Raw genomic sequence first — 61,016 nt, 5'->3', positions numbered from 1 at the left:
GGCTCCTGGCACAGATCCGGAGCAGTCGTCATCGGAGTCAATTCAGGACTCCAGCTCCAAACTTCGGAGTTTCCTAAATTCTGGGGGCTTGTCTCCCTGTACCCCACCCTGACTAATTTCCCTCGGTCGCTGGCGCTGGCCCGTCCCTTAGGTCGCTCAGGCCGCCACACTCCGCGATTTTCTTTTTCTCTCGCTGCCTCTTTCAGCCTCAGTTTCCCTAGGGGGCGGGAGGGAACGATATTTGGGGGCTCTCCTCCCTTTCTCTCCGAGCGGCGGAAGGGGAGTCGCGGGAAGGAGGTCCGGCCGGCTTTGGGCTCCAGCCAGGGGTCCGCGGAGACTGGTCTCCGAAGGCCTTAGACGCGGGGCATGTCGCGAGCTGCCGGCCTCAGCCGCGCCACCAGCACCCGGAGCGCCGTGCAGGCGCCCGGAGCTCTCCGCCCCGGACTCAATGCTCCCGCGCTCCCCCTAGCGGCCGCCGCGCCACCTCGCCCACTTCCCAGGCTCGTCAGCGGCGCAGCTCACGTGACCGCGCTCCTGTAGAGGGAAAACGAGGTGGCCGTTCAAGGGGATCTTGAGTGGGCCCCAGCAATTTGGTTAGCTTTCTCCCTCCACCCGCTTCCGCCGGCCGGGCCCCTCCCGCCCCGCTCTTCGGGCCTCCCAACCCGGCCCCGGCCCTCCCCACCGCCTCCACTGCGCCTGGCCCTCCCCGTCCGCCTTCCCTTCTCCCCCACCCCCGGGCTCCAGCAAGAGGGGCCGGCGGGGCAGGCTGACCAAGCATACCGCGGCTCCCGCTGCGGAGCGCTGCGCCCCGGCCCGCGCCGCCGCCCACGTCCGGACCCATCGGGGGCTCCGCTGGCGGATATGCGGTAGTAGCCGGGGCAGGTGGGCAGCCGCCAGGCTGAGGTGGCGCCCAAGACACGGCTGAGCTCGCCCAGGGTTTGCAGCAGTAGCCGGAGGAAGCCGCCGCCGCCGGCCCGTCCCCTGCCAGCACCAGCGCCCCGGCCGGCCGGGGGCGGGGGCAGCCACCTAGCACGGACCACCGCGGCCGGGAGGGCCGTCAATAAAGTGGTGTATGATGACCACGAGAGCGAGGAGGAGGAGGAAGAGGTGGAGGGCGGCCATGCCGAGGAGACTCAGGAGTCTGAGGACAACTAGGAGGATGAGATGGAGGAGGACGACGATGACTCCGATTATCCGGAGGAGCTGGAAGATGACGACGAGGACGCCAGTTACTCCACGGAAAGCAGCTTCAGCAGCAGTCCAGGTACCCACCCAGCGCAGTTGCTGCAGACTCATTCCCCTCCACCTCTGCCCTCCCGCCTTGCTCACTTATGTGCTGTGCATCCCGCTCCGATCTCCCGCCAACCCCGCCGACCCCTAAACAGAGGGGAAATGGGAGGGCACATCAAGTGGCAAAAAACTAGATTTATAAGAGGAAGGAAGCGCATTGTTCAAAATGGAGATTGCATTGTTGCAGTTTGCAGGCCGCACTCGCTTGCTCCCCGTCCCCCCAACCCCCTTTTTTTCTCCTCAAAATTTGTGCCAGTGCCCTGTCTCCACCGGGCAGGATTGAAACTTTGGCAAACACATATCCATTGCATTCATTTTTCTCGCTTGTTTTGTGGTTTTCTGGAATGAAAGAAGCCTCTTGTTTTGCAAACCTCTTTGCATTTCTAATATGTTTCCTTTCAGATTTTTATTATATATCTGTTCCTTAAAAGGTAATTAAGGATTTGGACAGATTGTGGCACACAAACACACAGAAAAACATGCCTGTGTTCGCACTCCTAGCTGTGGTTTTTAAATTGTGTTAAGGAAACGGATCATTTGGGTTAGTAGGAGAAGCTTACCTGGTCCTGTGTGTTTGTTTTTATTCTTCGAGTGCTGACGGGCCTGTGCAACAGTTGCTGGTAAATGGCTGATTAAAAAGCAAAGCAGAAGGCCAAACAAGATCCAGCCAAATTTGGTAATTCATCCGATTCAAAATTGTTTTGGTTATTTCTAGTTTTTGGCAGCTATGAATAAAGCTGCCCCAAACATTTCCATAATGTTTTTTGTATGAACACAATACTTGTTTCTCTTGAGTAAATACCTAGGAGTATGATTTCAGGGTTGTATGTTTATAAGAAACTGCCAAAACTGCTTTCCAAAGTAGCTGTACCATTTTGCATTCTTACTTGCAAATGTATGAAGAATTCTGGTTGCCCTGTATCCTCCCTAGCACTTGATATTGTCAGTTTTTGTTGTTGTTCTTTTTTAGCCACCTTAATAAGTATACGGTGGTAGCACCTTGTGGTTTTAATTTGCTTGTCCCTAATGACTAATGGTTCTGAGCCTCTTTTTTGTGCATCTTTTTATTTGCCATCTGTATATCATTGTTTATGGAAAAATACTAAAATCTTTTTTTTTTTTTTTTTTTTTTTGAGATAGAGTCTTGCTCTGTTGCCCAGGCTGGAGAGCAGTGGCACAGTCAGCACTCACTGCAGCCTCCACCTTCTGGGCTCAAGCCATCCTGCCACCTCTCAGTCTCCCAAGTAGCTGGGATTGCAAGTGGCAACCACCATACCTGGCTAGTTTTTTGTTTGTTTGTTTGTTTGTTTTAAATAGAGATGGGGTTTTGATATGTTGCCCAGACTGATTTCGAATCCTGGGCTCAGCATCTGCCTGCCTCGGCCTCCAAAGTGCTGAGGTTACAGGCATGAGCCGCCATGCCTGGCCAGATACCAAAATCTTTATTTAAGATGTTTAATTGGATTGCTTTCTTTATTGTTATTCTTCTTTTATTTTTTTAAGACAGAGTCTTGCTCTTTCACCCCACGCTGGAGTGCAGTGACCTGATCTTGGCTCACGCAGCTGTCATTCCCCTCGACCCTGGCTCAGGGTGATCCTCCCACCTCAGCCTCCCAAGTAGTTGGGACCACACGTGCATGCCACCATGTGTGGCTAAGTTTGTATTTTTAATAGAGATGGGGTTTTGCTATGTGCCCAGGCTGGTCTTGAACTCCCGAGCTCAAGCAATCTGCCTGCCTTGGCCTCCCAAAGTGCTGGGATTACAGGCATGAGCCACCATGCCTGGCCAATTTCTTATTATTTGGGTAGTAAGTGTTCTTTATATATTTTGGATATAAGTGCTATGTTAGGCTGTGTGATGTTCATGTATTTTCTCCCCATCTGTGCTTGTGTTTCATTGTCTTAGCAGTGTCTTTTTCCCAGAGCATAAGTTTTAAATTTTGATGAAGTCTGATTTACCACATTTTTTCTTTTACAGATTTGGTGTTCATCTAACAACTCTGCCTAACCCAGACCTTGCCAGACTTTTTCTGTAAAAGGTCAGATAGTAAATATTCAGCCTTGCTGTCCCTGTTGCAGCTCTGCCGTTGTAGCAATGAAAGCAGTCATAGACAATATGTAAGTGATGAGAATAGCTGTTCCGATAAAACTTATGAACACTGCAGTTTCAATTTCACATAATTTACAAATTATCAATTATATTGTTATTCTTTTGATTATTACAAAAACGGGTAGTGGATTGGCCATGGTTTGCTGATTCCTGGCCTGACCAACCCAAGTTCACAAAGATTTTCCTCTCTGATTTTGTTGTGCTCATTATTGTTCCACACCTTCTTTTTTCACTGTTTCCTTAAGGTGGAGTGTACATATTTATAAGGGTACATGTAATATTTTGGTAGATTCATACAATGTGTAATGATCAAATCAGGTTAATTATGCTATCCATCATCTCAGATGTTTATCCTTTGTATTGGGAAGATAACAAATGTTCTAGCTATTTTAATATATACACTAAGTTATTGTTGACTCTAGTCACCCTACTGTGCAAACAAAAACTAAAACTTATTCCTTCTATCTGACTGAGTTTTTATACCCGTGAATCAACTTGTCTTCATCCCTACCTGCTTCCCAGCCCCCAGTAACCATCATTCTACTGCCTATCTCCATGAAATCAACTTCTTAATCTCTCACATATGAATGAGAATATGCGATACTTGTCTTTCTGTCCTTGGCCTATTTCACTTAACATAATGTCCTGCAGTTCTATCCATGTTGCTGCAAACAGGTTTTATTTTCCAAACCTCTAGCTTTATAGATGAAAGATTTCACTTTTTTTTTTTTTTTTTTTTTTTGAGACGGAGTCTTGCTCTGTCACCTAGGCTGGAGTACAGTGGCACAATCTCGGCTCACTGCAATGTCCGCCTCCCGGGTTCAAGCGATTCTCCTGCCTCAGCCTCTCAAGTAGCTGGGACTACAGGCACCCGCCACCATGCCCGGCTAATTTTTGTATTTGTAGTAGAGACGGGGTTTCACTATGTTAGCCAATCAGTTCTCGAACCCCTGACCTCGTGATCCGCCCGCCTCAGCCTCCCAAAGTGCTGGGATTACAGGTGTGAGCCACCATGCCCGGCCCGGATTTCACTTTTTTAATGGCTGAATAATATCCTATTGTGCATATATACCTCATTTTCTTTGATTTTTCTTTCTTTCTTTTCAAATAGAGATGAGGTCTCACTATATTGCCCAGGCTTGTCTTGAACTTTTGGGCTCAAGCAGTCCTCCTGCCTTGGCCTCCCAAAGTGCTGAGATTCTAGGCTAAACCATTGTGCTCCTTTATGCATTTTTTTTTTTTTTTAAGACAGAATCTTGCTCTGTTCCCAGGCTGGAGTGCAGTGGCACGATCTTGGCTCACTGTAGCCTCCACCTCCCGGGTTGAAATGATTCTCGTGCCTCAGCCTCCCAAGTAGCTGGGATTACAAGCTACCACCACCATGCCCAGCTAATTTGGATTTTTAGTAGAGATGAGGTTTTATCATGTTGGCCAGGCTGGTCTCAAACTCCTGACCTCAGTTGATTCTCCTGCCTCAGCCTCCCAAAGTGCTGGGATTACAGGCATGAGCCACCACGCCCAGCCCCTTTGTGCACTTTTAAAAACATATCTTAGAATTTGTGATATATATTTTATTTTCATTTTCATTTGGTTCACAATATAGTAAAATTTCTTTTATGACTTACTCTTTGACCCATGATTTGTTTTAAAACATTAATTTTCAAACATTTAGGGATTTCCCAGATATCTTTGTTGTTGGTTTCTAATTTAATTCCATTATGGTTAGAGAACATACTTGGTGTGATGAATTAAAAAAAAAATTTAGAGGTTTGTATATGGCCTGAAACATTGTTTGTTTAGGTGAATGTTCAGTTTGTAATAGGAAAGATGTTCTGCTGCCGTCAGGTAAAGTGTTTCATAAATAATAATTAGGTCAAGTTGGTTGATCATGTTAAGTCTTCTCTATTCCTTGCTGATTTCCTGTCTGCTTGTTCTAGTGATTACTGAGAAAGGAGTGTTGAAGTCTACAACGATTGTTATGGGTTTGTTTGTTTCTCCTTGAAATTCTGTCTGTTTATGCGTCCTGTATTTTGAGGCCCTGTTATTAGATGCAGAAACATTTACAGTTTTGTCCTCTTGATGATTATTTGACCCCTTTATCATTCTGAAATAACCTTTATTTCTGTTAATAATCATTATACTAAAAACCATTATTTGGCCAGGCATGGTGGTGGCTCATGCCTGTAATCCCAGCACTTTGGGAGGCCAAGGCAGGTGGATCACCTGAGGTCAGGAGTTTGAGACCAGACCGGCCAACATGGCAAAACCCTGTCTCTACTAAAAATAGAAAACAGCCTGGCATGGTGTCACATGTCTGTAGTGCCAGCTACTCAGAAGGTTGAGGCAAGAGAATCATGGAATCCAGGAGGTGGATACTGCAGTGAGCTGAGATCACACCACTGCACCCCAGCCTAGGAAGCAGAGCAAGACTCCATCTCTAAATAAATAAATAAATACATACATGCATACATACATACATACAGGCCGGGTACGATGCCTCATGCCTGTAATCCCAGCACTTTGGGAGGCCGAGGCGGGTGAATCATCTGAGGTCAGGAGTTCGAGACCAACCTGGCTAAGATGGTGAAACCCTGTCCCTACTAAAATACAAAAATTAGCCAAGCACGGTGGCAGGCACCTGTAATCCCAACTACTTGGGAGGCGAGGCAGGAGAACTGCTTGAAGCCGGAAGGCAGAGGTTGTAGTGAGCCGAGATCGTGCCACTGCACTCTAGCCTGGGTAGCAGGGCAAGACCACGTCTCGAAAATAGACAGACAAAACCATTATTTAGTACTAATATAAAGTTAGTGTTTTACATTAGTAATATTATACTGTTTTTGACTAGTGTTAGAATGACATATCTTTCTCTACCCTTTTGCTTTTAATCTATATATCATGATATTCATTTACTTGTCAATTTGTAAAAATAGAGATGGGGTTTTGCCATGTTGCCCAGGCTGGTCTTGAATTCCTGGGCTCAAGCCACCTGCCCACCTCAGCCTCCCAAAATGCTGGGATTATAGGCGTAAGCCACCATACCTGGCCACATCATTATATTTTCAAATGGTTTCTTGTTTTTTTATTTTTCTTTTAAATGTAATCTGACAGCGTCTTTTAATTAATGTGTTTTGGACCATTTACATTTAATATGATTGATAATGACTGGATTTAGGTTTCCTATTTTATTATTTGCTTTCTGATTATCTCTTTTTGGGGGGGTTTCTTCTGTTTCTTTTTTCTGCCTACTTTTGGAGTAACTGAATATTTTTTAGTGTTAGTTTTATTAAATGGCTTTTGGTCATATCTGTGCTATGTTTTTGCTGTAGGAATTACAAAATATATACCTAACCTACCTACTTAGATTTAGCATTTTACCTCTAAATGAAACGTGAAAGTATTGCAACCATATAAGTTTCTTTATTCTAGTCCCCTTCCCTTATAATTGTATATATGTGTCTGTGTGTGTATGTGTGTATATATCTATATATACTTTAAATGTATGTAGATATATAAGTATGTATCTATACTTTCAGTGTATATCTACATGCATACATTGTATATGTATGTAGACATATATCTACATACATTGAAAGATATATATCTACATACATATACAAGGCATGTATGATACCTTTGGCCGCTACATCCTTCTTAAATTTCCTGTTGCCACTCATGACCCAATTTCCTTGACCAGTTATTCCTCCTTCAAACATCCCTCTTACATGTGATAGTCCTCAGCATTTAGTTTCCTCAACTTTCCCCTAATTATCAGTTTACTCAATTACCACCAAAATATCAATGACTTCTAGATCCATTTTCCTACCTAGACCTCTCTTCTAAACTCCAGTTATGTATTTCCAACCGCCTATGTTGTCCATGATAAACTCCACATTGGAGGAAATAAAAAGAAAGGAGTTATAAAAGTTTAGGTTCAAAGCAAAATTTAAAAACTCATAAATGAGACAAAGATTTAGTGATGATAAAGGCTATGGTCCACAATGAAGATATAAAAGTAATGAACCTTTCTATAAAACATGTATGTGATAGAGCCGGTCCCCAACTTTAAGCCTTTCAGTGATTCAAGTAACTGCAGAACATCTTTAAAGCAGTGAGAGAAATGTCAATCCAGAATTCTATATCCAGCAAAAATACCCTTCAACAATTAAGGCAAAAAGAAAAAAAAGACATTTCAGATGAAGAAAATCTATGAGAATGTGTTGTCAGAAGTTCTGCTATAAAATAAATGTATAAGAAGGTCTCTAGGCCAAAGGAAAATTATACCACTGGTAATACTAGAACTTCAGAGATAAAGAAAGAGCAGCAGAAATGGTATCTGGGAAAATTTTAAAACACAAATGATTGTTTCTCCTCTTAAGCTCTTTAAAATATGTATAGTAGTTGAAAGCAAAAGTTAAAACACTGGTGAGACTTCCAATGTATGTAAATATATATAGAGAGATAGATAGATACATATATCTATATACATGTAGAGGTAATAGTGGTAGATATTTTATGGGGCTGATCTGAGGATAAAATAAGATAATGCACTTTAAAGTGCTCAGCACAATGTCTGGCAAATGGCACTCTATAGGCCAGGCATGGTGGCTCACACCTGTAATCCCAGCACTTTGGGTGGCCTAGGCGGGTGGATCACTTGAGGTCAGGAATTTGAGACCAGCCTGGCCAACATGGTGAGACCCCATCTCTACTAAAAATATAAAAATTAGCCAGGTGTGGTGGTGGGCTCCTGTAATCCCAGCTACTTGGGTGTGAGGCGGATGAGTGGCTTGAACCTAGGAGATGGAGGTTGCAGTGAGCCAAGATTGCACTACTGCACTCCAGCCTGGGCGACAGAGCGAGACTCTGTCTCAAAAAAATAAAGCACCTATGAAAGCTAGCTGGTGATTTTTGTATTATTACCGACACAGAAGATAGGGATTGGGGGCAAATGGAGTGTACTCAAAGAGCACAGCCTTGTTCAGTAATAACGTGAATACCAGATTGGGACACTATTCCATATGAAAAGGTGAATCCTTGTAACATTTGACAAGTAAGTTTCATAATTTTTAAAAGATTTCAATGCATCACAGATTATTTCTTCTTGATATGCCATTCATGGTTTATAGATGTGTAATAGCAGATTAAATAATTAGATTTTATTAGTTCTGGAATATTAACCTCTGCTGGAAATGAACTTCCCCCTTCCCTATACCAATACTGAGTGAGGCCTCTTTTCTCACATACCAATTAGAAATAAAGGGACAATGTTACAGTTTTTCCTTCTAGAAACACACATTATATAGAGAGTTGTCTTTTGAAGTCTAGAAGTCTGAAAACACTAATTTTTTTTTTAGAATTAATACAATAAATGTAGGGGTCAACTCTGAAAAATCTACAGTGGTTTCTGGGATTTAATCTTGGCATGACTTTACCCCTGCATCTCTGCCCTCGGCAGGTACTTTTGTTTATGGGTGTCATTGGTTGAACAAATAATTGTTTTAGTTGCTACAATAACTAAAACATGATCTGTGCTCTAAAGGACTCAACAAATGAGCCAGGGGAGCATGAGTAATTGCCTGTAATATAATTGTGCTCACGCTGTCATGGAGGACGGTACAAAGTGTCAGAAGCACAGCGCCAGGAGGCACAGCAAAGGGTAGTAGAGGTGACATTTGAGCCTGGCCTTGAAAACCGTCTAGGATTTCTCAGAATTTCAGCAAAGTAAGGTAATTTCTGTCTAAAATATATAGGCAAACTTTTTATTAAAAATATGAGAAATTAATTAAATAACAGATTATGACCACAATGCAGATTTAAAACCCCAGGCATGATGAGTGCCATTGACCAGTTCATCCAAACAGTTCAGAGAAGAGAACATCCATGTAGATCCTTCTTGTATTACAGAATACAAAGGAGCAGAAAATTTTGCCTCAGTAACTGCCAGGTCATTCTAATTAAAGTACCTATACATTGTAATATAATTCCTCCATTAAGGTAATAACCGATCAGGTGGTCCAGAGTCTGTGTCATTCAGTCAAGAAATTCACTCCCTTAACCTAGACTGTGCTGGAAATTCATTGACAAATTTTGGTCTTTGGTTCACTGTTTTTCTTCAGAATTCATGCAGACCACTTGACTTCCTTAGCATTTTCTTTTGTAGGCGTATATTAATGTCTGTGGTTAAGCTTCGGCTTCCATTTGCACCAATCCTGTTGTAATCATGCCTCCTGAGGCATCTTTTTGCTTCCCTTGCATGAGTTTCCAAAATCCTACTTTCTACTCGGTAAGGGGAGTACCCATTTTCTTTAAAGCAGTGGTTTTCAAACTTGCCTGCACATCAGAATTATTTGGGGAGAAGGATAAAAATACAGATCACTGAGCTTCACCTGGGATTCTGTAAATTTGGGTTGCATTTGAGATAACTTTTAACAATTTGCCAGATGATTTTTGCTGCACCTCCACTTCAGTTTTAGGAAGCACTGTTTCAAGGCAGCTTTTCAAACTTTAATGACCATAGAAATCACCTGAAGATTGTGAGAAACTGCAGATCCTAATTTAGTAGGCCTGGGTTTAGGCCTGAGATTCTGAATTTCTCTCAAGTGTGATAATATCAATCCCTTGTTGAGTAGCAAGGTTGTTCTTTGTTTTTTTCTTTTTTTTTCCAGGATCTTCATGACATTCAATGAGTAGCAAAGTTTGAAGATAACTTCTGGAATTTCATCTAATGTGTACTCATCTTAGGGGAAATAACCTATCAGGTTATAGGGAGGGAGGACCTTTAATAACCAAGCTAAATGTGTGGGTTGTTTACCTCTCCCTATTATGCAAAGGTATCCCTTGCACACACTGAAAACTTCTTAGACCAAAAGCATTATAGCTCTAGTTTGCCTTGAAGGAAGTAGTATTGTCTATAGAGTATGTGAGCCATTTTCTGCCATATAAAATGTTCAAATGTTCTCTCTCTCTGAAGCTTTGTTCATTGTATCTGGTGGAATTTTGGTTCTCAGGGAGTAGACACCTAGCCATGCTTCTAATGTGAAGTGTCTACTAGCCCAGTGGTCTCTATTTTGGATTTGAACTTACTTCGACCCCCTACCTGGTGTCTTACCATTTAATCATATTGTGATGCAACATTTTTGTGTCCACATTTTTTATTTCTTATCTTATTATTCCTTAGTTCCTATCTGTAAGATCATAAAGTCCTTTGAACCAAACACAGTTGGTATTTCATACATACGTTAAAAACTGAGCTGTGAGACTGGACATGGTGACTCATGCCTGAAATCTCAGCACTTTGGGAGGCCAAGACAGAAGGATCACTTCAAGCTAGGAGTTCGAGACCAGCCTGGGCAACAAAGGAGGACCATGTCTCTAAAAAAGAGAATTAGCCAGGCACAGGGGAGTAGTCCCTGCTACTCTGGAGGCTGAGGCAGGAAGATCACTTGAGCCCAGGAATTCCAGGCTGGAGTGAACTATGATAGTGCCACTGCACTCCAGCCTGGGTGACAGAGTGAGACCCAGTCTCAAAAAAAAAAAAAAAAAAAAAATCGAAGCGTATGATGAGGAAACTTCCAGGAAAATGCTCTTATTTTCTGCTTTTAGAAACCAAAAGAATGTCTCATTGTGGGGTGCTACCATATATTCAGGAAGTTTTAGAATGAAAAAGATTCTGAATTGTTACTTGCTAATTTTATTTCAGAAAGTGGTAAAATAGCTGTGGAGTACAGACCCAGTGAAGAGATTGTAGGTGTCAGATGGGAAGAACTACACAGTTTAATTCAAGTATGTGGAGATAAAAACTCAAAGGTAACAGGGCCGGGCACAGTGGCTCACACCTGTAATGCCAGTGCTTTGGGAGGCCAAGGCGGGTGGATCATCTAAGGTTGGGAGTTCAAGACCAGCCTGACCAACATGGGGAAACGGTGGCGCATGCATCCCAGCTACTCTGGAGGCTGAGGCAGGAGAATCGCTTGAACCAAGGAGGTGGAGGTTGTGGTGAGCCAAGATCATGCCATTGCACTCCAGCCTGGGAAACAAGAGCGAAACTCCATCTCAAAAAACAAACAAAAAAAAACTCAAGGGTCGGATAACATAGCCAGTGTAACCATAATTCAAAAGAAGCAGCAGAATTTGGAGGATAATTTGTTTCATTCTCAGGAAAATGTGAAACTCTGAAACTGCTTTTTGAGTGCAGGGTATTTCTGGGGCTTTTCCCAAAGTCTTGACCCTTGGCTCTGACCCCTTATTTGAAGTTTGGAGAGCAGAACTGAGGACTGTATTACTACAGTTGTGGACACAGGAGAGGGGTTAGTCTTCCCCGGCCCCAGGAGTAAGGGATGCTGGGCTGCTTGAACACAGGCCTTTTTAGAACTCCCTTCAAACAGGATACCAGAGAAGTGGGGAGAATGTAACTGACCTTAAGACTGATTGTGCTATGGCTTTCAAAAACTATAATGCCTTTCAAATATGGCTTATTGCTTGGATCTCATTGTCTCCCATATACCTTGGGTGGACTATTTTGCTGATGATCTTTCTGTCAATCATTTACAATCTGTGCTGCAAAATGAGGTTTCGGTCAACAATAGACCACATATATGATGGTGGTTCCATAAGAGTATAAAGGAGCTATCCCTGTACAGGCATACCATTTTTATCTTTTTGTTGTTGTTGTTGTTCTTATGGAGTCTCACTCTGTTGCCCAGGCTGGAGTGCGATGGCACGATCTCAGCTCACTGCAACCTCTACCTCCTGGGTTCAAGTGATTCTCCTACCTCAGCCTCCTGAGTAGCTGGGATTATAGGCATGCACCACCATACTCAGCTAATTTTTGTATTTTTAGTAGAGACTGTTTTTCGCTATGTTGGCCAGGCTGGTCTCGACCTCCTGACCTCAGGTGATCCACCCACCTCTGCATCTCAAAGTGCTGGGATTACAGGTGTGAGCCGCTGTGCCTGGGCCCCATTTTTATCTTTTATACAGTATTTTAACTGTACCTTTTCCATGTTTACATACACAAATACCTGCCATTGTGTTACAGTTGCCTTTAATATTCAGTACAGTAACATACAGTACAGGTTTGTAGCCTAGGAGTCCTAGGCCATGCCGTATAGCCTAGGTGTGCTGTAGGGTACAGCACCTAGGTTTGTGTAAGTATACACTATGATGTTAGCACAATGATGAAATCACCTGATACATTTCTCAAGCTCCTTACATGGCAAGCAACGCATGACTGCATATGAAATCTCTTAAATAGGGATTAAATTTCTAAATCTCAAAACAGTCATTATTTACTATTTATGGATTTTTTTTTTAAAAAGGAGCAAAAAAGGCCGGTCGCGGTGGCTCATGCCTGTAATCCCAGCACTTTGGGAGGCCGAGGCGGGCGGATCACGAGGTCAGGAGATCGAGACCATCCTGGCTAACACGGTGAAACCCCGTCTCTACTAAAAATACAAAAAATTAGCCGGGCAAGGTGGCGGGCGCCTGTAGTCCCAGCTACGTGGGAGGCTGAGGCAGGAGAATGGCGTGATCCCCGGGCGGCAGAGCCTGCAGTGAGCCAAGATCGCACCACTGCACTCCAGCCTGGGTGAAAGAGCAAGACTCCTTCTCAAAAAAAAAAAAAGTTTCATTTCAGTGGAAACTTAATTTGGGGTTAGACTGTTTTATTTAACTTTTACCCCAAAGTTGCAAAGTGTTTTGAAGTTTTTCCCTGTAAAATAATTATTTTAATTCAATTTAAATAAAACCCACCAAGGAAACTTCCAGCTTTAAGAAGTCTAGCTTTCTGTGAAATGTGAGAGGAAGTTAGCACTGATTTCAGAAATCTGATTATAACAATAGATCCATCCCTAAATGAGGCGAATCTTGGAATCCCTTCAATTTTATTTTATTTTTTTGAGACGGAGTTTCTCTCTTGTTGCCCAGGCTGGAGTGCATTGTTGCGATCTCGGCTCACTGCAGCCTTTGCCTCCCAGGTTCAAGCAATTCTCCTGCTTGAGCCTCCCGTGTAGCTGGGATTACAGGCATGCACCACCACGCCCAGCTAATTTTGTATTTTTAGTAGAGACGGAGTTTCAGCGTGTTGATCAGGCTGGTCTGGAACTTCTGACCTCAGTGATCTGCCCACCTCGGCCTCCCAGAGTTCTGGGATTATGGATGTGAGCCACTGTGCACGGCCCCCTTCAATTTTAATACCATCACTATGCACCCTATGCCTGTGCTAGGCACTGGAATAAGATGAAGCACCTTCTTGGAGTTTACATGCTGATAATTGTGCCAGACAGTAATAAAATAGGTAAGAATGGCTGTGGGGGAAGTCAGCTGGGTTCTAGTTATAGTCGCATTTCAGGAAGTTATTTAACATGCTGACTTTAACAACCTAAGCCTCTTCTCCATGTGTGCACACAGGGTAGATCTCTGAAGGGTGGCGCTGTAACTTCTAGGGTAATGGCTGTGTTGAGTTAAGGCAGGATGACAGTTCAGCCTCCTCCCAGCCTAGTGCAAAGGGCTCTTCACTCAGATTAAAACCTCTCCCAGACTGAATCGCCCACCCCCAACTCCCCTCCTACAGAAAATTTGAAGTCCTTGCTTATTCCCTGGTAGCCCCTACCTAATAGGGTGGTGAATTAATTATCAAACATGCAACAGTTTAGCGAAAATGGCAACATTTTGGAATAAATGACTGTAACGTGCGTCCTGCCTGCCACCCTAACTGGTGCCCATTTTGAAGGTCAGTTTCTCTCCCTGGAAGGAAGAGTATTCTTGGATTTCGCCTTGGAGGAGGAAGAATTCAGGCTGCCAGAAGTGAACTAGCACTTCTTTTTTTTTTTTTCTTGAGATGGAATCTCGCTCTGTTGCCCAGGCTGGAGTGCAGTGTCGCCATCTCTGCTCACTGCAAGCTCCACCTCCCGGGTTCACGCCATTCTCCTGCCTCAGCCTCTCTTGAGTAGCTGGGACTACAGGCGCCCGCCACCACGCCCGGCTAATTTTTTGTATTTTTAGTAGAGATGAGGTTTCACCGTGGTCTCGATCTCCTGACCTCGTGATCCGCCCACCTCGGCCTTCCAAAGTGCTGGGATTACAAGCATGAGCCACTGCACCCGGCCTGTGAACTAGCACTTCTGAAGATCCCAAGGCGAGGTCTCGTGACTTCCTTGGGAAGCTCTGCCGCGCCCCCACCCGACCCCACCCCACCCCACCACACCACAGCAGGCCACTGGAGTCCTGGGACCAACCCGGCCTGTGGCCCAAATCCTTCCTCACTAAGGGGAGGGGAGGGGTGTTCCGCCGGGCATGGTGGGAAGGGGTGCTTGGGTGGGATTGTGACATGAGTGCCCTGGTAACATGGAGCAGATCTGGACCCGAGCCTAATAAAGGTGACATAACTAAAGGTGTCATAAAGACAGGGCGGGGCGCACGCTCATAAAGGGCATGAGCATCTCCCGGCTGCCAGAATGGCTCCCGTTGAGTGTGCAGCACCAGCGTGTGTCATGTCTTGGCTGCGTTTCTGGGGCCCATGGCCCCTCCTTACGTGGCAACTATTGTATTTCCTAGTTAAGGAGGCTCAGCCTCTGGTGCGGGTCAACGACCCGCTCCAGCTGACCTCTAACCCCATGGGGCCACCTGAGCCCTGGTCTTCCCGCTCCTCCCATCTCCCGTGGGAATCTCCCCATGCACCTGCTCCCCTAGCAGCCCCGGGGGACTTTGAATACCTGGGGCCCTCTGCTTCTTTGCAGATGTCATCCCTGCCCCAGGAATCGACTGAAAATTTGGCTCCATTCCTGGACACCGATTCAGCTGGAGAGCTGCCCCTGGGACCAGAGCAGTTCTCGGCTGCCCAGCAGGATTTATATGACAAGCTGACTCCGCAAGAAAGGCTCCCAGAGATGGTTCCACTGCTGGATGGGGATCAGAACCAGACCCTAGTTCAGCTTCCTCGCCTCAAAAATAAGCTTCAAACTGCAGATCTAGATCGGGCTGCAGGTCATCAGGCAGATGATATACTTGTTCCACTAGAGAGTAAGGTTTCAAAACCAACCAAATTTGTGGTTTCGCCCAAGAACCTGAAGAAACATCTAGCTGAGCGTTGGAGCCTTGCTGAGATTACTGGGATTCCACACCAATTATCCAAACCTCAGCGTCAGAAACAGACTTTTCAGGATGAATATTCCAGTATGGACACACTGTATCCTGGCAGCCTGCCTCCAGAACTCCGGGTGAACGCAGATGAGCCTCCAGGGCCACCTGAGCAAGTTGGACTTTCTCAGTTCCATCGAGAGCCCGAAACTCAAAATCCAGAGACCCTGGAAGACATCCAGTCCTCTTCACTCCAGGAAGAAGCCCCAGCACAGCTTCCACAGCTCCCTCAGGAGGTAGAACCTTCAACCCAGCAGGAGTCCCCAGCTCTGCCTCCAGAGTCCTCTATGGAGAGTCTAGCTCAAACTCCACTGAATCATGAAGTGACAGTTCAACCTCCAGGTGAGGATCAAGCTCATTATAACTTGCCCAACATTACCATTAAACCTGCAGATGTGGAGGTTACCATGACATCAGAGCCCAAAATGAGGCAGAATCTTCCCAAGCCCAGAAGGAGGCCCCAAATCAGCCTCCAGAGGAGGTGGAACCTTCTGCAACCCAACAGGAGGCCCCAACTGAGCCGCCAGGTCCTCCCATGGAGCCTGAACTTTCCCCCAGTGAGCAGGAGCAGCCAGCTCAGCCTTCTGAGTCTTCTGGGGAGGTTGAATCTTCTCCAGCCCAGCAGGAGGCCCCAGCTCAGCCCTTAATGTCCCCTGAGCAGTTTCAACGTTTGAAAGACCAGCAAGACATAATTCAGCAGCTAAGTAGACCTGAAAATTATGAACAACTTCCAGTCCATAAAGAGACCACAACTCAACCTCCAACTCAGCTCTCCTCAGACTTTGGAAGTTCACTGAATGATGAAGCAATAGGTTCACCTCTAGATGTGTCATATCTAGATCTAGATAGGGAGCTTACCAAACCTACAGCAGTCACTATGGGGGTAGAACCTTCTCCAGTCCAGCAGGACAACCCTCCTATTCCCATTGAACAGGCTGACTTTTCTCCAGCCCAGCCTGATCTCCTTCCCCGCCTCTGCATTCTCCTGAAAAGATTGAATCTCCAGTCCACCAAGAGGCCACAGCTCAGACTCTAGATCCCCCTAAGGAGGCAGAACCTTCTCCAGTCCAGCAAGGGTTCCCAGCTGAGCCACCAGAGCCCCCTAAGGAAGTTGAACCATCTGCAACCCAGCAGGAAGCCTCGGGTCATCATTGGAAGTCCACTGAAGAGGTCAGTCCTCCACCACAGTGGGAGATACCAGCTCAGCCATCAGAGCCACCTGAGAAGGTCAAACCATCTCCAGTCCTACAGCAGGCCCCAACTCGGCTTTTAAAGCCACCTAAAGAGGTAGAGTCCTCTCCAGTCCAGCAGGCGGTCCCTGCTCAGCCTTCAGACCCTGCTATGGTGATAGAACCCTCTCTGACCCAGCAGATGGCCCCACCTTTGCCTCCAGAGTTCCCTCAGGAGATAGAACCATCTGTAACTCAGCAGGAGGTTCCAGCTGAGATTCCAGAGCTCTCTATGGAGGCAGAACCTTCTCTGACCCAGCAGGAGGCCACAGTTCAGGCTCCAGAGTCCCCTAAGGAGGTAGAACATTCAAGGCAGCAAATGGTCCCAGTTCAGCTTCCAGAGCCACCTAAGGAGTTTGCTGCTCAACCTCCAGCTCATTATGAGGTGACAGTCCCAACACCAGGCCAGGATCCAGCTCAGCATTCAACATTGCCCAGTGTCACTGTTCAACCTTTGGACCTGGGACTTACCATCATTCTAGAATCCACGACAGAGGTTGAACTTTCTCCAACCATGCAGGAGACCCCAACTCAGCCTCCTAAGAAAGTTGTACCCCAACTTGAAATATATCAAGAGGTAACAATTCCAACACCAGGTCAGGATCGAGCTCAGCATCCAATGTCACCCGTTCAACCTTTGGACCTGGGACTTACCGTCACTGCAGAACCCACTATGGATGTTGAACATTCTACACCCCTGAAGAGGACTATAGTTCCTCCAAAGCACCTTAAGGTGACAATTCCACATCCAGATCAGATTCAGACTCAGCATTCACACCTGACTGAAGCCACAGTTCAACCTCTGGACCTGGAGCTTAGCATAACTACAGAGCCTACTACAGAGGTTAAACCATCTCCAACCACGCAGGAAACCTCAGCTCAGCCTCCAGACCCGGGACTTGCCATAACTCCAGAACCCACTACAGAGATTGGACATTCCACAGTCCTGGAGAAGACTACAGCTCCTCATCCAGACCAGGTTCAGACTCTGCATCGAAGCCTGACTGAGGTCACAGGTCCACCTACAAAGTTAGAATCTTCGCAGGATTCATTGGTGCAGTCTGAAACTGCACCAGAGGAGCAGAAGGCCTCCACAAGCACCAACATATGTGAGCTCTGTACCTGCGGAGATGAGACTCTGTCATGTGTTGATCTCAGCCCAAAGCAGAGGCTCCACCAAGTGCCTGTGCCAGAGCCCAACTCCTACAATGGCATCTTCACCACCTTGTAAGAATCACCTTTCCTCAATCGTCCTCTGTGTCTTGCCTGACATGGCAGCCTTTTCCTGTAGGCCTTCCTGGGCCTTCTTTATCTCCCCAAGCCGTACTGACAACTGACTTTCTGCTTTCACCTTTGCTTGTCAACTCTCCCTTCTCCTCATTCTCCTTTAATGTTAGACCCATTCTCCAGTCTTTTACTTTTACCCCAGTCTTTTACTCTTACTCATTTTCTTATCCATTCTTATTTAGCGCCATCACATCATTGCTTACCTGCTGCTCTGCTCCTATTTTCGCTTCACCCTCTTTTTTTTTTTTTTTTTTTTTTTTTTTTTTTTTGAGACAGAGTTTCACTCTTCTTGCACAGGCTGGAGTGCAATGGCACGATCTTGGCTCACCGCAACCTCCATCTCCTGGGTTCAAGTGATTCTCCTGCCTCAGCCTCCTGAGTTGCTGGGATTACAGGCATGCGCCACCACACCTGGCTAATTTTTTGTGTTTTTAGTAGAGACGGGGTTTCTCCATGGTCAGGCTGGTCTTGAACTCCTGACCTCAGGTGATCCACCCACCTTAGCCTCCCAGAGTGCTGGGATTACAGGCGTGAGCCACCGCACCTGGCCCGCTTCACCCTCCTTACAGCAGCCTGTCACTCTCCCGATCTCAGCGATGATGCTCTAAGTGGTTAAGAGTTGATTCTGGAGCCAGGCTGCCTGGGTTTGAACCCAGGTCTGTTTATTAGCTTGGTGATCCAGAGCAAGTTATTCTGCTCTGTGACTCAATTTCCTCACCTTTAAACTGGGGATTATGCTAGTTACCACTTCATAGGATTGTTGTGAAATTTAGGTGAGTGAATATCTGAAACACTTCATCAGTGCCTAGCATATGTAGGAGTGTTGGCTGTTAACATGATTACTCAGTCCTCTAGTTATGTCCAGAACTCATTTTTGTCCCTGGCTTTTTATATGTAGCACTCATTTTGTGTCAAACCCAGGAGCAAGTATGCTATTGTCTGCAGAACATGAAAATGATAGGAGGGAAGAAAGAGAATAGGCATAAAAAGGGAGGTATATAGAATTAATTACTAAAAGATAATGCATACCATCAGTGCTAGAATTTACCAGAATCTGTGGTCCTTGAGGTGTGGAGATCAGGGAAAGCTACATGGATAAGCTAAAAGTTTACTTGGGTCTTAAAGAGTACACAATGAAGTATGGAAAGCCATTGAAAGTTTCCAAGCAAGAGAGATTAAATGATGAAAACAGGAAGATTATTTTATTTTATTTTGCTTTTTTGCTTTATGTTCAAGTATAGACATGCAAAGGATTATTTTAGAATCCGTATGTAGAGTGCCCAAAAGGAAAAGCTTATTTCAGGGAGACAAAATAGAAAGGTCTAGCAAAATGTAGGAGTAAAGTGTGAAGGGGCTAAATCAGATCAGTTGTAATAAGATGGAAAGAAAAAGCCTAGGATGTTTCAACAGAAGGCAAAGCTTTGGTGTTACCTGGCATAGGGTTTCTTTCTACTTATTTATCGATAAAGATAAGCTTATGCCCATTTTTCTGTTGAATTATTTACCATTTTTGTGTTGATTTGTAGGATTTTGTTTAGACACATAAGTGCTTTTGGATAAAATACTTACATTCAAAGTAATTAACTGGCATCGTCTGTCCAAGAGATGGGATGGATAGGAAGTTAAGCTTCCGGGAGATGCCTCATCATTTGTGCCAGTGGCCCCGCATTATTTCTTGATGAATTGTGCAAACTGGGAAGCTGATAGCTCTGGAAATGAGAAAGCAGGTGCTATTTTCTGTTTCTGAATATCCCCGACAATGTTGCCATGATTCTTTTATTTATTCTGTTCATTCTTTTCCTGCCTATTCAAGGATATAAACTGTCTTTCTTCACAGAAATTTCCAAGGAAACTATATTTCATACATTGATGGAAATGTATGGAAAGCATACAGTTGGACCGAGAAACTGTGAGTATATTCTCTCCAAATATGACAAAAAACTAACTGCATTGTAAGATCCTTCTTGGTCCAGAATTTTGAGGTCCATACCTCTGAGAAAAGATATTTCCCCTCCATACCCCAAATCAACCTCTGTGGATTGCAATCCTATGGTTATTTTAAAATTAAATTTGATAGGCTCTCTCTAAAATAAGTGGCAATTTAAATTTTTTATCATACCAATAATACATGGTTATATTCTTTTTTTTCCTCTTTTTTTTTTTTCAGAGACAGGGTCTTACTTTGTGCCCTGGGCTGGAGTGCAGTGGCACAATCACATCTCACTGCAGCCTTCACCTCCCAGGCACAAGTGATCCTCCCACCTCAGCCTCCCAAGTAGCTGGGACCAGAGGTGCATGCCAGCATGCCCACCTAATTTTGTATTTTTTGTAGAGACAGGGTCTTCCTATGCTGCTTAGGCTGGTCTTGAGCTCCTGGGCTCAAGTGATCCTCCCACCTTGGCCTCCTAAAGTGCTCATATTATAGGCATGAGCCACCACACCCAGCCCATGATTCTATTTTTAATGCACAAAAATGCAATAACAGGTATAACAAAAACCCTCCTTGTGCCCTACTCCCTCATTCCTGAGGTAATGCTACTCTGTTTAGTATACGTGCTTCCAGACTTTTCCCCACTTTCCTACATATATATTTACATAAAGCAAAATAGATTTGTTGTGTGGTTTTTAAAATCTTTTTTCTTTACATAAAGGGTAACATCTTGCAACTTGATTCTTTCACTTCATGGTATCACTTATATCATATGATATTCTTTCACTTCATAATTTCTTTCCTTTCTAGGACTTAGAGGGTCACCCCATTCATTTAAACTCCTGCATAATCCATAGTATGGATGCATCATAGTTTATTTAATAATTTCCCCATTGATGAATGTTTAGATTATGCTTAGTGGGCAAGTATTCCTGTAGCATAGATATCTAGAAATGGAAGAGTTGGGGTGAAGACTATGTAGACACAAAATTTTAATTGTCCTCAAAAACGTTGTGCCAACTGACTCTATTGTCAGCAGAATATGACAGCATTCATTTCCCCACACCTTTTCACTGCTGGGTACTCGCCAACTTTTTGTTGAAGTTATGGATGAATAAAAGGGATTCCATCCAAATTTGAATTTTTCTGATCCCTCATGAATTTAATTAAATATCTTCATAGTTTATTGAACATTTGTGTTTCTTCTCTGAGTTTTCTGTCCTTTGTTCATTTTCCTGTTGAATTGTTTTATCGTTTTCTTCCTGATTTATAGAAGGAATTAGTTTAGACACATAAATGATTTTGGAAAAAATGCTTACATTCAAAGTAACATTTTTCACAACAGTTTGTGTCACATCATTAGTTTGACTTATATAGACAAGACATACATGAGTTCTAAATTAAAAATAAAACACATGCTAGGTACAGTGGCTCACACCTGTAACCCCAGCACCTCGGGAGGTCGAGGCAGGTGGATCACCTGAGGTCAGGAGTTTCACACCAGCCTGGCCAATATGGCGAAACCCCATCTGTACTGAAAATACAAAAATTAGCCAGACATGGTGGTGGGTGCCTATAATCCCATCTACTTGGGAAGCTGAGGCAGGAGAATTGCTTTATTTATTTTTTGAGACGGAATTTTGTTCTTGTTGCCCAGGCTGGGGTTCAATGGTGCGATCTTGGCTCACTGCAAGTTCCACCTCCTGGGTTCAAGGGATTCTCCTGCCTCAGCCTCCTGGGTAGCTGGAATTACAGGTGCCCGCCACCATGCCCAGCTAATTTTTATATTTTTAGTAGAGACAGAGTTTCACCATGTTGGACAGGCTGGTCTCGAGCTCAGGACCTCAGGTGATTCATGTGCCTTGGCTTTCCAGAATGCTGGGATTACAGGCATGAGCCACCACGCCAGGCCAGGACTACATTTTAAAAGCAAGAAAATCATTACGAAAGTCAGGGTAGTGGTTACCTATTAGGGTTAGAGAGAGGAATGTGATTGGAAAGGGGCACACTGGGGCTTCTGGGATGCTAGCAATAATCTTTTGTAACAAGTTTGCATGGGTATCTGCTTTACAATTATTAAACTGAATATTTGGCCAGGTGAGGTGGCTCATGTCTGCAATCCCAAGACTTTGGGAGGCGGAGACAGGAGGATCACTTGAGCCAGCAGTCTGAGACCAGTGTGGATAACAGAATGAGACCCTGTCTCAGAAATTAAATTAAATTAAATTAAATATAAACAACATTTATATTATGTGCACTTTATGCACATTGTAGTTCTCACATTTTTTTGATGGGAGAAAAAAGTTGAATGGCTTCACTTGCAGCCCTGACATGGTCCCATGTGGGGCTTTCATAATAAGGTTTGGGAAAAGAGAGGAGGAAATGGAGGTTCTGCTGATCTTGGTGCCACCCAGAGTTGGATTCTGAAAGGTATATTATGATCTAGAGAGGAGTCATTAAAGATACAATTTGGTGGGAAGAGTGGAGCTGTGTGCTTGTGTGTGTGTGCTTGCTTGTGTGTATGTGCTTGCATATGTGTGTGTGCTTGCGTGTGTGTGTGTGCTTGCGTATGTGTGTGTGCTTGTGTGTGTGTGTGCTTGCGTGTGTGTGTGTGCTTGCATATGTGTCTGTGCTTGCCTGTGTGTGTGTGCTTGCATGTGTGTGTCTGTGCTTGCCTGTGTGTGTGGTGATGGTGGTGGAGAGAGATGGACACAAAAAGGAAAATGTAAGAAAAGGTTTGAATGAAAGCAGAGCAGATACCACCATCTAGAAATGACCATGACCCAGCTTTCCTCCACATGCAGGAGATAGTCCTGTGTAGCAAATAGTTGTAGTTTGCATTTTAATCTAGAAATAACTTTTTCATTTTCCAGAATTCTCAGTGAAAATTATTTGACTGAATTACATAACGATTCATTTGAAGGCCTGCTATCCCTCCAGTATTTGTAAGTTAGTTAATCATATTTTTGAGTTTTTAGTCATATTATTTTTAAAATGAATAAGGGGTTCAAATTAGATAATCTCTAAGATTTCTTCCAGCAAAAAATTCTGCAATTCTGTAAGTTTGTATAGGGTCTCCGCCCATCTCTAGCATTAGCTACGTCCTATGCATTTTCAGTTTTTAAATTGTATAGACAAAACACAGACGGAAAAAATTTCACATGGTAAGAAGATCTGAGCAGTGACTGACACCCATATGAACCTTGTTTTATAAGGATTTACATACCATCTTTTATTCAATCTACAGCCAATAGATCAAATCTAACTTAGGGTCTATTTTTTAATAGCCTATTAAGTTAAGAATGGTTTTTGCATTTTTAAAGGACTGTGAAAGAAAAAAGAAAGAGAAATATGCGAGAGAGATCATATGTGGCCCACAAAGCCTTAAAATGTTTACTGTCTGACCTTCACAAAAAAAGATTTGAAAAAGTTGGTTTAGTAGGATGAAAGGAATTAAAGTTAACTTCAGATTGTTGCCTAAAGGAGAAGAAAATATGGACCACCTACATTCATTTGAGCATCATTAATCCAGAATTTTTAGTAATTTAATCGGAATTAAATTAACATTTAAATATTTGAAATCAGCTGAATTATAGAAATAATATTATCAAGAATATTAAGCTACCAAGAAAATAGACTAGTATTAAGGATTTCATTTGGGAATTGTTATATTAAAACAGATGTTTAAAATGATGGTTAAGTGGTAGAGCTAGAAATGTTTACAGTAAGAAGCATATCAGAAATGCCCCTAACTCTTCACTAATTATACAGTAACTATCTCCCGAGCCCTGTTACCAAGAAAGGGATACCTGCATAGTACTTCTGTCTGTTAAGAGACAAGAAGATACTATGTTCAATTGCTATGAAAGCTTGATTCTTATCCTCTGTCCATAGAGGTGTGTATGTCATTCATCCTTATTAGTGATGCTCTTTTGCAAACAGATTCTTTCAAATGTGAAAGGCTTAAGGAAAGTGGGTGAAAAGACCCTCAAGTGGATGCCAAAGTGCTACAGAGGCCATGAAGTAATAAAACAACATTTGCTTTAAAATAATCATTTTCCTTCTACTCACTCCCCAGCTATTTATTTATTTATTTATTTATTTATTTATTTATTTGAGACGGCGTCTCACTCTGTCACCCAGGCTGCAGTGCTGTGGCGCGATCTCGGCTCACCGCAAGCTCTGCCTCCCAGGTTCACTCCATTCTCCTGCCTCAGCCTCCCGAGTAGCTGGGACTACAGGCACATGCCGCCACGCCCAGCTAATTTATTGTATTTTTAGTAGAGACAGGGTTTCACCTTGTTAGCCAGGATGGTCTCGATATCCTGGCCTTGTAATCCACCCGCCTCAGCCTCCCAAAGTGCTGGGATTACAGGCATGAGCCACCACACCCGGCCAGCTATTCATTTGTTTTACAAATATTTGAATTTACTTTATTTCCATGTGTCAGTTTTAAACATGGTGGGCAATGCAGATGAGCATTGCCTAGCCATGCTTTCAAGGAGTTTATGCTCAGAAAAAATGGGATGAAAAATAACTACATTCTCACGCTTGTAATCCCAGCACTTTGGGAGGCCGAGGCGGGCGGATCACGAGGTCAGGAGATCGAGACCACGGTGAAACCCCGAATCTACTAAAAATACAAAAAAATTAGCCGGGCGTGGTGTCGGGCACCTGTAGTCCCAGCTACTCGGAGAGGCTGAGGTAGGAGAATGGCGTGAACCCGGGAGGCGGAGCTTGCAGTGAGCCGAGATTGCACCACTGCACTCCAGCCTGGGCGACAGAGCGAGACTCCGTCCAAAAAAAAAAAAAAAAAGAAGAAGAAGAAATGGATGTGGGCACTAGGAAGGATAAATTGTTTCTGAAGCATAGAATAGGGGAAAATGACTTCAGTTTGGACCCAGGAAGATGTTACTAGAACAATCCCATTTGAATAGGACTTTGAAGGGCCATTGTGTAGCATCGGACAGACATCTTGGGGACAATATTCTAAACTTGCAAAAGGGAAATGGGAGAAGGGCAAAACACAGGAAAGTATTCGAGGAATGCCATGAGTACCTGTAGATTACAAGGAGGGAGAGTAGGAAATTGGAGCCAGATCTTCTAGGGCTTTGAATGCCAAGCTGAGGAGCCATCATGGGGAACCGTGTTATCACAGCAGTGCTGTAAGATGGCTCTGCATCACAGTCATTGAGGGGGCACATTAGAACTCAGTTCTGGACTCCACCCTCCTAGTTATTGATTCAGTTGGTCTAGAGTGGGACCAAGAATTTGCATCTTCAATAATTTCCCAGGAGGTCTGGTCTTTGCAAGCCACTTCTAGAGAGTTTATATGATGACTGTGTGCAGGATAGTTTAGGAATGGAGAGACTAGAGATGGAGACATCAGCCAATGTTACACCATCCAGGTAAAGAGGGAGGGAAAAGCCCCATCACTGTATAACTGAAGAAATTGCTTTCATGAAATATTAAAGCAATATAAAACCAAAAATTAATTTCTATTAATATGGTAGAAATTAATTGTATTAATATGATTTGAATATTAGTTCAAAGTTATGTATTAGTAACTTCCTTTCAAATGCTGTGAAAGGATGTCTTTTATTTCTTCTGATACTGAAGTGGCATAGGAAAACAAACCTAAACTAGGAAGGTGTATAAATGTGAGGCTATTAATTTTAATATTAGAAACTATATATAGAGATAAAAGCTTTGAGCTTATAATCTAGGATTTGATGAGACTACAAAAGGGCATCTAATCAAGTCTACTGCTCTCAGGAAAAATTAATTCCAAAGTCTATTGTATATTTTATTTATTAAAAGTATGAAGGTGAGACTCTAGGAGAGGTACAGGCAGGGTTAGGGGCTCTGGAAAGTTCAAATACAGGTCCAAACGTTTACAGTCGAGATGAAAAATGTGTATTCAATATTATTCTAAACTCTTGCTATTATTCATACTAGTCAACACTGATAACTTATAAGGCAATATTTTCATTTTATTTTTCCTAGAGATTTATCCTGCAATAAAATACAGTATATTGAAAGACGTACATTTGAATCACTACCATTTTTGCAGTATATGTAAGTTACAAATATAACTTTATTACATTTGGAATTTTTATAAAACTTAATTATAAACCTCTTTGCTATTCATTTTGAAATATGATTAAAATTTGACCAGTAGAAAGGTACTAAAATTATATAGCAATTCCTTTTTGTCTCTAGCAAAGATTAGTGTGAGAATTATTACACAGATCATAGTGAATCATCAGAGAGCAGTGGTTCTCAACTGGTGTGATTTTGTACTCAGGTGCCATTTGGTAATGTCCAGAGACAGTTTTGGTTGACAAAACTGTGGTTGTGGCTCCTGGCATCTGGTGGGCAGAGGCCAGAGATGCTGCTAAACATCCTGCAAAGTATAAGACAAACCCCCACGGCAAAGAGTTATATAGTCCAAAATGTCGATGGTACTGAAGTCGTGAAATCCTGTTCTAGAGAAATAAAGACCACTTAACACAGGTACTTACTGAGCGTTCACTGTTTTGTAGCTAATGCACCACATGTGCAATGTTAAAGTATAAATCATAAGCCAGTATCTTCCACAGTGAGATTTCCTTAGTGCACAGAGAAAGGACTGAGGTTATGTTCCATCCTATATAAATTAGACTCACAGCAAATGATAAATGTTCTGAAATAATTTTTTTTCCTTTGGCTTATGTCTTTTTTTGTAGAAATCTGGGCTGCAATTTAATTACGGAACTGAGCCACGGAACATTTCAGGCCTGGCACGGAATGCAGTTTTTACACAACTTGTAAGTGAAATAGAAGATGAATACGTGTAAACAACTATTTTGTATAAAAACTCATACAATTATTGGTTAGTTGGATATAAGCCCATTATGAACTCTGAAAAGCGTGTCTTAAGATCCATTTGTTTTTCTCAAATGGGGAAACTAAGGTACAAAGAGGCCAAGAGACTTACGCAGCTTATATATGACGTGCTCTGCTTGTCCTAGTTCTGACCTATGGCATGGGCAAGAAAAGGCATCAAACAAGTGACCCTCAAATTAGCCTTGTTGCTGGGCGGGGTGGCTCAGGCCTGTAATTCCAGAACTTTAGGAGCTGAGGGGGGTGGATCACCTGAGGTCAGGGGTTCAACACCAGCTTGGTCAACATAGTGAATCCCCATCCCTACTAAAAATACAAAAAAATTAGCTGGGCATAGTGGTGCAGTTTTTTGCTCCCTGGAGGACTTTGTGTTAAGCTTTCTTCCTTGCAGCTAAATGTTGCAGGCATTTAAGCAGTTTGAAACTCTGCATATGAGCAGGAATCAAAGTTAAATCCAAAGTGTAGGGCTGGGCATAGTGGCTCATGCCTATAATCCCAGCACCTTGGGAGGCCGGGGTGGGAGGATCACTTGAGGTCAGGAGTTTGAGACCAGCCTGGCCAACATGGTGAAACCCCATCTCTATCTACTAAAGATACAAAAATTAGCAGGTCGTGGTGGCAGGTGCCTGTGATCCCAGCTATCGGGAGGCTGAGGGTCGAGAATGGCTTGAACTCGGGAGGTGGAAGTTGCAATGAGCCGAGATTGTGCCACTGCACTCCAACCTCCCCTCCAGGCTGGGCTCGAACTCCTGTGACCTCAGGTGATCTGCCCACCTTAGCCTCCCAAAGTGCTGGGGTTACAGGTGTGAGCCACCATGCCTGGCCAAAATGGTGTTTATGTTAAGCTATTGTGCAAAAAAAAAATTTTGTAAAGAAAATACATCGCTCTATTTTAATTCCATATACTTTCCTGACTACTCTTCTGCCGTAAGTGAAAAAATTCTATGATTTCTCTGTATAACATACCCAGCAAATCAGAGTGGGTATATTCAATGGCCTGAAGGGGACTTTAGACTCAAGGTGAAGATTCTCCTCTACATCTGACTTTAGAAAATACTTTCCACCTTTCTTTCTTGTAGTTCAGAAATCTAGTTTCACACAGTTCATTTTGAGGTAGAGGGAGGTGTTCAGGATGTGTCTGGATTAGAGCAGCAGTTTCTGCAGATGCTCCTCTCTGTCTTCATTAATTTGCTGATGCTTAACTTAGGGAAGAGACACTGAGGGTCTGTTTTTCTTTTGCCCTCACACCAGAGAACAGGCTCATTAGGTCCCTCCACCAAGAGGTTTGGGTAGCATCAATACAAATGTCTTAAACTCACCACCTTTACTAAGCACTTTATAACAGTGGGAGTCCCACATAAGAATCTGGCGGCCAGGAGCGTGGCTCATGCCTGTAATTCCAGCACTTCTGAAGGCTGAGGTGGGTGGATCACCTGAAGTCAGGAGTTTGAGACCAGCCTGACCAACATGGTGAAACCCTGTCTCTACTAAAAATACAAAAATTAGCTGGGTGTGGTGGTGGGCACATGTAATCCTAGCTACTCAGGAGGCTGAGGCAGGAGAATCACTTGAACCCAGGAGGCAGAGTTTGCAGTGAGCCAAGGTCATGCCATTACACTCAAGCCTGGCCGGCAGAGCTAGGCTCCGACAGAGATGGGGTTTTACCACATTGGTCAGGTGGGTCCGGAACTCCTGACCTCAGATGATCCACCTGCCTGGCTTCCCAAAGTGCTGGGATTATAGGCCTAAGCCACCAGGCCCAGCCAATAAATGGAAACTTTAACTCAAAAGAAGGAAGGAAGGAAGGGATGAAGGGAGGGAAGGGAAGGAAGTGAAAGAAGGAGGGAGGGAGGGAAATGAAGAAAGAGAAAGAAAGAAAGAGAGAGAAAGAAAGAAAAGAAAAAATTGTAAAACCATAAGGTTAAAGTAAACCTTTTTTCTTCATACAGATTAAACACATGAGTTCAGATTACAGCTTTGCTTCTTCATAGCTTGGTGACCTCGGACAAGTTATGTAACCTCTCTGTGCCTCAGTTTCCTCATTTATAAAATAAGGCAATAATAATATCTACCACATAAGGTTATTGTGAGGATGAAATGTGAAATTCTGATCACAAATACGTAGCAGCCTAATAGATACTCACTGTAATAATTATTATTTTTATAATTTCTGCAAAAGTACAGTGATGATTCTTGGGTTAACCTAAAGGGTGATTTTTATTTCTTCCTGTTTCTTTTCTTTTTCTTGTTCACTTTAAAGAATTAAAAAGAAAATAGATTCCAGCATTTTGGAATAAAAATTCACATCAAAATGAATTTATTCATTTTATTGACAGATAAACAAAATGTCATTTGTTTATTCAATGAACATTTATTAAATCCCTAGTAAATTTCAGACATCATGCCAGGCACAGGGATGACAATGACAATACGATGTGGTCTCTGCCCTCAAGGAGCTGGTAGCCCAGGAGACTGACAAGTAGATAGGTGGTTACATGCAGTGTAACAAAGGCTGTGATGTCATACAAGAAGACAAGTGGGAGTATGTGATGGGAGTATGGTTTTGACCAGTTCCTCCTCTTAGATTTATCCCTTTTTCTTTGGCTATAAAGCAAAAGAATTGGTCCTTTTTTTTCTTTAACTGTGCAAATTAAACCATAAATTTAAAAAGCTTTATAAAGATGAAAGGCAAGCAGTCAGGCGCAGTGTCTCACGCCTGTAATCCTAACACTTTGGTAGGCCGAGGGGGGTGGATCACCCGAGGTTAGGAGTTGGTGACCAGCCTGTCCAACATGATGAAACCCCGTCTCTGCTAAAAATACAAAAATTAGCTGGGCGTGGTGGCGGGCACCTGTAATCCCAGCTACTCAGGAGGCTGAGGCAAGAGAATTGCTTGAACCCAGGAGGTGGAGGTTGCAGTGAGCCAAGATGGAGCCATTGCTGTGCAGCCTGGGTGACAGAGCAAGACTCCGTCTCAAAAAAAAAAAAAAAAAAAAAAGGAACTTGAATTTTGGATGAACAACTTGAATTATGGAGGACACTAGAAATAGTGTTTCCTACAGAGTCAGGGCTTCCTACCAACATAGTCATTTCTTGGGTTTTTGACCTGAAAAGTTCTGTGGCATATTTTTTCTGTGCTATCCACTTCTTTTTTTTTTTTTTTTTCTATTTCTTTCCTGCTTTCTCTCCTCTACTTTATCTTCTAGAGCCCTAGGTAGTTCCCAAAGGAATAGTGCTTTACCGAGTCTAATGGTGATTTATTATGTAAAAGCAGAAAATTATTTTTTTTTAACTAAAAGTTCCATACCAAAAAATGAATATAGACTTTTTATGCAGTTTCACACATTGAAAATGCAGGTAATTTTAATTTCATTGCATTTTTCAGAATTCTCAATCGCAATCCTCTGACTGCTGTCGAAGATCCATATCTCTTTGAACTGCCGGCATTAAAATATCTGTAAGTACTATAGTACTCTCATGAGTCATGAGATGACTTATGCTTTTTAAATTTGTCATCAAAGATAAAGTATTTTGCATTTAGGCTACAAAGTCATAATTTAAATTTTAACTGAGTTATTGAAAAAAGTTATTGGCAAAGAAAAGGATTAAGAAAGGATGTATAATGGTCAAGACAGCCAGCAGGGGAAGGAATAGTGTTGAAGAACCTGTATATATTTGGAACATGTAGACACATGGTGGAATATTACTTAACCAAGAAAGCAAAGAGGAATAGGTGTTCATTATTCTAAAAAGGAAGAAAAGAGTAAATCAAGATGGGTGAATGCAATATGAAATGAGAAGTAAGATAATGGTAAAAAAAAAGTGTAAGTTCTCTTAAATATTATTAATTTGATGATGTAGATCAACTTAAATTTCTTTAATAAGATCTCTCTGGAATTTTACAGCAAATAAACTGTTGAAGTGGCTTGTTTTGTAGAGAAGCCAAAATTGAAGTAATCACATGTCCTTGAATTATCTTTTGAAGTACAGAATTTTGTAATGGGTTCATATCATGAATGTTTCGGCTTTCTTCTTCAGAGACATGGGAACAACGCACATCACACTTACAACGCTCAAGAACATTCTCACGATGACTGTTGAACTGGAAAAACTGTAAGTTATTTTTTTCTTAGATTTATTTTTACTTAGTTGTTTTTTTAGGTTTGTTTTATTATTTTCTTAAGTCAGGTTTATTGAGATATAATTTTCATATAACATTCACCCTTTATAAGTGTATAGTTTGATGAGTTTTGACAAATGTATAGTTACATAACCACCGCCACATTCCCAGTATAAAGCATTTCTGTCACCTCAGAAAGCCCCCTCATTTCCCTTTGTAGGCAATCCCTTCCTCCCACCATCAGCCCCTGTTAGCTACTAATCTGATTTCTGTTCCTATAGTTTTGTCTTTTTCAGAATGTCTTATAAATGAAATCATGTAGGATGCAGCCTCTTGTGTTTGACTTCCTTCACTTAATATTGTTTTTTATTTTTTTTTTGAGACGGAGTCTCACTGTCGCTCAGGCTGCAGTGCAGAGGCATGACCTCAGCTCACTACAACCTCCGCCTCCCACGTTCAAGTGATTCTCCTGCCTCAGCCTCCCAAGTAGCTGGGATTACAGGCGTGTGCCACCATGCCCAGCCAATTTTTGTATTTTTAGTAGAGATGAAGTTTCACCATGCTGGCCAGACTGGTTTCGAACTCCTGACCTCAAGTGATCTGCCCGTTTCGGCCTCCCAAACTGCTAGGTGTGAGCCACCTTGCCCGGCCTCACTCAGCATAATTTTTTTGAGATTATGCCACCATCCATGTTGTTGCCCCTATCAGTACAGCTGGCCCTCCATATCTGCAGGTTCCTCATCCATAGATTCAACTAACCATGGATGGAGAATATTTGGAAAAAATAAAATATATAAAATAATACAACAATAAAAACAGTAGAAAATTTAAAACACAGTATAATTATTTACATACCATTTACACTGTATTAGGCATTTAAAGTATACCCGAGGCTTATGTCATTTATTGTATCAAGTATTATGTCATTCCATATAAAATACTTCAGCGTCTGTGGACTTTGGTATCTGCGGGGGGGTACTGGAGCCAATCCCCTGCAGACACCGAGGGACAACTCTTCACTCCTTTCTATTGCTCAGTAGTATTCCAGTTGTGTGGATGTATCAGTTTGTTTATCCATTCATCAGTGTATGGACATTTGGGTAGCTTCCAATTTTTTGCAATTATGAATAAAACTCCTAAAAACACTCATATACAGGTCTTTGTGTGAACCTATGTTTTCATTTCTTTGGGTAAATACCGAGGAGTTGGATTGTTCACATGCTTAGTGTATATTTAACTTTTTAAGAAACTGCTAAACTGTTTCCTAAAGTGGCTGTGCCATTTTACATTTCCACCAGCATTGTGTGAGAGTCACAGTTGTTCCACATCTTCAGCATTTTTTTTTTTTTTTTTTGCAACACAGTCTTGCTGTATCCCCAGGCTAGAGTGCAGTGGTGCCATCTCGGCTCACTGCAACCTCTACCTCCCGAGTTCAAACAGTTCTTCTGCCTCAGCCTCCCAAGTAGCTGTAGGCACCCGCCACCACACCCAGCCAATTTTTATATTTTTAGTAGAGACAGGGTTTCACCATGTTGGCCAGGCTGGTCTTGAACTCCTGACCTCAACTGATCCACACCCCCTGGCCTCCCAAAGTGCTGTGGTTACAGGCGTGAGCCACCATGTCCGGCCCAGCAGATGTTTTTTTGAGACAGAGTTGTTGCTGGAGTGCAGCAGCAAGATCTCAGCTCACTGCAACCTTGGCCTCCCAGGTTCAAGCGATTCTCCTCCCTCAGCCTCCTGAGTAACTGGGATTATAGCCACACACCACCATGCCCAGCTAATTTTTATATTTTTAGTAGAGATAGGGTTTCGTCTTGTCCGCCAGGCTGGTCTCAAACTCCTGGCCTCACTTGATCCACCTGCCTTGGCTTCCCAAAGTGCTGGGATTACAGGCATGAGCCACCATGCATGGCCCAGCCCAGCAGATTCTTATATTTGAGTTTTTAAAGAAATATTCACCTTTCTACTGCTAGATGTGTAGTGGAATCTCATTGTGGCTTTAATTTGCATTTCTTTAATAGCTAGTGATGTTGAATGTTCATGTGCAAATATCTTCTTTACTATACTGTTCAAATCTACTCCCATATTTTAATTGGATATTAGTATTTTTATTGGGTTTTTTTTCCTCCTGTAATCCCATTGGAGATTCGTTATTATTGAGTTTTAAGAGTGCTTTAGGCCAGGCGTGGTGGCTCACACCTGTAATCCCAGCACTTTGGGAGGCCAAGGCGGGTGGATCACGAGGTCAGGAGATCGAGACCATCCTGGCTAACACGGTGAAACCCAGTCTCTACTAAATACACACACACACACACAGACACACACACACACACAAAATTAGCCGGGCGTAGTGGCGGGCACCTTTAGTCCCAGCTACTCGGGAGGCTGAAGCAGGAGAATGGCGTTAACCCAGGGGGTGGAGCTTGCAGTGAGCAGAGATCACGCCACTGCACTCCAGCCTGGGAGACACAGTGAGACTCCGTCTCAAACAAACAAACAAAAAGAGTGCTTTATACATTCTAGATACAAGTCTTTTCAGGGACCAGGTACAGTGGCTCATGCCTATAATCCCAGCACATTGGGAGGCTGAGGCAGGAGGATTGCTTGAGGCCAGGAGTTTTAGACCACCTGGGCAATATGGTGAAACCTTGTCTCTACCAAAAACATAAAAATTAGGCAGGTGTGGTGCTCACCTGTGGTCCCAGCTACTCAGGAAGCTGAGATGGGAGGATTGCTTGAGCCTGGGAGGTCGAGGCTGCAGTGAGCTGTGATCGCCACTGCACTCCAGCCTGGGTCACAGAGTGAGATACTATCTCAAAAATTAAATAATAAATAAAAACAAAAAACAAGGCCTTATAGATATGTGTTTGGTAAATATCTTCTCTCAGGTTGTGGTTTGTCTTTTTATTCTGTTCAAAGTGTTCTCTGGCTGGGCATAGTGACTCACACCTGTAATCACAGCACTTTGGGAGGCCGAGGCAGGTGGATCACTTGAAGTCAGGAGTTCGAGACCATCCTGGCAGACGTGGCAAAACTCCAATCTCTACTAAAAATACACAAATTAGCCACGTGTGGTGGCCCATTCCTGTAATCCCAGCTACTCAGGAGGCTGAGGCACAAGAAGTGCTTGAACCTGGGAGGTGGAGGTTGCAATGAGCCAAGATTGCACCACTGCACTCCAGCCTGGGCAAAAGAGTGACTCTGTGTCAAAAAAATAAATAAATAAATAAAATAAATAAGTAAAGTTTTCTGAAGAGCAGAAGTTTTTAATTTTGATCAGCTTTAAGTTAGCAATTTTTTCTTATATGGCTTGTGCTTTTTTGTTTCTTACCTAAGAAATCTTTAAGAACCTGTTGTTTAATCCAAAGTGGAAAAGATTTACTCTCTATGTCTTCTCCCAGAAATTGTATAGTTACATTTAGATCTATGACCCATTTTGAGTTAATTCGCATATATGGTGTGAGGTTTATTTTTGTTGTTGTTTTTTTGCAATTTTATTTTTATTTTTTGGAGAAATGAGGTCTCACTGTGTTGCCCAGGCTTGTTTCGAACTCCTGGCCTCAAGTGATCCTCCTGCCTCATTCTCCCAGAGTACTGGAATTATAGGCATGAGGCATCATGCCTGGCCTTCTTTGTAGATATAGGTCTATCTATCTATCTATCTATCTATCTATCTATCTATCTATCTATCTATCATCTATGTATATATATATCTTCACCAGGTGTGATGGCACATGCCTGTAGTCCCCGCTACTAGGGATGCTGAGGCGGGGGTATCGCTTGAACCCAGGAGGTAGAGGTTGCAGTGAGCCAAGATGACACCACTGCACTCCGGCCTGGGTGACAGAGCAAGACCCTGCCTAAAAAATACATATACATATATGATATATATATATCATATATATGTATATATATTTTATATATATCATATATGCATATGTATTTTATATATTATATATATATTATATATATATTTTATGTATATATGTGTATATATATGTATATATATATTTCTGCAGGGCCCTATTGTGAGTTTGTTACACAACTTACTGCAACTTAAATTGTGCCACCACCACCCCCCACAGTATGGCAAGCTAAATAGAAACTCAGTTATGCTAAGGCTGGTTGAGGGCATTATGCAAGATTAGCATGGAAAGGGCCCTTCATTTAGCGCTCTGCTCCGTTCATTTTTGTCAGGTCACTTTCTTATCTTCACCAGGTTGTCAGATCTGTTTTACTGCTCTAGCCTCACTTTCCTCAGCCTCCTGCAGCATCTTCCCTGTGAGCTAGATCCCTTCCTCTCTGGATGAAGTCCTCTTCATCGAACAACTTTCTCACTTAGTTCTCTAAGATAGTGAGGATCTGTCTGCTTTTTTCTTGACCATTAGTGGGTAGGAAAAATGCTCTGATTGTCTGTAACCATTTGTCACCAAGGACATAAAGACATTGAACAAATTTCCTCATTGGAGTTCATTATTGGAAGTCTTGAGGAGTTTACACATTTATATACAAAGTAAGTAGGCCAGCTCATTTGTCTTGGCTCATGTGTAACGATCTTTCTTGCGTATTGAAAAATTACTATTCTCAAATAAGGATAATGTATATCTCAGGTCATTTACAGTCTCAAAGTTTTGTCAGTATACTTTGAAACAATCCTGCGAACAGATCTAGATTGAAGGAGACTTAAGAATCATGAACTGGAGGCAGCGCCGGGGAAGGCGCAGAGCTGGCAAGCACGTGGTGGGGCCCCTGAGGCACACAGAGGGTCGCACGCCTGGGAGCCTGTCGCTGGCACGGTCCGGGAGGGAGGTTCAGCGGCGGGAGGCAGCATGTTGGTTGCAGGGCTGAAGAAGCAGTTCTACAAGGCGAGCCAGCTGGTCAGTGAGAAGGTTGGAGGGGCTGAGGGGACCAAGCTGGACGATGACTTCAAAGAGATGGAGATGTCATCAGCAAGGCAAGGCATTGACAGAAATGCTGGCAAGGACCATCAAGTACCTGCAGCCCAACCCAGCCTCGCAGGCTAAGCTGACCATGCTCAACACGGTGTGCAAGATCCGGGGCCAGGTGAAGAACCCCGGCTACCCGCAGTCGGAGGGGCTCCTGAGCCAGTGCCTGATCTGCCACCAGAAGGAGCTGGGCAATGAGTCCAACTTCAGTGACGCACTGCTGGATGCCGGCGAGTCCATGAAGCACCCGGCAGAGGTGAAGAACTCCCTGGACATAGAGGTCAAGCAGAACTTCATTGACTTCCTCCAGAACCTGTGTGAGAAAGACCTGAAGGGGATCCAGCACCACGTGCAGAAGCTGGAGGGCCGCCGCCTGGACTTTGACTAAAAGAAGCAGCAGGGCGAGATCCCCGATGAGGAGCTGCGCCAGGCACTGGAGAAGCTTGAGGACTCCAAGGAGGTAGCAGAAACCAGCATGCACAACCTCCTGGAGACCGACACTGAGCAGGTGAGTCAACTCCCGGCCCTGGTGGAGGCGCAGCCGGACTACCACTGGCAGGCCATGCAGATCCTGGACGAGCTGGCAGAGAAGCTCCAGCACAGATGCGGGAAGCTTCCTCACACCTCAAGCGGGAGTATAAGCCCAAGTCCTGGGAGCCCTTTGACCTCGGAGAGCCTGAGCAGTCCAACAGGGGCTTCCCCTGCACCACACTCCCCAAGATCGCAGCTTCATCCTCTTTCCGATCTTCTGACAAGCCCATCTGGACTCCTAGCAGGAGCGTGCCGCCCCGAGAACAGCCAAGCTGCAAGGTGCTGTACGACTTCCAGCCTGAGAACGATGGGGAGCTGGGCTTCCATGAGGGCGATGTCTTCATGCTGATCAACCAGATCAACGAGAACTGGTACCAGGGCCTGCTGGACGTCCAGTCGGGCTTCTCCCTGCTCAGCTACGTGGATGTGCTCGTGCCTCTGCCCAGTGACTCACTGGTGTCCCCGCCCAGCCCCTCCATCGACACTGGGTGGCACCCCCTGCCAGGTCTCCTGCCTTCCATGGGCTCCTGCTGCCAGGGTGGTGTCCAAGCCTGCCGGCGCCACCCAGGGCCAGGCTCTTGAGGTACTCCCTCAGCAGGGAGCCACACTTGGGTGGGAGGCTTACCTGGGTGGGTGAGGACGCTTGTTTACACTAGCGCTGACCCCCAATGGTGACGGCTCCCTTCCCCACTCCATGGCGCCGGCCTCCTCCCCGCTCCCCAACTCCTCACCCAGCTGGCCCAGGCGGGGCAACACTAAGGTGCTCTCAGAAACACTAATGTTCCTCCAGGGCAGCCCCCACCTCCGTCCTGACCCCACGGGGGCCCAGCCCACAGCCTACCCTCGAGTTCCACGGCCTTAACAGGCTTGGATCGACTGTCCCTGTGGGGTGGCTTAGAGACAGGACCCTGGTTTTAAATCCCCCCACAAGCCTGCTGCTGGCGATGAACCCTAGCCCCACTCCAGGGCCACGGTACCCCAGCCTCACACATGCACTCCGTCTCCCCAGGGCCAGGGCAGAGGGCCTCACTGTTTCCCTGGCCTGCTGTCAGCTTGCAGCCAGGAGACAGAGGCCAGCTGGGATCTGCCCCACCTTCCCCCTCTACCTCCCCCCGCAAGCAGGACAGAGAACATGGCCTCCTGTAGGGCCCTGCCTCCCAAGCCTCACCCTCACAAAGCCAAGTACCTTTTCAGCTTTTTAACTGCCCCCAGCCAGGCCCACAGAAGCCTGTGTCACTCTGGCACAAGCTGCCACCACCAGCCACCTACACACACCCCCAACACACCTCGCACGGGACCACAGCCCCAGCCGTGCTGCTAAGGGCCAAGAACAAAGGCTCCAGTGAGGCCAGGCCAGCATGTCTGCATCCCTGACATCTGCTTCCTCTGTCGCCCAATCCAAAATCGACGAAATGGAGGGTCCTCTGGGCTGGGCCACATTAAGATTCCCCTCCCACTGAGGCCCAGCGAAGCCTCCGGACCCCAGGCTCTGCTCTGCACCCTCGTGGTCAGCAGTACATGAAGGGCACAGACACCCTGGCAGGGATGAGCACACAGCCTTGGGCACGGTTCAGGACAAACTGAAATGTATGCCTGAGTTTTGTAAACAGAAGTATTAAAGGTCTTTCTACAAAAAAAAAAAAAAAATCACGAACACTAAATGCAATGTCTGATGTTTGATTGGATTCTGAATTTTTTAAGTCATGTTATGATTGGGACAATTGTGAAAATGTCCCAATGGGACATTTGGGCTCATGCCTGTAATCCCAGCACTTTGGGAGGCCAGGGAGAGGGGGTTGCTTGAGCTCCGGAGTTTGAGACCAGCCTGGGCAACATGGTGAAACCCCATCTCTACAAAAAATATAAAAATGAGCCAGGCGTGGTGGCACGCACCTGCAGTTCTAGCTACTCAGGAGGCTGAGGCGGGAGGATCACTTGAGCCCAGGAGACAGAGGCTGCAGTGAGCCGAGATTGCACCACTGCACTCAGCCTGTGTAACAGAGCGAGACTCAGCCTCAAAACAAAAGAAACATCTTTGTGTCAGAGTTAAGGTTGCTATGTAAGTAAAATGCTAGGTTATGGTTCTGGATACATTCAATCTATATGAAGATCAGAGGCTTCTATTGGACCCAAAGGAATACTAGTCACTTGTGATTATTCCTCTATAGGTTTGAAAGATGTATCAGGCCAACTTATTGGATGCAGTTTTAATCTAAAACTCTATACATTGTACCCCTGACTCACAGACTTCATGTATCCATTGAATACTCTTCTGTTTCCACAGTCTTAATGTGGCCCTAACAAAGTCATCCTTTTAGAGGACTCAGAAAAGGCCCCCCTACAACTTCTGTAATGTAATAATTATAGTAGTTAACATTTACTGATCACTCAGTGTGTGCCAGACATCTTTCAGGTATAGATTCATTTAATCCTCAAAACTCATTTGAGGTAGGTACTATTATAATGACAAGGCCAAGGAACAGAGATTAAGCGATTTGCCCAAATTTACATTATTCACAGAGCTTGGATTTAAGCCTAGTCTGGCTGTGGAATCTGTATTCTTAATGACCATGCTATACTGCTTAAGATTAACCTTGAGAATTTATTCCAGTTACAGAGATTGTTTTTATTTCTCTGAAACTGCCCCCAAGAAGCCATAACAATAAATTAATCAATTATCTTGGTTATCTCTTTTGCCCAAATTTATATTTTGAAAAAAATTCAAACATGCCAGAAAGATGAAAGAATACTACAGAATCCAGTCAGAGATCAGGCACTGCATGTCATGTCTTCATTTCCTTTAATCTAAAACATGCCTCTACTTTTTTTTGATCTTTCATGACATTGGCATTTTTTAAGAGTCAAAGATAGTTGTCTTGTAAGTTGTCCCACAATCTGGATTTCTCTGTTTCCACATGAAATTCAAGTTAAGCATCTTTGGGAAGAATACTGCACAGGTGACGTATCTTTCCTGCCTCGCGACCCCAGGTGGCTCATAATGCTAAGTTTGATCACTTGTTTAAGGTGATCTTCCAGATCTCTCCACTGTGGTTATTTTGCTGGGTGTGGTGGCTCACACTTGTAATCCCAGCACTTTGGAAGGCCGAGATGGGCAAATCACTTGAGTCCAGTTTTAGACCAGCCTGAACAACAAGGTGAAACACTGTCTCTACTAAAAATAACAAAAATAAAAAAAATAAAATTAGCTGGGATGGTGGTGCAAGCCTATAGTCCCATCTACCTGGGGGGCTGAATTTGGAGGGTCACTTGAGCCCAGGGGGTCGAGGCTGCAGTTAGCTATGATTTTGCCACTGTACTTCAGCCTAGGTGACAGAGTGAGACCTTGTCTCGTAAAAAAATAAAAAATAACTTTTCCCTTTGGTAATTAATACAAAATTTGTGGGGTGGTACTTTGAGATCAGTGAAGATCCTGTTCTCAAATGTCTTTTCACCCAACTGTCCATCAGTGATAATCTTTGTCTGAATGAATTTTTATTACATTGGTGGTTGCCAAGTGACACTTTTTAAAATTCTGTCATTCCTTCTACATTTATTAGCTAGCATGATTTCATTAAAGAACAACTCCCCCTCTTTTTTAATATCATTCCTCATGGATTTTTTATAGATTATGCTGTAGCTTATTGTTGTTATTCTTTTGAGTGCTCAGATTGTCCAGATTTAGCCAATGCAATCTCCATTTTTTTTTAACCCCACAATCCAGGTTACACTGAGCTATTTTAAATGCCAAGAGTAATTTCTAATATTTCCCACTCCCAACAGGAATTGAGAAAGGGCCTCCAGAAGTTGGGGGCTTATTCAGACTCTTCTTAGAAGTCTACCTTCTTTCGGTGTACTTTCAGCCCAAAGTGAGACTTTTGAGTCGGGAAGAGATGACTCTGAATTAAACTACTGATCAGTGTCACCCAATTCTAATCCCAACCACCTTTATTCTAGGCATACCATTCTCACTGCCATGCTTACCCTTCAGTTGGGCACCTGTGTCCTCCTTCCCATTGGCCTTCTGGTTCGTACCCAACTGTCCAGTCCACAGGCCTCCGTAACGCCTTTTTGCCCAGCCCTGTGGTAGCGTTGGCTGCCTCCTTTACCTACTCAAGTAACTGCTTTACCACTAATTTATCGTTTTGTGTTTTCATCTATAGGATCTTACCTAGCCATGTGGCCTGCTGCCTCTGCCAATTTAAAAATAGCATTGAGGCTGTCTGCGAGACAGTCAAGCTGCATTGCAACATTGAATGTCTGATTAACACCGTACATTGTCGTGAGTCCAAATTGCCTGGTGATAAATTGTTACATTATTTTAAGTATTTGTTTTTAAATTTTTATTTTTTATTGATGAAATTTTAAGCTAATGATATAATTGTTTAATTTACTCAGTCAGATTTAAACTCCCTCAACTTCTGAACTACTCCCTTGCTGGGAGTCAGGTTCTCAGTTATTATTACAAAATTTAATCATGGAACAGTTCCATATGCATACAGGACCAAGAGAAAGGAATGGGAAGGCTAGGGAATAACATGAACATCCACCCACTGTGTACTGTGCTCTCTGCTTGGTGCTTTGCCCCCAGTGATAATTTCTTCATATAGTGCAATGTAGTTGATAAGCTGGTTTTATATCCATGAGGTCTCAACTACTCTCTGCCTTTTAGGGCAGATGTAGATCCGGTTTTTTGTTTTTGTTTTTACAATTTTATAAGAGTAGAAGAGATGCTGTTTTATTTGAAGCCTGAGAGCTTCTGGTTCCATAACCAGAAATTGCTACCTGGCTCTTCTAATGGAATGGAGGGCTTTTCCATTCTTAGTCCATCCAACTCTGAATTTGCTCCGAATCTCAAAACCTTTCTATTCACAGAACAAATGCTCAAGTGCTTTCAAGAGTTTTTCTGTAGATTAGGTTTATTAGCACCAACTTCATGACTTCTAAAATGTGACTTCTTGAATACAGGTATCTACCAGTGATATGGGGTGGATAATTAATAATGCTTAGCTACTTCTATAAAGACAGTGTTGCTTATTTTTCAAAACTTTCTTTTTTAACAATTATATTCTTCCCTTCTCCCCAAGAAGTGGGCAGAAAAGCATTGTTAATCTCCTTTTACAGATGAGGAAAAACAAGATCACAGGTGCTGAGTGCTGTAGCCTAGTGCCAGGTCTTCTGTCCCCAATTCTGGGTTCTCCCCAAGCCCATGTTTCTCTTTTCTTGCAATCTTTACTTCTTCCGCTGGCCTTCAGCACCACCCAAAATATTTTAGTTCTGGAAAAGAAGCCCAGCTGCACACTGGCACACTTGACCTTCATGCAGTCAGAAGCTTTGGATGATTCCCCATCCAAAATATTAGAGGTGAAATGAAAGCAAAGGAGGCATCTGACAAAAGTTGCTTTTTCCCTTCTGCATTTAGGACCTCAAGTAATGTTTATCCAGAAACTGCTATCATACCATAGATTCACTGTATATTTAACAACATAGGCATACAATCTGGCAAATTAAAAATCTCTTAACCTACACCCTGGATCCTTGCCCAAATTTAAGAAGAGAACTAAGGTGGACACAGTGTTTTTTTCCATGTCGCATCTTTTGTGATGGGGGCTATGATATGTGGGAGCAGAGAATGGGGTGGGTGGGTGGAGCACATGGCAGATGAGGATCTATCAGCAGTGGGAGGGAGCATCCACTTTAGCATCTCCACCCTGCTCCTCTCAGAGGACCGCCTTTCATTGCATTCAGCTGTGATGGTAGCAAGAACACGGGCACACTGAGGATGAGGAGAGCGGGAGCCTTGTGCTCTCTCTGCATATGAGGCAGGACAGCACAGGGTACGGAGCAGTCTGCAGAGAGGCCAGCTCATCAGCTCATCAGGGAAGCACTTGTCTTCCACCTTGGGCTTTGACCGAGCACTGGGCAATTGGCCCCTGGGGATCAACGGAATAATCCTAAGCAGACTGACTCTATGTCACACTATGGAATGTTCCAAGTAGGTGGCCATGTTTTCAAAAGATGTCTTTTCCTCCTTTCATTGTTGCCATTTCATAGGTTTACGTTTGGGTGTATGTTTCTCCTCTCTGAATGGCACTCGAATGTTTGCTGACTCTTACTCTGTGTGACTGGGGCATACAGCTATGGACTGAGTATGAAAGATGATCAAAGATTTTTCATGATGAAAACAGTCTCTTCTTTTCTGACAGCTGAAGAAGCATCTGTAGGGAATCCAGAAGGAGCGTTCATGAAGGTGTTACAAGCCCGGAAGCAGCACACAAGCACTGAGCTGACTATTGAGTCGGAGGCGCCCTCAGACAGCAGCGGCATCAAGTTGTCAGGCTTTGGGGGTGAGCAGCTAGACACCAATGACAAGAGTGATGATATCAGTGCACTAAGACACATCTTCCCTTATTTCTCAGAAGGAAATCTAGATGCAGAATCCATATTACCATTCGCTAAACTGCTTTTTTCAAATGTACAAGGTGGAGATAGGCTCCGGAGTATTCTGAAGAAAAATAGAAAGAGCCCCTCACAGTCCAACCTTCTAGGTAACAAATATAAACATCAAATATTTCCAAATAAACTAGAAACTGTTGAACCACAGGAAAACAGCCTGGTAAAGATTCACGGTGTAGGCAAAAACCTGCAGAGAGTGAACAGAGTCCTCACAGGCCCAAGGAGCATCCAGAAAAGACACTTCAAAGAGGTGGGAAAGCACAGCACTAGGAAAGAACAGGATGCCCAGGCACTTGTGGACAATGCTGCCAAAGAGAAAAGGCTTGAGAGTCCAGCCCCAAGGGAGCTGGAACAGCCTCACGTAGTGCAGGGTCCTGAGAAGGTAGCAGGAAACACCATCTACACCAAGCTTTCGTTCACCCAAGAACATAAGGCAGCAGTCTCCTCTATGCTGAAACCCTTCTCCATGGTCATGCCTTCTGCCTCTAGCCCTGCAAAAGCCCTACCTCAGGTCAGAGACAGATCAAAAGACTTAGCCTACACCATTTTAATGTTAGAAACGGCAATGGCTAGGGTTAAAAATATGGAGGCTGCTAAACCAATCGCACATTCCAATAGACTCATGCTCCCAAAGAGGCCGCCGTTGTCTGCAGAGAAGAGCCTCATAAATTCACAAGGGGTTTTTTCATCCTTAGGAGACCTGAGTCCTCAAGAAAACCCTCTTCTGGAAGTATTTGCTCCTTCAGAACGTTTTATAGAAAACACTCATGTAGAAGACACAGCTGCAAGAGATGCCTCTGAAGAAAACATTTTTATGGAAAACACTGTTATGCCAGAAGGCACCATCTCTGAAAACACAAACTACAATCATCCTCCTGCGGCAGCTTCCGCTGGGACTGCGTTCAACTTAGAGCCAACTGTTACACAAACTGACACAAAATGGAAACACAACAACATGGGGACTGACCTGTCCCCTGAGCCCAAAAGCTTCAATGACCCATTGCTCTCCTCCCCAGGTGACCAGTTTGAAATTCAGCTAACCCAGCAGCTACGGTCCCTCATCCCCAACGAGGATGTGAGAAGGTTCATGTCTCATGTTATCCGGACCCTGAAATGGAATGTTCAGAAACGTATGTGCAAATGACCTGTGCCAAGCTCATGTTGCGAACAGGCCTCCTGATGAAGCTTCTCAGCAAGCAGCAGGAAGCAAAGGCATCCAAGGCAGAATGGGATACAGACCAATGGAAAACTGATAACTATATTGAGAGTGGACAGAAAGAGCAGAAGTCGTCTGAGGTGAGGACCACACAGAAACATGAGACCCAGATTTCCGATCATTTAGCATATCCCAGGACAGTGCCCACATAGGAGAACCTGGGACTCCCAGGCCACAACTTGTCTTGGCCATGTAACTTAGGCCATGACAGTGATCTCCCACTTTGCTCATGTAGAGAGTGAAATAGATTACGGCACAAGATGAACTGTAGCCCGGGGGTGGTGGCTCACGCCTGTAATCCCAGCACTTTGGGAGGCCGAGGTGGGTGGATCACTTGAGGTCAGGAGTTTGAGGCCAGCTTGGCCAATATAGTGAAACCCTGTCTTCACAAAAAATACAAAAATTAGCTGGGTGTGGTGACACATGCCTGTAGTCCCAGCTACTTGGGTGGCTGAGGTGGGAGGATCACCTGAGCCCAGGGAGGTCAAGTCTGTAGTGAACTGTGATCGCACCACTGTACTCCCGCCTGGGTGACAGAGTGAGATCCTGTCTCAAAAAAAATAAAAAAGAACAAAAGAACCTGTAAGCTACTCAACTGGAATACTGGGGTTTTGAAAAGTTAGCTTCCATTCTCTCTCTCTCTTTTTTTAATTGTTCTTTCTTTTTTCTTTTTTTTTTAAGCTCATGAAAGAAGTTCCACGATATGGCTATAACAACGAAGTCATCTTGGCAATATCTGTGACTGTAATACTAACAATTTGGATTATAATGATTTGTCTGATTGAGGTAAGGACAATAATTAATTCAGGTTTTCAGAATACAATCCTGTCTTTGTGTGGATTCAGAACCCACAAACTGAAAACCAATGTCACTTTCCCACTTGACATTCTTCTTCTGTCGTTTAAGGCTGAGGTATGCTTTGTTCTTTTACTGCAAGTATATTCCAGGATTTTTAAAGGATCCTCGCTTCCAGGAGATCTCTGTGAAATGAAACCAAGTTAACTCCACTAGACTATTTTAAGAAGTTAAGTTGACATAATGGCAAACTTTCTCCCACCCAAAACTATGTGAACAATTGGATGTACTCACCGAGTCACCCCTTACTCTGCCACTAATTTATTTCCTTGTTGCTTAAATGATGAGAGACATATAATCTCCACCCTCACGGAGTTGTCATCACCCTGGAGAGGAAGAAGACAGCCAAAAGTGAGAAGTATTGTCTTGTGGACTTATTAGATTCACATAGTATCGTCCTTCTCCAGTGTGTAAGGCGTTGTCTAAATAGGTCCAGTTACAGCACTACACGGTAGCCATTTTAAAAAAAAATTTTTGGCCATATGTTTAAATTCATGGGGGAGGGGGAATGTCTCATACTCCAGCCCTCCTGAGCTTAGACCCTCTGTGAGACGTGTCACCATTTCTTGGACACCATATGAGACATTCCCCCTCAGATTAGAGATGCTCAACCTGCATCAACATATCTAAAGCCTGCATCTGGCTACTCTGGGGTGAGTCCTGTTTACAGTGCCCATTCCTGGAGCTTGCCTCTTTTTGCCTTTTGTTTACTACATGATATATTACTTTTCCCAACAGGCCAGTGCTAGCATATTGGAAGAGTGACTTAATAAGGTGGCAACCTTGATGCTATGCTCCTAATCCAACCTTATTTGCCTCATTTACCATTTCCATTATTGTGGTAGCCCTCCATTCCAGCCAGAGCAGCCCCTCACCATACTCCAGTCACACCATCCCCATTTCTGCTCTTGTCTGTGCCTTTGTCCATCTAAAATTCCCTTATTTCACTCTGCCTGTGGGAGTCCTGTGAATCTCTCCAAAGCCAACTCAGTTCATCTTTCTGCTTGAAACCTTCCCTGAATAGACCAGGTGCAGTGGCTCACGCGTGTAATCCCAGCACTTTGGGAGGTCAAGGCGGGCAGATCACGAGGTCAGGAGATCGAGACCATCCTGGCTAACACAGTGAAAGCCTGTCTCTACTAAAAATACAAAAAAATTAGCTGGGTGTGGTGGCAGGCTCGTGTAGTGACAGCTACTTGTGAGGCTGAGGCAGGAGAATGGCGTGAACCTGGGAGGTGGAGCATGCAGTGAGCCAAGATCAGGCCGCTGCACTCCAGCCTGGGGAACAGAGTGAGACCCGGTCTCAAAAACAGCCACCACTGAAAATTATCTTGGAATTTGAATAGGATTACCTTAAATTTGTAGATTAATTTGAGAATTGACATCTGTACGACATTCTAGGAACACCGTATTTCATGTCATGTATTCATTTCTTGTTAATGTCTTTCAGAAGAGTTTCAGGGTTTTCATCATATAAATCTCACACGTCTTTTGTTAGATAACAGATCTTTGTATTTTTGTTCCTAAATACTTCAGACATTTGTATTGCCATTGTAAATGGGATCTTTCTTCCATTTTCTAGTTAGTTATTGGTGGCACATCTGAAAAGTATTTGAGGTTTGTGTGCTGCTCTCTTGATTTTGTATCTAGCCACCATACTGAATTCTCATATTACTTCCAGTAAAATCTTAGTTGATTCTCTTAGGCTTCTTTGGCTAACATTTATTATTTTATATGCAAATAATGATAGTTTTATCTCTTCCTTTTCAATACTTACACTCTTTCCTTCCTTTCCTTTCTTTTTTTTTTCTTTCTCAGGGCCTTGTTGTCACCCAGACTGGAGAGCAATGGTGTGATCTAGCTCACTGTAACCTCAAACTCCTGGGCTTAAGGGATCCTCCTGCCTCAGCTTCCAGAGTGGCTGAGACTACAGACAGGCAGATAATTTTAAAACTTTTGTTCTAGAGACAAGATCTCGCTATGTTGCCCAGGCTGGTTTTCCTGCCACTTTAGAGTAGGTTTCTTTTTTTTTCATACTTTTAAGAGTTTTTTAAATTAGGAATTGTCCGTTGAATGTTAGCTAAAACAGTCAATAAAATGCAGTAAGTGCCAGCTGCATGCAAGATCCGAAGTTAGATACAGTCAGCCCTCTTCATCAGCAAGTCCACATCTTCAGATTCAACTAGATGAGGCTGAATATTTGAAAAAAGAAACAATAAAAATACAAATAGTACAGTATAACAACTGTTGCCTGTTATATAATATCTATACATTTTATTAGTGATGACCTAAAGTACATGAGACCAGGCACGGTGACTCACACTTGTAATCCCAACACTTTGGGAGAACAACCTGAGCAGCATAGTGAGACTTTGTCTTTAATAAAAATAAAAATAAAAAAATTAGCCAGGTGTAGTGGTATACACCTGTAGTCCCAGCTACTCAAGAGGCTGAGGTGGGCAGATCACTGGAGCCCAGGAGGTTGAGGCTGCAGTGAGCTGTGATTGTGACACTGCACTCCAGCCTGAGTGACAAAGGGTGATCCTGTCTCTAAGTAAATAAAGTATATGGGAGGTGGGTGTGTTGGTTATATGCAAATACTGCACCATTATATGTAAGGGATTGAGCATCCACAGATTCTGGTATGGTGTGGGGGCGATATCCTAGAACCAGTCCCCTGCAAGGTAGCAAGGATGACTGAACTGTGGAAGAATCAAAGCACTGTTAAACAGCATACAATTCCTGTCTTCAAATAAGTTATCTCATCAGGTAGATGAGACTCAAAATGAATAAAAGGAATGAATACGCATTTGGAGATAGTGGTTGTTGTGATAGATAACCTTAATTCTGTTTTCTCCCAAAATAGATTCTTGCCCACAAAAGGGCATCAAAGAAACATGAAGAAGACTCATCAGTGTGAGACCCCTGAGCCCAAGTTAAGGCATCTGGATGGCCTGGAGCCACGTTTTTAAAATTTTATTTTTAAGTATTTTTTTTTTTTTTACTTAAATCAATGATTACTTTGTGGTTGTGTTCCTCAAAACGAGGATTTTTTAACAATAAAAATAGCTTGTTAAATCATTTTTAATGGTAATTAACTGGTTCCTGAAGATTTGACTAAAGAGAAAACTAGGCCAATCTAAGCAGAGTCCAAATGAAGTAGAAAGTCCATAGAGAATGGGCAAAAAGGAAGTTGTGGAACCACAGACACAGTAAAAGGAAAAAATTGGCCAGGCGCAATGGCTCCCAACTGTAATCCCAGCACTTTGGGAGGCTGAGGTGGGTGGATCGCTTGAGCCAGGAGTTCGGGCAACATGACAAAACCCCCATCTCTACAAAAAAAAAGGTCAACATGACAAAACCCCCAATGTGTACAAAAAGTACACAAAAAACATGAGCCAGGCGTGGTGGTGTGCACTTGTAGTCCTAGCTACTTGGTAGGCTGAGGTGGGAGTATCACTTGAACCTGGGAGGTGGAGGTTGCAGTGAGCTGAGGTTGAGCTGTTACACCCCAACCTGGGTGACAGGTTGAAAGATGAGGCCCTGTCAAAAAAAAAAAAAAAAAAAAAGGAAGAAAGCAAAAGAAAAAAAAATTTATTTTTGTGACAAGGTCTCTTTCTGTCTCCCAAGCTGGAGTGCAATGGCATAATCATAGCCCACTGCAGCCTCAAACTCCCGGGCTCAAGGCATCCTCCTGCCATAAAGGCCTCCCAAAGTGTTGGGATTACAGGCATAAGCCACTGTCAGGCTAGGTTTTTTTTTTTTTTGAAGCAAGGTTTGGCTCTGTCACCCAGGCTGGAGTGCAGTGTTGCAATCTTGGCTCACTGAGACCTCTGCTTCCCAAGCTCAAGCCATCCTCCTGCCGCAGCTTCTCAAGTAGTTGGAACTACAGGCATGTGCCACCAAGCCTGGCTAATTTTTGTATTTTTTGTAAAGAAGGGGTCTTGATACGCTGCCCAGGCTGGTCTTGAATTCCTGGGTTACAGTGATCCACCCACCTCGGCCTCCCAAAGTGCTGGGATTACAGGTGTGAGTCACCAAGACTGGCCAAAAAAAGTTAAGTGTTAAAATCAAAAAGAAAATTCACCAAGCCATTTTGCATATTGTTCTGGAAAGATACAGATACATATATATATATATGACTGAGAGAGAGAGAGAGAGAGAGAGAGAGAGATCTGGACTAGACACCTTATACTATCAGTTGGGTATAACTTTGTTGCAGAAAGTACAAAGGGAACTGATTAGAGTTAAGGAACATATGTATGTGTATATATATATATGTGTGTGTATATATTTTCCCAATTCCTCATACCACCCCTTGTTATTAATTTTTATTGAGATATAATTTATACACCATAAATTCACCCTTTTAAATAAGTGCAGAATTTAGTGGGTTTTAGTATAGTATTCATAAGGCTGTACAGCCATCACCACTATTTAATTCCAGAACATTTTCAGCACCCCAGAAAGAAGTCCCAGAATCACTGGCCCTACTCCCCATTTCCTCTCCTATTTCCTGGCAAGTATTTAGTTACTTCCTATGAACTTGCCCATTTGGGACATTTCATATAAATGAAATCATACAGTACACGATTTCACTAAATAAGACTTTTGTGTATGGCTTCAAACAATTTTGAAAAATTGAGGTAAAGTAGGCATAACATAAGATTTACACTCTAACCACTGCCCCCTCTCCCCACCTTTTTTTTCTTTTTGAGACCGAGTCTTGCTCAGTCGCCCAGGCTGGAGTGCAGTGGCGTGATCTTGGCTCCCTGCAAGCTCCACCTCCTGGGTTCACGCCATTCTCCTGCCTCAGCCTCCTGAGTAGCTGGGAGTACAGGTGCCCGCCACCACACCTGTATTTTTAATAGAGACGGGGTTTCACCATGTTAGCCCCCACCTTTTTTATGAGACAGGGTCTCACTCTGTCTTCGTGGCTGGAGTGCAGTGGTGTGATCATGACTCACTGCAACCTCAACCTGCCCGGGCTCAGGTGATCCTCCCACCTCAGTCTCACAAGTAACTGGGACCACAGGCACACACCAAATCGGGCTAATTCTTGCACTGTTTGTAGAGACAGGATTTTGCTAGGTTGCCCAGCGTGGTCTCGAACTCTTGGACTCAAGTGATCCTCCCACCTCGGCCTCCCAAAGTGCTGGTATTACCAGCATGAGCTACCACACCTGACTGCCTCTAACCACTTTTAAGTGTACAATTCAGTAGTGTTAAGTATACTCACACTGTTGTACAACAAATCTCCAGAACTTTTTCATCTTCCCAAATTGAAACTCTGTACCTATTAAACACTAGCTCCCCATTCTCTCCTTCTCCCAGCCCACAGTAGCCACCCTTCTACTTTCTGTCTTTATGAATCTGACCACTCTAACTAAGTACCTCATATGAGTGGAATCACACAGTATTTGTCCTTTGGTGACTGGCTTATTTCACTTAGCATAATGCCCTCAAGGGTTCTCCATGTTGTAACATGCGTCAGAATTTCCTTCAAGGCTGAATAATATATCTGTTATACAGATCAATGACATTTGCGTTATCCATTCATCAGTTAATGCACATGTAGGTTGTTTCCACCTTTTGGTCATTGAGAATAATGCTGCTGTATACATACGTGTATGCGTTTCTGCATGACCATTTGTTTGCAATTCTTTTGACTATGTATGTATGAATAGAATTACTGGGTCATACAGTAGCTCTAAGTTTAACTTTTTGAGTAACTGCCAAAGTATTTTCCACAGTGTTACACTGTTTTACTTTCCGCTAACGATATATAATGGTTCCAATCTCTCCAAATCCTCCCCAACGTTTTTTATTTTTATTTTTTAAACAATTACAGCCATGCTAGTGAATGTGAAGTGGCATCTCATTGTGGTTTGGGTTTTAATTTGATTTTAATTTTTTTTTTTTGAGACGGAGTCTCGCTCTGTCACCCAAGGCTGGAGTGCAGTGGCCCGATCTCGGCTCACTGCAAGCTCCGCCTCCCAGGTTCACGCCATTCTCCTGCCTCAGCCTCTCCGAGTAGCTGGGACTACAGGCGCCCGCCACCACGCCCGGCTAATTTTTTTGTATTTTTAGTAGAGAGGGGGTTTCACCGTGGTCTCGATCTCCTGACCTCGTGATCCGCCTGCCTCGGCCTCCCAAAGTGCTGGGATTACAAGCGTGAGCCACTGCACCCGGCCGATTTTAATTTTTAAAATAAAAAGAATATACTTGGTCTGAGGTGGTGGCTCACGCCTGTAATCCCAGCATCTTGGGGAGCCAAGGTGGGTGGATCACCTGAGTTTAGGAGTTCAAGACCAGCCGGCCAACATGATGAAACCCCCTCTCTACTAAAAATACAAAAATTAGCTGCGTGTGGTGGCAGGTGCCTGTAATCCCAGCTACTCAGGAGGCTGAAGCAGGAGAATCACTTGACCCAGGAGGTGGAGGTTGCCATGAGTTGGAATCGCACCACTGCACTCCAGCCTGAGAGGAGACGCTGTCCAGAAAAAAAAAAAAAAAGGATCTATATATTTACACACACACACACACACACTATATATATATATATATATATATACACATATATACATATATATACATATATATATATACACTTTTCTAGTATAATAAAATTATTTTACAAAAGAAGCCCATTACTAACACATACTTGCATGCAAAGCACAAGACACATCTATTGGCTGGGCGTAGTGGCTCATGCCTGTAATCCCAGCACTTTGGGAGGCCGAGGCGGGCAGATCACTTGAGGTCAGGAGTTCAAGACCAGCCTGGCCAACACAGTGAAACCCCATCTCTACTAAAAATACAAAAATTAGCCAGGCATGCTGGTGGGCATCTGTAATCCCAGCTGCTCAGGAGGCTGAGGTAGGAGAATCTCTTGAGCCTGGGAGGTGGAGGTTGCAATGAGCCAAGATCCCACCATTGCACTCCAACCTAGGTGACAGCAAGACTCCGTCTCAAAAAAAAAAAAGAAAGAAAAGTACTAAAATTAAGTTGCCAAGAATTTACATGTAGTCCTTTCTACATATACGACATAAATACCTGACACTTCATTCATTCCCTTCATTCTCCAGCCAGCCTCCCCCGGAGAAGTCTGGCAACGATTCTGACCATCGGGCACAAGAAATTACCTTTTTCCAGTTTATGTTAGGACAACCTACATGGGTTTACATTTGGCTTAATATAATACTACCCTACTTCTCCAATAAGTATTTAAGCATTTATTTAAAAAAATGGAAACTTTTCAATACAACCACTTCTACTACCCTAGTCTCTCTGAGAAACACATGACATGCCTTACATCCTTCTCCGTTTTTTTCTTTTCCTTTGTTTTTTTTTGAGACGGAGTCTCTTTCTGTCGCCCAGGTTGGACTGCAGCGGCGGGATGTCAGCTCACTGCAAGCTCCGCTTCCCGGGTTCACGCCGTTCTCTTGCCTCAGCCTCCTGAGTAGCTGGGACTACAGGCAACCGCCACCACGCCCAGCTAATTTTTTTTTGGTATTTTTAGTAGAGACGGGGTTTCACCGTGTTAGCCAGGATGGTCTCAATCTCCTGATGTGATCTGCCCGCCTTGGCCTCCCAAAGTGCTGGGATTACAGGTGTGAGCCACCGAGCCTGGTTTTTTTTTTTTTTTTTTTGAGACAGGGTCTCTGTCGCCAGGCTGGAGTGGAGTGCAGTGGTACGATTTCGGTTCAGTGCAACCTCCAACTACCTGGTTCAAGTGATTCTCCTGCCTCAGCTTCCAGAGTAGCTGGGATTACAGGCACGCACCACCATGCCCAGGTAATTTTTTTTTTTTTTAAGAGATGGGAGTTTTGCTCTTGTGGCCCAGGCTGGTGTGCAATGGCATGATCACAGCTCACCGCAACCTCCGCCTCCTGGGTTCAAGTGATTTTCCTGCCTCAGCCTCCCAAGTAGCTGGGATTACAGGCGCTGGCCACCATGCCCGGCCAATTTTGTATTTTTAGTTGAGACAAGGTTTCTCCGTGTTGGTCAGGCTGTTCTCAAAACTCCTGACCTCAAGTGATCCGCCCTCCACTGCCTCCCAAAGTGCTGGGATTACAGGCGTGAGCCACCATGCATGGCCCAGCCCAGCAGATTCTTATATTTAAGTTTTTAAAGAAATGTTCACCTTTCTACTGCTAGATGTGTACTGGAATCTAATTGTGGTTTTAATTTGCATTTCTTTAATAGCTAGTGATGTTGAATGTTCATGTGCAAATATCTTCTTTACTATACTGTTCAAATCTATTCCCATATTTTAATTGGATATTAATATTTTTATTGAGGTTTTCTTTTCCCTATAATCCCATTGGAGATTCGTTATTATTGAGTTTTAAGAGTGCTTTAGGCCAGGCGTGGTGGCTCACACCTGTAATCCCAGCATGTTGGGAGGCCAAGGCGGGTGGATCACGAGGTCAGGATATCGAGACCATCCTGGCTAACACGGTGAAACCCAGTCTCTACTAAATACACACACACCACACACACCACACACAACACACACACACACAAAATTAGCAGGGAGTAGTGGCGGGCAACTTTAGTCCCAGCTACTCGGGAGGCTGAAGCAGGAGAATGGCGTTAACCCAGGGGGTGGAGCTTGCAGTGAGCAGAGATCATGCCACTGCACTCCAGCCTGGGCGACACAGTGAGACCCCATCTCAAACAAACAAAAAAGGAGTGCTTTATAGATTCTAGATACAAGTCTTTTCAGGGACCAGGTACAGTGGCTCATGCCTATAATCCCAGCACATTGGGAGGCTGAGACAGGAGGATTGCTTGAGGCCAGGAGTTTTAGACCACCTGGGCAATATGGTGAAACCTTGTCTATACCAAAAACATAAAAATTAAGCAGGTGTGGTGGTGCTCACCTGTGGTCCCAGCTACTCAGGAAGCTGAGATGGGAGGATTGCTTGAGCCTGGGAGGTCGAGGCTGCAGTGAGCTGTGATCGCCACTGCACTCCAGCCTGGGTCACAGAGTGAGATACTATCTCAAAAATTAAATAGTAAATAAAAACAAAAAACAAGGCCTTATAGATATGTGTTTGGTAAATATCTTCTCTCAGGTTGTGGTTTGTCTTTTTATTCTGTTCAAAGTGTTCTCTGGCTGGGCATAGTGACTCACACCTGTAATCACAGCACTTTGGGAGGCCGAGGCAGGTGGATCACTTGAAGTCAGGAGTTCGAGACCATCCTGGCAGACGTGGTAAAACTCCAATCTCTACTAAAAATACACAAATTAGCCACGTGTGGTGGCCCATTCCTGTAATCCCAGCTACTCAGGAGACTGAGGCACAAGAAGTGCTTGAACCTGGGAGGTGGAGGTTGCAATGAGCCAAGATTGCACCACTGCACTCCAGCCTGGGCAAAAGAGTGACTCTGTGTCAAAAAAATAAATAAATAAATAAAATAAATAAGTAAGGTTTTCTGAAGAGCAGAAGTTTTTAATTTTGATCAGCTTTAAGTTAGCAATTTTTTCTTATATGGCTTGTGCTTTTTTGTTTCTTACCTAAGAAATCTTTAAGAACCTGTTGTTTAATCCAAAGCGGAAAAGATTTACTCTCTATGTCTTCTCCCAGAAATTGTATAGTTACATTTAGATCTATGACCCATTTTGAGTTAATTCGCATATATGGTGTGAGGTTTATTTTTGTTGTTGTTTTTTTTGCAATTTTATTTTTATTTTTTGGAGAAATGAGGTCTCACTGTGTTGCCCAGGCTTGTTTCGAACTCCTGGCCTCAAGTGATCCTCCTGCCTCATTCTCCCAGAGTACTGGAATTATAGGCATGAGGCATCATGCCTGGCCTTCTCTGTAGATATAGGTCTATCTATCTATCATCTATCTATCTATCATCTATCTATCTATCTATCATCTATCTATCTATCTATCTATCTATCATCTATCTATATATATATCTTCACTAGGTGTGATGGCACATGCCTGTAGTCCCCGCTACTAGGGAGGCTGAGGTGGGGGTATCGCTTGAACCCAGGAGGTAGAGGTTGCAGTGAGCCAAGATGACACCACTGCACTCTGGCCTGGGTGACAGAGCAAGACCCTGCCTAAAAAAAAATATACATATATTTTATATATATATGTGTGTGTGTGTGTGTGTGTATATATATATATATATTTCTGCAGGGCCCTATTGTGAGTTTGTTACACAACTTACTGCAACTTAAATTGTGCCACCACCACCCCCCACAGTATGGCAAGCTAAATAGAAACTCAGTTATGCTAAGGCTGGTTGAGGGCATTATGCAAGATTAGCATGGAAAGGGCCCTTCATTTAGCGCTCTGCTCCGTTCATTTTTGTCAGGTCACTTTCTTATCTTCACCAGGTTGTCAGATCTGTTTTACTGCTCTAGCCTCACTTTCCTCAGCCTCCTGCAGCATCTTCCCTGTGAGCTAGATCCCTTCCTCTCTGGATGAAGTCCTCTTCATCGAACAACTTTCTCACTTAGTTCTCTAAGATAGTGAGGATCTGTCTGCTTTTTTCTTGACCATTATTGGATAGGAAAAATGCTCTGATTGTCTGTAACCATTTGTCACCAAGGACATAAAGACATTGAACAAATTTCCTCATTGGAGTTCATTATTGGAAGTCTTGAGGAGTTTACACATTTATATACAAAGTAAGTAGGCCAGCTCATTTGTCTTGGCTCATGTGTAATGATCTTTAATGCATATTGAAAAATTACTATTCTCAAATAAGGATAATGTATATCTTAGGTCTTTTACAGTCTCAAAGGTTTGTCAGTATATTTTGAAACAATCCTGCGAACAGATCTAGATTGAAGGAGACTTAAGAATCATGAACTGCTCTTTCTCAGTGACCGGGTCTTTTGCTCAGGCGCAGATGGGGAAGCGGAGCCAATATGCCAGTGGCCCGGAGCTGGGTTTGTCGCAAAACTTATGTGACCCCGCGGAGACCCTTCAAGAAATCTCGTCTCGACCAAGAGCTGAAGCTGATCGGCGAGTATGGGCTCCGGAATAAACGTGAGGTCTGGAGGGTCAAATTTACCCTGGCCAAGATCCTCAAGGCCGCCCGGGAACTGCTGACGCTTGATGAGAAGGACCCACGGCGTCTGTTCGAAGGCAACGCCCTGCTGCGGCGGCTGGTCCGCATTGGGGTGCTGGATGAGGGCAAGATGAAGCTGGATTACATCCTGGGCCTGAAGATAGAGGATTTCTTAGAGAGACGCCTACAGACCCAGGTCTTCAAGCTGGGCTTGGCCAAGTCCATCCACCACGCTCGCGTGCTGATCCGCCAGCGCCATATCAGGGTCCACAAGCAGGTGGTGAACATCCCGTCCTTCATTGTCCGCCTGGATTCCCAGAAGCACATCGACTTCTCTCTGCCCTCTCCCTATGGGGGTGGCCGCCCGGGCTGCGTAAAGAGGAAGAATGCCAAGAAGGGCCAGGGTGGGGCTGGGGCTGGAGACGATGAGGAGGAGGATTAAGCCCACTTGTCCTCCTGGGCTGCTGAATTGTCTCGTTTTCCTGCCAAAAAACAGGATCAGCGCTTAAAAAAAAAAAAAAATCATGAACTGGAGGCGGCACCGGGGCAGGCGCAGAGCTGGCAAGCACGTGGTGGGGCCCGAGGCACGCAGAGGGTGGCGCGCCTGGGAGCCTGTCGCTGGCGCGGTCCAGGAGGGAGGTTCGGCGGCGGGAGGCAGCATGTCGGTTGCAGGGCTGAAGAAGCAGTCCTATAAGGTCAGTGAGAAGGTCGGAGGGGCTGAGGGGACCAAGCGAGATGATGACTTCAAAGAGATGGAGGCGTCATCAACAAGGCGGTGATGGAAATGCTGGCAAGGACCATCAAGTACCTGCAGCCCAACCCAGCCTCGCAGGCTAAGCTGACCATGCTCAACACGGTGTGCAAGATCCAGGGCCAGGTGAAGAACCCCGGCTACCCGCAGTCGGAGGGGCTCCTGAGCCAGTGCCTGAGCCGCCACCAGAAGGAGCTGGGCAATGAGTCCAACTTCAGTGATGCACTGCTGGATGCCGGCAAGTCCATGAAGCACCTGGCAGAGGTGAAGAACTCCCTGGACATAGAGGTCAAGCAGAACTTCATTGACCTCCACCAGAACCTGTGTGAGACAGACCTGAAGGGGATCCAGCACCACGTGCAGAAGCTGGAGGGCCGCCGCCTGGACTTTGACTAAAAGAAGCAGCAGGGCAAGATCCCCAATGAGGAGCTGCGCCAGATGTCAGGCTTTGGGAGAGGGCAGCAAGACACCAATGATGAGAGTGACGTTATCAGTGCACTAAGTAATATCTTGCCTTATTTCTCAGCAGATCTAGATGCAGAATCAATATTGTTACCATTCACTAAACTGCTTTTTTCAAATGTACAAGGTGGGGATAGGCTCCTGAGTATTTTGGAAAACAATAGAAAGAGCCCCTCACAGTCCAACCTTCTAGGTAATAAATTTGAACATCAAATATTTCCAAATAAACTAGAAACTGCTGAACCATAGGAAAACAGCTTAGCAAGATTCAAAGTGTAGGCAAAAAAACTTGCAGAGAGTGAAGACAGTCCTCATAGGCCCAAGGAGCATCCAGAAAAGACACTTCAAAGAGGCGGGAAAGCACAGCACTAGGAAAGAACAGGATGCCCAGGCACTTGTGGACAATGCTGCCAAAGAGAAAAGGCTTGAGAGTCCAGCCCCAAGGGGGCTGGAACAGCCTCACGTAGTGCAGGGTCCTGAGAAGGTAGCGGGAAACACCACCTACACTAAGCCTTCGTTCACCCAAGAGCATAAGGCAGCAGTCTTCTCTATGCTGAAACCCTTCTCCATGGTCATGCCTTCTGCCTCTAGCCCCCAAGAGCCCTACCTCAAGTCAGAGACAGATCGAAAGACTTAGCCTACACCATTTATTGTTAGAAATTGCAATGGCTAGGGTTAAAAATATGGAAGCTTCTAAACCAATCATACATTCCAAAAAAAAATACCGCTTTTATGAAACTCGCTCCCATGTGGCCCACAGAATACCCAAGGCCAAAAAGATTAGAAAGTTTAGAAAGAGCAGTTATCTCAATAGACTGATGCTCGCAAAGAGGCTGCCGTTCTCTGCAGAGAAGAGCCTCATAAATTCACAAGGGGTTTTCTCATCCTTAGAATCTTTAGTCCTCAAGAAAACCCTCTTCTGGAAGTATTTGCTCCTTCAGAATGTTTTAAGAGAAAACACTCATGTAGAAGACACAGCTGCAAGAGATGCCTCTGAAGAAAACGTTTTTATGGAAAACACTGTTATGCCAGAAGGCACCATCTCTGAAAACACAAACTACAATCATCCTCCTGCGGCAGCTTCCGCTGGGACTGTGTTCAACTTACAGCCAACTTTAACCAAGCTGAGACAAAATGGGAATACAACAACGTGGGCACTGGCCTGTTCCCCAAGCTCAAAAGCTTCAATTATCCATTGCTCTCCTCCCCAGGTGATCAGTTTGAAATTCAGCTAACCCAGCAGCTACGGTCCCTCATCCCCAACGAGGATGTGAGAAGGTTCATGTCTCATGTTATCTAGACACTGAAAATGGAATGTTCAGAAACGTATGTGCAAATGACCTGTGCCAAGCTCATGTCGCAAACAGGCCTCCTGATGAAGCTTCTCAGCAAGCAGCAGGAAGCAAAGGCATCCAAGGCAGAATGGGATACAGACCAATGGAAAACTGATAACTATATTGAGAGTGGACAGAAAGAGCAGAAGTCGTCTGAGGTGAGGACCACACAGAAACATGAGACCCAGATTTCCGATCATTTAGCATATCCCAGGACAGTGCCCACATAGGAGAACCTGGGACTCCCAGGCCACAGCTTGTCTTGGCCATGTAACTTAGGCCATGACAGTGATCTCCCACTTTGCTCAGGTAGACAGTGAAACAGATTACGGCACAAGATGAACTGTAGCCCGGGGGTGGTAGCTCAAGCCTGTAATCCCGGCACTTTGGGAGGCCGAGGTGGGTGGATCACTTGAGGTCAGGAGTTTGAGGCCAGCTTGGCCAATATAGTGAAACCCTGTCTTCACAAAAAATACAAAAATTAGCTGGGTGAGGTGACACATGCCTGTAGTCCCAGCTACTTGGGAGGCTGAGGTGGGAGGATCACCTGAGCCCAGGGAGGTCAAGTCTGTAGTGAACTGTGATCGCACCACTGTACTCCCGCCTGGGTGACAGGGTGAGATCCTGTCTCAAAAAAAATAAAAAAGAACAAAAGAACCTGTAAGCTACTCAACTGGAATACTGGGGTTTTGAAAAGTTAGCTTCCATTCTCTCTCTTTTTTAATTGGTCTTTCTTTTTTCTTTTTTTTAGCTCATGAAAGAAGTTCCACGATATGGCTATAACAACGAAGTCATCTTGGCAATATCTGTGACTGTAATACTAACAATTTGGATTATAATGATTTGTCTGATTGAGGTAAGGACAATAATTAATTCAGGTTTTCAGAATACAATCCTGTCTTTGTGTGGATTCAGAACCCACAAACTGAAAACCAATGTCACTTTCCCACTTGACATTCTTCTTCTGTCGTTTAAGGCTGAGGTATGCTTTGTTCTTTTACTGCAAGTATATTCCAGGATTTTTAAAGGATCCTCGCTTCCAGGAGATCTCTGTGAAATGAAACCAAGTTAACTCCACTAGACTATTTTAAGAAGTTAAGTTGACATAATGGCAAACTTCCTCCCACCCAAAACTATGTCAACAATTGGATGTACTCACCGAGTCACCCCTTACTCTGCCACTAATTTATTTCCTTGTTGCTTAAATGATGAGAGACATATAATCTCCACCCTCACGGAGTTGTCATCACCCTGGAGAGGAAGAAGACAGCCAAAAGTGAGAAGTATTGTCTTGTGGACTTATTAGATTCACATAGTATCGTCCTTCTCCAGTGTGTAAGGCGTTGTCTAAATAGGTCCTGTTACAGCACTACACGGTAGCCATTTTAAAAAAAAATTTTTGGCCATATGTTTAAATTCATGGGGGAGGGGGAATGTCTCATACTCCAGCCCTCCTGAGCTTAGGCCCTCTGTAAGACGTGTCACCATTTCTTGGACACCATATGAGACATTCCCCCTGAGATTAGAGATGCTCAACCTGCATCAACATATCTAAAGCCTGCATCTGGCTACTCTGGGGCGAGTCCTGTTTACAGTGCCCATTCCTGGAGCTTGCCTCCTTTTGCCTTTTGTTTGATTACGTGATGTATTACTTTTCCAACAGGCCAGTGCTAGCATATTGGAAGAGTGATTTAATAAGGTGGCAACCTTGACGCTATGCTCCTAATCCAACCTTATTTGCCTCATTTACCATTTCCATTACTTGTGGTAGCCCTCCATTCCAGCCAAGCAGCCCCTCACCATACCCCATCATACCATCCCCATTTCTGCTCTTGTCTGTGCCTTTTCCACTAAAATTCCCCTTATTTCACTCTGCCTGTGGGAGTCCTGTGAATCTCTCCAAGCCAACTCGGTTCATCTTTCTGCTTGAAACTTCCCTGAATAGACCAGGTGCAGTGGCTCACGCCTGTAATCCCAGCACTTTGGGAGGCCAAGGCGGGCAGATCACAAGGTCAGGAGATCGAGACCATCCTGGCTAACACAGTGAAACCCCGTCTCTACTAAAAATACAAAAAAATTAGCTGGGTGTGGTGGCAGGCTCATGTAGTGACAGCTACTTGTGAGGCTGAGGCAGGAGAATGGCGTGAACCTGGGAGGTGGAGCATGCAGTGAGCCAAGATCAGGCCGCTGCACTCCAGCCTGGGGGACAGAGCGAGAGACTCTGCCTCAAAAAAAAAGAAACTTCCCTGAATATTCCAGCCCTCCTGAGCCTAGTCCCTTTGTGAGATTTGTCCCCATTTCTTGGACACCATATGAAAGACTTCAGAGGCTGAAGTGGGAGGATTGCTTGAGCCTGGGAGGTCGAGGATACAGTGAGCTGTGATCATACCACTGCACTCTAGCCTGGGCGACAGAGCAGACCCGGTCTCAAAAACAGCCACC

The 61,016-nt window shown here is 44.1% G+C and overlaps 1 protein-coding gene and 5 pseudogenes across 2 annotated transcripts; all 6 read left to right on the top strand.

Annotated features, from left to right (window-relative positions):
- The first annotated feature begins 15,573 nt into the window (after positions 1–15,573).
- Positions 15,574–16,571, top strand: LOC115834389 (annotated as a pseudogene).
- Positions 16,572–16,922: 351 nt separating this feature from the next.
- On the top strand, positions 16,923–30,971 carry LOC115834387 (leucine-rich repeat-containing protein 37A-like). The gene is made up of 6 exons (XM_030809138.1): positions 16,923–17,991; positions 19,889–19,960; positions 22,855–22,926; positions 26,710–26,790; positions 30,252–30,323; positions 30,892–30,971. The coding sequence occupies exons 1-6, from the start codon at positions 16,997–16,999 to the stop codon at positions 30,965–30,967; spliced, it is 1,368 nt and encodes a 455-aa protein (XP_030664998.1). The 5' UTR covers positions 16,923–16,996; the 3' UTR covers positions 30,968–30,971.
- A 4,712-nt stretch (positions 30,972–35,683) lies between these two features.
- LOC115834388 lies at positions 35,684–49,163 on the top strand (annotated as a pseudogene).
- A 6,669-nt stretch (positions 49,164–55,832) lies between these two features.
- On the top strand, positions 55,833–56,549 carry LOC100602387 (annotated as a pseudogene). The gene has a single exon (XR_001114929.2). The product of XR_001114929.2 is annotated as a 40S ribosomal protein S9 pseudogene (transcript).
- Positions 56,550–56,686: 137 nt separating this feature from the next.
- LOC105739066 lies at positions 56,687–57,213 on the top strand (annotated as a pseudogene).
- Positions 57,214–57,216: 3 nt separating this feature from the next.
- LOC115834386 lies at positions 57,217–59,580 on the top strand (annotated as a pseudogene).
- Positions 59,581–61,016: the final 1,436 nt, after the last annotated feature.

This window comes from Nomascus leucogenys, unplaced genomic scaffold, assembly GCF_006542625.1.
Source record: "Nomascus leucogenys isolate Asia unplaced genomic scaffold, Asia_NLE_v1 001009F_60807_qpd_obj, whole genome shotgun sequence".
NCBI classification, from domain to species: domain Eukaryota; kingdom Metazoa; phylum Chordata; class Mammalia; order Primates; family Hylobatidae; genus Nomascus; species Nomascus leucogenys.
The sequence above is the reverse complement of the archived record's forward strand: the minus strand, read 5'-3'. Positions and strand labels throughout refer to the sequence as shown.

What these genes read in the sequence shown, in the direction of transcription:
- LOC115834387 (XM_030809138.1), top strand. Translation starts at nt 16,997, where the DNA reads ATGGAGGCAGAACCTTCTCTGACCCAGCAGGAGGCCACAGTTCAGGCT. An exon ending in AATGGCATCTTCACCACCTT is followed by an intron (nt 17,992 to 19,888) that starts GTAAGAATCACC and finishes CTTTCTTCACAG; the next exon opens with AAATTTCCAAGGAAACTATA. An exon ending in ATGCAGTTTTTACACAACTT is followed by an intron (nt 26,791 to 30,251) that starts GTAAGTGAAATA and finishes TGCATTTTTCAG; the next exon opens with AATTCTCAATCGCAATCCTC.